A 72,089-nucleotide genomic window follows, 5' to 3' on the forward strand; every position below is an offset into this window, starting at 1 on the left:
AAACTGAAATTACATTAAAATTCAAAGTTGCAATAAATTAAATAAATCGAGTAAAAATATTTATACAAAAAATAAAGAAAAAAATATATCCCAAAAAATATTAGATTTAAAGAAAAAAAAAATAGATTCCCTAACTTTTTTAAAATATGTATGTTCTTATTATCAAAAACATTAATTTTAACATTTGTACGTATATTTTGTAATTTTAACTTATATTATTATTATTATTGACTATTTTTAAAAGAAACTTAAATGTATATAATATCATGTTCATAGCAGCTAAAGGCATTAATTTATATTATTATTATTAACTATTTTTAAACGCAACCTTAATATTTTTACGTATATTTTGTATTTTTAGTTATTATTATTGACTATTTAAAAAAAAACTTTAATGTATATTGGATTTTTTGAAATTTTATTTTTTATTGTATTTTAACTATAATACCATGTTCATAGCAGCTAAAGACATTAATTTATATTTTTATTATTATTATATATGATTGACTATTTTTAAACGCAACTTAAATGTATATTAAATTTATTTTATGATTTTTACTAGACCCGGGACGGTTTACATGTTTCCGTTAGGTAGTACAGTAATAAATCCGGGAGAGCTTACACATTTCCGTCAGGTAGTACTGGAGTAGACCCGGGAGAGTGTACGATCGGGAGAGTTTACATTAAGCAACATTTTCATGTCCGCATACGTAGGGCTGCGCAATTATTTTAATTAATCGATTATTTTAATCGATTAATTGATTTATCGATTAATTTTTACTCATTTAAAAAAATCGATTAATCGAATGATAATTAATCGGTCGATTTAATCGGTTAATCGTTCGTCGATTTAATCGGTTAATCAATTGTCGATTTAATCGAAAAAAAGTTTTTATTTTTTATAAGTATTGGAATTTAAAATTGTTGATAAAATTCGTTAAAAAAATAGATTAGTCACAACTTAACTCTATTGAAAAATAATTAAAAATATAAAACTATTTTTACAATTTAGTTAGTTGATGGTATGATGGTTAATGGTTAATCCACTTGATCCTACTTCTCGACATTCCCACTCGTCTTCTATCGTTCAGAATCATAATTAATAGGTATCACAACAATGCAAACTACTGTCTCACTGCCTATTTCCGGTTCTTTTTTTGAAATTACATTCAAATTATCAGATTTATGACTTACGAATAACAGCAAAGATAATTAGACTTCGTGCTTCAGGATCAGGACTCAAGAGTCAAGACTCAGGACTTTTTCCCAATGACGAGTATTGCCATTTATATATATTAAATAAAAATATGTCGAGATCGGGAATCGATATTCGTGAATTCATAATCAGAAATTAAAAACAAAGTGCGTTCAATTTAATCACCACCGTCCGACACTACTACAGTACTACAAGCCTACAATCCGTATTATACATTAGGATTAGTGTGTGCAGACTGCAGAGGCCACATATATATAAAGATATACCTATATACAGATATATTTCTGTGGCAGAGGAAGACCTTTATTTAGAATTACAATATAATCATATAAATATAAATCATTACTCTAAGATAATAATATAATATAGGTATATATAATATATTGTTTAAATCAAATATAGTTAGTAGATAAAATAATATTGTAATATTGTCTATTTTCGTGCATCGTGATCGCGACTCGCGAGTCTTTATTATAAATAGTTATTTATAATTTCTATTATTTTTTTTTTATCGTTATATAAATTCGTTATTCAATATTTCGTTAATTCGCTTGTCGCCTGTCGGTACACATTTATTCGAGTCTTCAAGACGATAGTCGTGTTTTGTGCCCAATCGCGTATTCGCGTCTCACGTACTCACGTATACTGAGACACTGTGAATTATTCATATTTTCTAAGCGTTCTAGTCTGTTTTGTTAACGTGTGTTCAACCCTGTTACAGGATCCTTGTATACCTTATAGTTTATTCTATTGTTATAATTTTTATAATAACCAACAATTAGTAGCACTTCATTTTTAAAAATCAAGTGTACAGTGTACAGTTCGGTAAAATCACGATGAGTGAAGCTTGGAAAGCATTTAAAAAACAAGAAAATGGTGTAAGGGTAATATGTTTATTATGCAATAAATCATATTCAAACCCTGGTTCAAATACTACAAATCTGTGGAACCATTTAAAGGGAAAACATAAATCCAAGTACATTGAACTAGACCGAATTCGAAGAGGAGTAACTAGTTCCAATGATTTTGAGTAAGTTTAATATTTATATTTAATTTGTAATATTATTAGTTATATTATTATAATTTTACAAGTAAGCTAATTAGGTAGATACACGAACGTCATAAACTCGTACCTATGTAATTATGTAATAGACAATACTACAATAGTGTAGTAGGTACCTAAACAAAATTGAAAACTGTATGACTAAATAGACAATAGTAAATACCATAGTTCTTATATCATAAAATTATAATATAATATTTTATACAAATTAAGTAATATATAATAATAACATTTGCCTTAATAAACATATCTTTTTTTATGTCTTTGGTAGAAGGTTAAAGGTTTAATTAAGATTTCAATTTTTGTCTTGCAAAAATACTTTCCTAAATGTATATTAAAATTCATGAATATCAATATGACTATATTATTACCTATATATAATATTGATATAGACATTCACACTTCACAGGGATGGGAATTATTCGAATAAAAAGTTATAATGTAAAAATTTACAAAGATTTTATAATATCTAATAGTGTAACAAAATAATAAAATAACTATTAAAATTCAAATAAGAATAACAACAGTGGCGTATTTTGAGGGAATGTCCAAGGTGTCTGGACACTCCACAAAACTAAAAAAAAATTCAATATTTAATGTCGATAAATTTTGAAGGGAATTTGGCAAACAATAATATGTGATTCGTTATTAACTAATTTAATATTATATAAAGCCATAAACTAATTCGGAAGGAAAATAAATTTAGTTTTAAACAATGTACTTATTATCCTATTATATTTTTAATTATTTATATGACTGTTATTCTTATAGCATCACTGGTATCGAATGTAACAAACAAAATATATAGTAATAATAATTAATAAGTAAATTATTGTGAGCGATGATGGTAACTAATGTATATTGATATGTCTTAATAATATTATATTATTATATTAAGTATATTCTATTATATTTGCTTTTATTTTTAAATTAAAATTATGTTTACAGTAGGTATTTTATTATACCTGTATGATTTAAATTACATAAAAATTACTACTTTTAATTAAATAAGTAAAAAATGTTTCATTACAATATTTGATGAGTATATTATAAGCTTATAGTGGTAGTAGATGTAAAACAGAAATATTGCAATCAATCAGGGGTGGATCCAGAAATTCATCGAGGGGGGGGGGTGATTAAAATATATCCAGATACTATTTATACCTACTTATTAATATAAACATTAATTACTTATATTATTTACTTATTATAATATTCACCATTTAGAATTTATTCTTACAAACTGGTATCAATGACAACATTTTTATACTTTTATAAATTTATAAAATTTAAATATAATAAGCAATAGTATTAAGCTGCATATTAGCTGCAATACTAATTTTTAAAATTATTGTACATTACCTATAAATAAATTATCATAAACAATTTTGTTTTTAATTTCTTATTGCAATTTAATAGTAAAACTTACAAAACAATAATTATTTCAATATAGCAGTAATTTGTATAGCTATAAGCAACATATTTATTTAAATTATTAGTTATTTATTTAAGATGGGAAATACTGTTTGCCGTTTGTCGTTTGACATATAAAATTATCTAATATCTTTCATATAATTCAAATTCAATGACATTTTTGGCCGATGACAAATTTATAAGCAAGTTTGTACCTAATTCATTTACAGTATCAATAACAATAAGTTTATATGTCAAAATAAACGATTAAGATAGTACATTTCTATGATAAATAGATTTAAAAATGATTCTGTACTACAATTATAAAAATAAAAATTATTCTTTAGTAATAAATAAATCAGCTATTCACACTTTTATTTTATAATCATTATTTTGAGGATTTAGAAATTAATTACTACACACTAATATGTTAAAATTTGGTTTCAAAATAAGAGTAACTTAATTAATTTTAATTTTTAACTAGGTATTAATGCCCAATCTTAGACTTATAGCTATTGTAGTATTGTCTATTATTTATCACGTTCCTAACTTTTTCAATTTTTCACCACCAAATTATTATTTTTTGAGCACATTTCTGCAATTTATGATTTATTACAACCCACTTCAGTATATACATCGTTTTCGGTTTAATTCTAGTGATGCAAATGAAGACAATGATTTGACCACAACACCGTCTTTTTCAAATTCAGATTCCTCAAATTCATTTTCATGTTTTACACAACAATCAACGAGTAGTTCTAATATAATTCAAGAAACAAGTTGTCTTAAACAAATAAAAATGAGTCAATTTACTATTAACAAAGCCACAAAAATTAAGATGGACAATGCTTTAGCATATTTTATTGCGACTAGTATGATGCCCTATAGCTTAGTAGAAAAAGAAGGGTTCCAAACATTTGTAAGAGCTTTAAATCCAAGTTATAAATTGCCTTCTAGAAAGACGTTAACTGAATCTAGAATACCTGAATTATATTCAGAAACGCGTACTAATGTTGGGAATATCATAAAAAATGTTGATTTTTTATCGTTAACGACGGATTGTTGGACATCTACTTCTAATCAACCATTCATTGCACTTACATGTCATTTTATAAATTCAAGTTCAGGTTTAAGTTCTGCTTGCTTGGGTTGTGTTGAATTATCGGAAGATCATACGGATGATAATATTGCAGATATTCTCCATATGTTACTTCTAGACTATGAAATTTCAGAATGGAAAATATGCTCTATGACAACAGACCACGGTGCTAACATGATAAAAGCCGTTAAAAATATGAATATACCACACGTCGACTGTTATGGTCATTCTCTTAATATAGCAGTATCGCGGATTTTGAAAATGGAAGAAGTGATGAATGTGGTTCATAAAGTTAAAAACATCTATAATATATTTGCCCATAGCTGGAAATCTGTACGTGAAATGGGAAAAATCCAAGAAAAATTTGGTTTACCACAGAAGAAATTTCCGTCATTTTCTAAAACGCGTTGGTGGTCTATATTAGAGTTAATAAATACTATAATTGAACAGGAACTTGGCCTCACTAGTTTTCTTCGAGGATATAAGAATGGTGAGTTCAAAAAATTATGTCTTCGAGAAAATGAAATTGATATATTAAAAAATTTGAGCTCGGTTTTACAGCCAATACGGGAAATTACCGATAATTTAGCAGCGGATTCTTACGTAACAGGTTCAGCAATAATTCCAATCATCTCATCATTAAATTCAAAACTGGCTAATGTAGTAGAAAGCTCTAATATTAACGATATTATAACCGAAATTAATTTTGACGAACCTGACCATTTGCAGAATAATAATATAATTAAAAAAATGTACGAAATAGTTATTGGTGTTCTTAATCAACGGTATACAAATAATGTAACTTTAATGCTATGTACTGCTGTAGACCCGAGATTTAAAGTTGATTACATAGATTATTTGCCATATATAAAAATGTACTGATCGAAATGTGTGAAATAACATTTAAATCTTGGCAACAATCAAAAGATGATAGGAATCAAATAATGTGCTTAAATGTTCAGCCCGAGGTTAAAAAAAAAAAAAACTGGATTGTTTGCAATTTTTCAAGCTCCTACTAATAACGATTATACGGAAAGGGTAAATAATAATATTTGATGAATATATATTATATATATTATGTATACTTAATTTATGTTATTTTTATTATTTAAAGGATCTTACTTTAACTCAGAAAATTGAAAAAGAGATTAATTTATACCTTAATTTTCCAAAATCAAATTTTGAGCAAGACCCTATTCAATGGTGGACTACAAATAAGGATACTTATCCTTTTCTTTACATTTTAGCAAAAAAATATATGACGGCACAAGCAACAAGTGTAGCGTCTGAACGGGTTTTTAGTAGAGGAGGATGTGTGTTAACGGATTTAAGATCCTCTTTAACTAATGACCATGCAAGTCAGCTTATATTTTTAAGTATGAACAAAAATTATGTATCAAAACCAACATTTTAAGATTTATTATTTATTATATAGTGTAAAGTTTACACTGTCTACGATGGTAAATATGTTTTTTTTTATTATTTAAAATATTATGTTTATGTATAAATATTAACTGTATAAGGATAACAGTATTACATTTAAAATTCAAATATAAACCGTTCAATAATTATTAAACCAATTTGTTAATATTATTTTAACCTAATCATTGAAAAATGATATTATATTATATTACTTGTACTAATCACTTTGAATAGGTACCCCTTTTAACAAGTAAGTTAAACGTACTTATCTTTTTTCCAGGACCAGGACAGTTAAAGAACAGCTAATTTGTATTATAATCAATTAATTAATTTAAAAGGTTATTAATATAAATTAGTAATCGATTTAATCGTTAATCGATTCACCGATTTAATCGTTAATCGATAAATATCGATTTTCCTGAGATAATATTTAATCGTACACTAGTAAATTAATTGCGCAGCCCTACGCATACGCCTTGCCCAAATCAATATTCGTGCTTTGAAAAACTAGATTTACCTGAGTTATAGCGTGTAAAACTGGATTTAAAAATAATAAATAAAGAAAGTGTGTTTCATCTTTGAACATGTCTGCTAGTGTTCGAGAAGTATAACACCCTTCTTTACTTTGAGATAAAATTTGAAAATGAGTTTTTAAACTAATCCACTGAGTAAGAACAGCTTTTACACAGTTATGCCATGAGAGCCATCGTGTAGTAGATAACTGAATTAAACACGGAGGCTGCTTACCATCATGTAGTGCTTGAAATAAACTTCTATAAGTCATTTGGTGTAGTGAACTATGTGAGAACCAACTTCTTGATTCTCTGATTAAGAACTCTAGACTACTCGGGAGCTCTTCACACGCATTAGCCGCACATATATTTAGAGAATGGCATACACATTTAATCAGTTGAAGATGAGGGACTTCGTTTTTTAAAAGAGTAAAAAGAGATTTATTTTTCCCACACAAATTACTCGCACCGTCTGTTCCTATGTCAACCATGTTTTGTATGTTTAATTTTGATTGAAATGAACAAATACATCTTTGAGTACTTCAGCTGTAGCTTTTTCTATTTCTGTGAAACCCAAAAATTCTGTAACCATATTTGACATAGTATTACTGTAATAGCGAATACAATATGCCATGTATTTATTTGTTCCGATGTCTGTTGACTCATCAATGATGATGGAAAATGGATTATTACCAATATCTTCGATTAATTCGGCCAGAAAACAAGGTTCAATTACATTTAAAATTAATTTGGAACATTTAGTCCTATGTAAATCCAATGACGAAAAACAACTATTAGTCCCACTCATGGTTTTTAGAAGTTCACCAAGGTGGTCTATACTTCTGATTGCTGAATGGGTTGCAATGAAAAGAGCTAACTTAAGGTCCCTGATTTTTTCAATATTTGACTTAATACAAATTCCTAAACAAATATTTCAACCTTTGTAACTACATTCACTCTTAGAAACTCGATTAAGTACACTTATATAAGTTAATAATCCAATTTAACTTACCAAATGAAACTAATACAGGTTGTTTTTTAACATCCAGGCCATTCACTCTTTGTTTATGGCAGTTAGCTGTTGCATGTTTCATAAGGTCTGTTTTATGAGCTCTTAGTGGAGTTCTACACAACTTACAGAATGCTCCGCCTTTACCTGCAAATAATTATAATAAAGAAAAAAAATGTAACATTTAATTGAGTTTTCAATTTTTTTTTTCATTTAAAACTATTTAGGTAGTTTAAAACTTTTAATAAAACCAGTGTACCAGGGTTTTCGGCTATGAAAAGTTGAAATACGGGCAATTTATAAACAAAAAAGATTACTAAATATTTATCATTTTTATTATTATTAGGCCCGAATCACATAATGCATTTTATTGGTTGTATACATTTCCGCAAATCGGTCTAGTCTGGCCCCGATAACGCGTTTCATATTATATTATTATAATAGATGTTGTGGATTTTATCTGCGTATTATGTTATTCGTGACGAATGAGTGACACACGACGTGCGAACGTGTGGTTTTATTTTGATTTTATATTTGGTAGATAATACTTACGGTTACGAGTTAATACAGTGAAATGGAGCCATTTAAAAAAAAAATGAAGACTTTAGATTCTTATTTTATGAAGTCAAACGAAACCAAAGTAAGTATTACTTTGAATTATATTTAAATTATGTATTACCTACACAATACGAATTAATTTAATCGGTATATTAAATTCAAAATTGTATATAATATTATTATATTAATGAATTACAATTTACAAATATTATACCACAAAAAATTATTGTTATACTACTATATTCTATAATATTATTTTATGTATTATAAACGTATTACGTAGTTAATAGTTTTAACATTTAAAACGTCATATTATATTAAAATAATTATTATAAATCATTATAACAGGAACAAATAACTCAAAATGATAGTGTGGCAAAATAAATAATTTCTGTTGTGGTTCCTGCCGAGGTTACTGGTGCTAATAATTTCAGCTCAAATGACATTGCATTTTTTATCAATAAAAGTTTACAGCCTACTAAAATTAATGATATATTAACGAATCTTTGGAAACCTGATTCAACATTTATATTTCCAATAAGTAAAAATTATGATAAAAATAAAAAAGGACAAACAATTAGATTACAATATAATTGGCTATCACGGTGGTCTTGGCTAGTTTATTCATATAAGGAAAATGGAGCTTATTGTAAGGTATGTGTTGCCTTTTCCAAATGTGGTGCTGGTGTTAATAACCAAAGTCTTGGAGCTTTGACTAAATACAAATTTGACAATTGGAAACATGCAACGGAGACATTTAAAAAACATTCTCTTTTACAATATCATTTAAAATGTATAATTGATGCTGATAATTTTATTAAAACAAGGAACAATCCTTCTGAAGTTATTATAAACATTTTAGACTCGTCGAGAGCGAAACAAGTAAAAGAAAACCGGACAAATATTAAACCAATTATTGAAGCTATAGCGGTGTGCGGAAAACAAGACCTACCTCTTAGGGGTCATAGAGATTCTGGTCACTTGGTTGTAGAAAACTCTGAAAATACTAACGAAGGAAATTTTCGTGAATTATTACGATATAGAGCACTTGGTGATACGAATCTTAAAAATGTTTTAGAAGGTCCAGGACTACGTAATAAGTATATTAGTTCCATAAGTCAAAATGCCATAATTGATTCTTTTAATAATGTATTACTTAGAAAAATTGTATCTCGAGTAAATAAAGCTAAATGCTTTACTATTTTAGCAGATGAAACTGCAGATATATCGGGTATCGAACAAGTTTCATTATGTGCTAGATATGTTGATTTAGAAAAAATGATTATTCGTGAAGATTTTTTACAATTTGTCCCAACTTCCGATTTAACTGGAAAAGGATTAGCAAAATTAATTTTAGACAATTTAAATCTTTTTGGTATTGAAACAGCATTTATGCGTGGCCAAGGCTACGACGGCGCAGCGACAATGTCAGGGAAGTTTAATGATGTTAAAGCATACGTTAATCAATCACATCTATTGGCAATGTTTGTTCACTGTGCTGCACATTCGTTTAATTTAGTGGTATCAAAGTCATGTTCAATACAATCTATAAGAAATTGCCTCGGAACCGTCGAAAAAGCTCATAATTTTTTTGTATATCCAAAACGGAAAAACATATTATCACAATGTATTGATTCATCTGAACAAGAAATTCATGCAAAATCGTTAAAACGTAGCTGTGCAACGCGTTGGATTGAAGGATTTCATTCTATTCACGATTTTATAGAACTAATAGATTGTGTTATCGAATCATTAGAGGTAATAAGTCTTTGGGACAATACTGAAACATCTTCTCAAGCAAATAATCTAAAAAATGCAATTTTACAATCGGATTTTCTTGTATCTCTATTAGTAGTGTCTAAAATATTTGCGCTTGCATTGCCGTTGTCAAAAAATTTTTAAAATAAAAATATTGATTTGAGAAAGGCTATAATTTTGGCTGAAGATACACTAAAGGAATTAGAACTTCTCCGAAATAACGCTGAAAATGAATTTAATAATTTTTTTCAAGATGCTTCTATATTAGCTAAAAAGTTAGATATTCCGATAGTTTTACCAAGACTAACAAAATTTCAAAAAAATTGAACAAATATTCAGTTAAACACACCAGAAGATTATTTCAGAATTTCGATTTTTATACCGTTTTTGGACATATTTATATCTGAAATAAAGTGTAGATTTATTGATCATAAAACCACGCTATCAGGTTTTTGTAGTTTATTCTCAGAAATTACTACTTCCAGCATTAAAGACTTTTATGAATTAATTCATCTTTATGATAAAGATTTAATTGATCATAACAAAGACGTTCTAATTTCGGAGTTAAAACTTTGGATTCGAAAAATTAATTCACTTCCTACAATACCTAAAAACGCAATGGAATCTCTTTCGATATGCAATGATATGTACCCAAATATTTTCAAGCTTCTACAAATTCTGGCCACATTGCCTGTTTCTACTGCCACAGCCGAAAGATCTTTCTCGACATTAAAACGAATAAAAACATACTTACGAAACTCAATGTCTGAGGTAAATAATTTTTATTTTCCCGAAAAATATAACTCTTAATTAAACGTTCTAAACCTTGAATTGCATTTTGTTTCAGAAAAGACTTAATGGCCTTGCCATGTTATCAATTCACCGAGATTTAAATTGTCAGACCGATGAAATTATTGATGAATTGGCAAAGAAAAAAAGAAAACTAGATTTTATAATATAATTTGTGTTTTTAATTTTAACTCTAATATAACTGTATAGTTAATATAAAAATAGGTTGAATTGAGTTTAAGTATTTTATACCTTCTAATTTATAAATTATTTCATTATGATATGACACCCCCCCCCCCTAAAAAAAAATTGTAAATACGCCACTGTGTCATATTACATTTATTTTTTTTTTTGTTTTTATATGTTTTATTATGTTTTTATATTAGTTTTATATTATGTTTTTGTTATTATGTTTTATATGATGTATAATTAATATACTTTTTTCAAAGTTTATTTATCGTAAGTATTCTACTTTGATTTTTTATATACAAACTGTCAAATAAACATTTTTGTAATGTAACTGCAAGGTTAGGTTTGATGCAAACAGTAATTAATATGTTATGGTGGCCGGGAGGAAGTAATGCGAAAGCGGTTCCCTCCCGGTCGTCGGTTCAAACAGGAAAAAAAAAAAAAAAAAAAAAGTAATTAATATGTTACAAAATTAAACATAAATATTTGAATAAATAAACTTACTTATACATTTCGAATAGGTAATCGTTCACAAATATTATACCTCTTAAATACAGCTAGTCGGTTTATTGCAACAGTTCTTCCTACTGGATCTCGATCATGGACGGCTTCTGGTAATACCTCAACTGTATTTGCAATATCATAATTCTTCAATAAACATATATTATGTAACAAACAGCATGCTATAATAAATTTTGGAATAAGATCAACACGCTCCATAGCAAGTGTGGTAAGGAGACTGCGAAAACGGCCTTTAAGCGATCCAAATGACCTCTCAATTGCCATTCGTGACGAAGAATGACAAAAATTATAGTTTTTTTGTTTTTCAGTGAGATGTCCATCGTCTCGGTAAGGTACCAATAGGTGTTCTTGCAACGTGTAGGCTGCATCACCAACAAGATGGGAGTTGTTGGGAAATTTTGTAGGGTTGTTAATGTTTTCGTGTAATTCAGACAAATGAAACACTCGTTGGTCATGAACTGAACCAACGTTTCCGGCATAACAGTTAATAAATTTACACTGATGGTCACAAACAGTCTATAAAAACATAGTATTTATTAAATTAGTATCCAATTCAAATACAAAAAGTTTATGAGCAACCATACTAGCATGCTATAATGTCATCTTGACAAAAAAAATCTAATATACTTGAAGTTGAATTGAGTGGTGACCTTTTCTGTTAACGTAAGACTCTGGATGATCATGAGGTGCCGGTATGTTTATGTGGGTCCCATCTATTGCACCGAGGACATTAGGAAAGTTACTAGTAGCAAAAAATCCATTTCTAATAACCTTTGCTCTTTCCTCATTAGGCCATACAATAAAAGCAGGTGCTAGAATGTCTAAAGCGTTAACCACTCTTCTTACATATTTCAATGCAGTTGCTCTCCCTACATTAAATTTTTCACAAATTGACCTGTAAATATTCGTGGAATAAAACAACTACCTAATTAAAAATTCTATTAGTAACTAAACATAAAAAAAAAACCAAACCTGTATGAATCTGGGGTAACCATTTTCCAAATTGCTATAAGAAACTGCTTGTTTGGTTTGATAGTTGGACATCCAGGTTTTTTCCTAACCAATTTTGGTACAATTATGTTGAGTACGAATTCAAAAGTTTTTGGAAGCATTCTATAAATATTTTATATTAATAATATTTAAAAAAAAACCATTCAGAGCAAAGTTCTAATGCTTATAAACAATAACCAAAGTCAATACCTAAAATGAGATTTGAACTGTCCATCGTTGAACTGGGGTACAATCTTTTCGACATAATTTTCCATTCTAGGTATAACATTGTTGACGGTTAAAAATGGCGCTGCAAGTTCAAAGTCATGATCATCTTCCTCATTTTCTTCCGACGAAGAGAAAAAAATGACTTCACCAACTAGTATTAGAGCTAGTCCTACTAACTCTTGTTCATTTAAGTTACCCATAATTAGGGTACCTATTACTAATTATAATTTAGAAGTAAATAATAATTAAAAGTTATTTCGTAATTCGTATGCATTAGTAACCTGTGGAAGTGGAAATAGTGGAATAACGAATAACGATTAACGACTAACGAGATACGTGATAACACTGATAACTCATAAAGTGATAACGTCCGACGTCGCAATGATTGCGCACGGACACTGAGATAGATAAGATATACTGGAGCGCGGACTCGGCCGTAAAAACGAGCCGTCGTGTTTGACGTTACCCCCACCACCGAAGGGCAAAACATTTCATTTTTACATAGGAAAATACGATGAATTTGTAAATAACGATTTATTTTCGTTCTTAATCGCTGAGATATTTACTCAAATGCCTATATAATCTCAAGCCTTTTCGTTAGTTTGTAATTTGTTACAATTTTGTATATCTAGTATATTCAATATGGTTGTCTCGTGTTCAGCTTTTGGATGTACTAATAGGCACATTAAAGGTGGAAGTATTCAGTTCCACAAGTAAATATCTATGGGTAAGTTTGTACCACTTGGCATCCCTACCTTAATATTTAAAAGCTGTTTTAGTAACTCTTTGGGGGTTAATAAGCTTGGGTGTATTAATCCTACTTTGGCTGCTTGTATAACGTCGAATAATATATCGGTCTCGGCTTTATATAATTCTAATATTAGATTGATTTGAATAAAATGAAACGCTAGAAAGCTTCTCATATTAGCTTCGGACGTCATATTTCGATATATCATACCTGATAAACGAACTTACTAAATAATACTAATGATAATGATATAACTATGACTACTTATAACAATAAAAAACATTAGAGGATCCTACAGCTATATATATATATATGTAAATATATTATGACACCTTAATGCCGGGTTGCATGAACATTCGTTAAACTTGTTTATAAATATTTTGGAATAATTCATTAGGGTGTTATTGGAGATCATGTGCACGTACATAAATCGACAATTTGTAGAACAATAAAACGTGTATCACAATCAATTTGTCGACTTCGTTCCCAGTTTATTGATTTTCCAAGAAATGTCGAAAAGAGGAATATCATTCAAACTGGATTTTACCATTTATGTGGATTTCCTAGGGTTATCGGTGCTATGGACTGTACACACATTAAAATACAGTCACCTAACGCCGACATAGGAGATTGTTTTAGGAATCGGAAAGGATATTTTTCGTTTAATGTTCAAGCCATATGTGACAGCAATTTGAATATAATGAATATTGTCGCTAGGTAAAAAAAAACATAAATAATAGCAATGGGTACATATTATAATGATTTTATAGGTGGCCTGGTTCAGTCCATGATAGCACAGTTTTTAATAATAGCATGATAAGAGCTCAATTTGAAAATTATGAATTTGCAAATTGCTTTTTATTAGGAGATGGTGGGTATCCTTGTCGTGACTACCTTATGATTCCTCTCCTTAATCCTAATACTGAGGCAGAGAAACGATATCAGGTATAATTTAGATACAAGTCTTTAGATCCATATACATGATTTTATTTTACATAATAGATAGCCCACATTGGCACAATAAACGTTGTGGAAAGGATGTTTGGTGTGTGGAAACGGAGATTTCCTGTGTTAGCAGTAGGAATACGTACACACCTGAACACAACTATGATGACAATTGTTGCTACTGCTGTTTTATATAATATGTTGAAACAGCAAAATGATGAAATGTCAGAAGATCATGACAATATAATAAATAATGAATTATTAAATGCAGTTTATGTTAACCCTGCTAGACAGACGGGTAACTTAGTTAGGACACAATTAATTAATTCTGTTTTTACATAAAAAATAAAAATTTATATTTGATAAAAATTATAAATTAATTCTTAATAATAATAAAAAATGTATTATACTTTACCAACACATATAAATATTAAAATACATTTTAAGTTTAAAAATTATCATAATTCGTTAGAATAAAATAAAATTTAAAAAAAATGGTTATTATTAAATTAACAATATAATAAAAAATATTCTAATAATATAGTAATATATAAATAATATAAGAATATAGTCATATAATATATGAGAATAAAGTAGTATATATTATATAAGAATATACCTAGTAGCTTAGTAATGTAATATATATATATTGTAATAAAATAAATGAATGCGGAGACGAATGTTTGCTTCAAATATTATATTATCTTCTTTATTTTATTGTTTGTATTGTAGTAGTTATTTTTTACAATATTTTCTTTTATATTACTTTTAATTGCATAAAGCAATGTACATTTCAAAATACGTATAACAGGGAAAAACTTTACAATATAATATATAATTGGACTGGACTCACTGATGCTGCCTGAGATGTGGTCCAATGGTGTCTTGATGGTCTGTTGTACGGCTATAATATTTTCACTAATGCCGTTAATTTTAAGCGGACGGTGGTTTGTTCGTGATCATGTGCTTGTGTAAGCGAAAGACGCTAATCAGCGTAGTAACGCCGTGAATCGATTGACGTTATCACTTATCACTACTTGATAGTGTAATGCTGTACCTAGCAGTAGTATCAGCAGTACTACTATTATGTTTGGTGAGTGTAACGCGGAGTCTCGATCAGCGGTACGATGATTTATCCGCACTGCAACGCAGTGTCTCGGCGGCGGCAATAAAATGGCGACACTTGTTCATACTGTATGTATTTCCGTTAGGACGGCAAATACCAGATACGGCAAGTGAAAAAAGACGGCGGCAATAAAACGGCGACACTTGTTCGTACTGTATGTATTTCCGTTATGACGGCAAATACCAGATACGGCAAGCGAAAAAGGGGCAGCGATAGTTGCTCGTACTGTCTGTATTTCCGTGAATACGGCAAATACCAGATACGGCAAGTAGGTAGTGGCGGGGTATCACGAAGCAAGTCGCGCTGTTTGTGTTTCCGTTACGACGGTAAACACCAGACACGACTGCTGACGGGGAAAGGTGATTTCGGCCGGCTCATCGGGGTCTATTTACTACCTGCTACAACGACGGCGGGTTTCGAGAGCATTGATTTCGGTTTGTGATATTTTGGTAGTTTTTTGTGATCTCTTTTAGGCGGGTAATCTCGTGAGACAGTGGAGTGCGTCCTGAGATACTCTTTGACTTGAGGTGTGATTAAGTTCGCCTGTAAGTTATGCTTTTTTATCCGTAAATGTCGCTGGTACACACCGTTTCAAAAGACATGCGAGTACCGCGACCTCTAGTGCGGTTTTATTTGCTCTCAGCATAGAACAAACTGTACGTGATAGTCCCCGCACGGTCTGCGGGTGGCGCGTCGTTAGCGTCTTCATACGTTATTTAGAGGAATTTAATATAGTCAATTCTGTCTCGTTACAATATATAAAAATAACAATAAAATATAAGTTGGTTCTAAATAAATATTAATAAATAACTTATTCAATCCCAAACATTTTTTTCTTGTGCATCAATTCGGTTAGTAATATTTCTTCACGAATTTTATTTTGACGGATTTCAGATTCAAATTTTTCCTTTTCATAATTCATTTTTTGTATTAAGAATGATCGCTCAAGTTCACTTATTTCAACATCAATTTTATTTTTTTTAATTTTATTACTATATATTTCTTCTTCAAATTTAGTGCTATTGTCAGTTTTTGTTAATCTTTTATTATTTAATGTTGTTAAGCCGTCATATACTCTTTTTCATGAAATTTGTTTGGACTCAGTTTCAAAATTATTGCTGTTACTAGATTTCATAGAGGAATTATATATGCTTTTGTTGGATGGATTGGAAGTAGATGCAGTGGATATTGAAGGAGTGGAAGTATTAGACAAGTATGGTTGACTCAAATTGAAAATCTGAAAATTTCAGTTGTCTATAAATAGCTCAAAAAAACTCAAAATATTTTGAAAATTTAACTATATACAGATACTACTGACATTAACATTTGGTGAAAATTTCAAGTGTTTTCAGTGATTAGTTTTTGAATTACAACCATAAAAAAAAATCGATTTGGTCGAAAACTGGTTTTGCGTAAAAATTGCCGTTTTTCCGTCATTTTTTTTGTTGTTTTTCTCCATTTTTTTGAAAACTGTTGGAAAATGTTAACTTTTTACCTCTATAATGCACCAAGGATATTCACTTTTACATCGGAAACCACCCCCATAGTTTGAAATTGGAGCATTATTTTGACTAGTTACACAGACACAGACACAAAAAAAAAAAAAACACACATCATTGTAAAATCCATAAATTCATCACTTCGTTCAGAATCTAAAAAAATATACTTTATTTTTAAAATAAAATAATATATTATGTAAAACATTACATTAGAATAATAGATATTTATTATTACAAGAACCATTTGATTGGGGATGCCACGGAGTAGTTTTAGTTTTTTCGATTTTTAATAATTTACACACATCTTTAAACAAATTTGATAAGAAATTGGTACCACAATCTGTTAGAATAGTAACTGGTATACCATAGATACATATAAAACATTCTACAAATGCTTGTGCTACTGTCGTTGCGTCTGTGGAGGCTAACGCTATGGCTACGCCATAACGCGACAATTCACCTTGTACAGTGGCGGATCCAGGGGAGGGGCACAGGGGCACGTGCCCCCCCCCCCCGTCAATTTTCTATCGACAATTTTTTTTATTTTACTATGAGTATCATATAAATAAAAAATATAGCTATAAATAAGAATAATACTACATAGTAACTATTAGTAAAATCATTAATTAGGTACATTTAAACTGATAAAAGGAGTTACAGCTTAGTATCTTATCGTTCTCTATTTATATCTATTAGGCCCGGAGCACACGTCTTGTATTATCTTAACGCACGACACCGCTGCGACGCCGCGACAACGACGGGGTATAGGTACTTACAATTTAGTTTCGTACTGACCGTACTGCACACAAGCACACAGCATTGTTATAACAGTTATTTTTATAAAAAAATAGTGTAATTGTGAAATTCCTACAGACGAAGAGTTACGCTTCAACGCTAAATGTAAGATTACATTTTTTAATTTCATAACAATACTTATTATATTTATATATATTTATATATTAGTATATTTATTGACACTTATACCCAGTGGTGGCTCGTGGTTCTACATTTATTAAAAATACAAATTTTTAAATGGTAAAATAGTTAGGATATGATTTATTGTGTGCTAACAATTAAAATAAAATTTGTTTCCCTCATATACCAAGAGTATAATGGATAATGCTCACACGAGCATTCAGCAATAACTCTGAATACGTAGTACGTACATTATAAGCGAAGGCGTTGCAATAGTGTGCGTGTGATTACGTTTAAGCTGCTATCTTATATTCAAGTTGTGGACGACAGGCAGCGTCGTCTATACGGTAAAATATACTACTATATTGGGTAGTTTATTTCTATTTTTTTTAATTAACTGCGTGTAAGCTCGTCGTTGTCGGCTGTTAATCGTACCATCAGCACCCACAAGGTGCCACTTATACCTACCTATTCCTATATTATTTGTAAATTGTTAAGTATTTGTTATATATAATATGTTCTGCTGTTAATTATTTCTATAGAAAACTACCAAGTTATTAATTTAAAAATAGTTTAATCAAATTGTAATTTTCTTTCATACATTCGTTATCCTTATTTGTATTTTTTAGATTTATTTTTATTTGGGATTAAAACTTACAATACGTATAAATCCAAATCATGGAGAAGAAACGTCAAAATACAAATATATTAACGTTTTTTAAAAAAACAAAATTAGATGACAATATTGTAAACAAAAAGTCTGAAAATGAAATTATGCTCCAAAATGAAGTGGATCAATCCAACTCAATTCATTCCCCTGCTACTGAAATTTCAAATACAAGAGATATTGGCAACTATGTAGGTTTTAAATTTGATAAAATAAAAGACGACGAACTTTATGATGTACTACGTGATCCGTGGGTTCCACGTGAAAATTTTATTTTTCCTTTAATTTCTCAAGGAGATAAAAATCGTTCCTTTAAACTTCACTGGATAAACGAGTATCCCTGGTTGTTTTATAGCCAAAAACTCGGAGGAGCTTTTTGTAGAATATGTGTTTTATTTAGAAAAAAATTTAGATCTTGCTCTACTTCGAGGACAAGGATATGATGGTGCTGCGAATATGAGTGGTGCGTTTAAAGGAGTAAAATCTCGAATTGCAAGTTTACAGCCTCTTGCATTCTATACTCATTGTGCTAACCACAGATTAAATTTAGTGCTCAGTAAAGCAAGCACTGTACCTTCAATTCGCAACACAGTCGGAATAATAACTAATATTTATAACTTCTTAAGGGATTCTGCTTTAAGAACTCAACTTTTGAATGAAAAAATTACAGAACTTTTTCCACATTAAAAAGCAGTAAAAGCTAAAAAGTTGTGTGAAACACGTTGGGTTGAAAGACATGATGGAATTTTACATTTTTTGGAAATATTACCAGCTATAATAGTTACATTAGATGAATTAAGCCTTAGCAACCATACAGGAAGCAATGCACAATCTCTATCTGCAGCTATTTGTAAATTTGAATTTTTGATTTCCTTAAAAATATTAACAAAATTTTTAGCCATAACACTTCCACTATCAATTCAGTTACAGAGTATTAATATTGACTATACACAATCGATAGAAATGATCAACAATGTTAAAAATGTATTAGCTACAATAAGAGAAAATTCAAAAACAGAATTTAAAAATATTTTTGAAGAAAAACATTAATTGCAGGAAAAATGGACGTTGATATAAGGATTCCAAGAGTAACAAAAACACAATGTCATCGTGCAAATGCTCAGCCCCAATCAACTGATTTATCTGAATTCTACCACGTTAACTATTTTCTACCTTATTTGGATTATCTCATGTCAGAACTAAATTCACGTTTTAATGAAAATAATGATTCAGTTATTTCTAATTTAAAATTAATCATTCCTAAATATTATTTTACATATGAAAATTCAGACGATAAAATATTGAATGCGACTCAGATATATGAAGTAGATTTACCTCATAGTATTGAAGCACTACGTGGTGAGTTAAATTTATGGAAACAATTTTGGAAAAATAAACCAGAAAAGGCTGATTCTTCAATAGAAGCTTTTAAATATGCATCTATGTTTCCTAACATTAAATGTCTTTTAACAATTCTTAGTGTCATACCTATAACAACAGCAAGTGCTGAAAGGTAATTTAGTTCTTTAAAAAGGATTAAAACTTACCTACGATCGACAATGGGCCAGGAAAGACTTAACGGCTTAGCAATGTTGCATATAAATAAAGATATTCAAGTAAAACCGGAAGAAGTATTAGATGTGTTTGCTAAAAAACATAAACGAAAACTTTAATTCGACCTATGAGGCAATATGAGAACCTATAAAAATATTTTTACTTATTTACTTATTAATGGCTACATATATGTATAAATTATTATTATGGTGTGTGATATTTTGTAATCAACATTCTTATTATTATTATTACCAATTTTTTTTTAAAAATAATAGTATGTATTATTAATTATATCATTAAAGAATCATTATACAATTTATATGTGCCCCCCCCCCTATCAAAATATCCAAGATCCGCCCCTGATCTTGTATAGTTAAAATATACGAGTTACCTGAACTTGTTATGGGTAATGGTCCTACTATGTCTAAACATATTTTATGAAACGTAGTAGTTACGGTAGAAGTAATTAACATAGGTTGTTTTGTTTTTTTACCCGATTTGTTTCCCTGACAAATAATGCATTTTTTAATGTAATTTTTTACATTTTATTTTAAATTTCTCCATTGATATTTCATTTTTAATCTTTTTATTGTACGGGAGGTACCTTGGTGCCCCCCTACTAATGTGTCATGATACTCTTTAATTATTTGATTTTTCTCGTCTTCCGTAAAACATTGTTCTTTATATATCGTTACTTCTATATCAGTGTTTTTAAAAACAAAACGGAACATTGCGCGTATGCGCTCGAAACAGGTCAATGTCGTTAACCCTTCTAATCTAATGATTGAAAATTGTTTGATTTGTTCACCGACACAGAATAATTTAATTTCGGCTATCGCGTTATAATATTGTTCTGCGTTCATTTCTGTATAATAATTATTTTTTAAATTGTAAAATATTATTAATTTGTCTAATTGCTTAACAACAAAAAAATTACTTTCATTAAACGTTATTTGACCTAGCAAATTGTTACTACTAATAATCTCTCTTATCGCCGGATGCGTTATTATCAGGGCTTGAAACCGATTGAAATAATTTCGGTTTCGGTTTCGAGTTTGTATACCGGTTTTGAAATTTTTCGTTTTTGGTTTCAATTTTCAATACCGATATAAAGAAATTTCGATTTCAGTTTCGATTTTGTATACCGGTTTTGAACATTTTCGATTTCGTTTTCAATTTTCAATACCAGTGTTAAGAAATTTCGGTTTCGGTTTTGATTTAGTATATCGGTTTTAATTTTTTTTTTTTTTTGATTTTGATTTCAATTTTGAATAGGTACCGGTTTTAAATTATTAAATTCTTGATATTGATTGCGGTATTGAAATCAGTTTCAGTAGTTTCACATGCTACTTTTTGACTAAAATTTGTTAAACAATAAAAGCTTCATAGACTACCTTGACTAAATACTATAGACAATAGTAAATACTAATAATAATATTAAGTATGTACTTAAAAATGACTAGTATAGTAAGTTATGATATTTAACTTATTTTAAATTTAAAGGCTTAATGCTCAACAATACATTTTGTTAAAAACACTAAACAGTCTTACATAATTATTGAACAGGTAATATAAATAATTCTGATAATTCATAGAGCAGTTGACATTTGGAATATTTAAAAGACAGTCAAGAATTTTTAACTTGAATGCTTTTTTCCCTAGATTCTTACATATAAGATCTTAAGATAACTTAGAACCTGGGTACCAAATCACCGTATTATTTTACTTAAGATAATGAAAATAATTTATAAATTATAGTACTATAAATACAACCTTTAGTCTATGGAAGTCTATGGTTTCTGAATATTAGAACATAATATTATCTTTATCTTTAATTATTATTGGTTGTACCAATACAGCCAAATAATAGTTTATTATTCAATTCAATATTAATCATTTTTAGAAAATATGTAAGTTTTAAGTGGTTTTAACAAATTATTAGGTATAAACTATTGTCTATTATCATATAATTATATCAGTATCTACCTATTAACTTTATTTTATGAGTTTTTACTGAAAATTAAAATAATAATGATTAATGAAAATGCTACTTAAAACAATACAAAAAGATATGTATGTACCTATTCATATTAAATTGTATACTTATAATTTAAACAGTTAATTATTTAAAATTGAATTCTTATTAATAAATAACAGATACATCTGTTTTTACTAAATATTGTCTAAATTAGCCTTTGACAAATGTGTATCCAATTTCTAGCAATCCCAATATCAGATTAATTTTGGCAACTAGAACACAATTTTATATAAACTACTATTGGATATAATTGTGTAGGGCCATACAAAATAATTGTTTTTTTTTATAAGTTTATTAAAATAAAATACTTAAACATAAATAATAATAGGTACGATTTAATGACATAATTTGAATTTTTCATTGCTTCTAACTAGCATGATTGCTTCTAAAAGTTTTGGATCTAATGATGTTCTCAAATCAGAAACAACAAATTTTAGTCCAGAAAAGCTCCTCTCTACACTAACCTGAAAATGTAATAGTACAACTTGTAGAAGTTAAAATATAATCACAAAAGAAATATTATCATTAAGTAAAATATAAATAATCATGTAAACCTGAGTCGCTGGACCTGCTAAGACTACACGTCTTGCTAACTGATAAAGCTGTGGATCTGTTAATTGTCGTGTTTTCCAATATTGCAAAACATCGGCAGTATAAGAAATGCGCTCAACATTTTTAAAACCATTCAATATGTTTAATATACTTTCAGAAGTTATTGTTAAAGACAAGGTAGATGAATTTGATTTAAAAGAAGATTGTGATGATAAAAAATCTTCAAATGGATCTGTAGAGTTTTGGCTACTATCAATAGTACCTACTCTCAATGGTTGATTCAACATTAGCTGAAAATAAAGTTCAATACAGGATTAACTCAACTACTTTACTTAACAAATAACTGTATTATATAAAAATGGACAGATTATTCTAGAAATCAGCATATTTTTTTTTAAGTAAATATTTATTTATTCCTATTTAAATTTCCAATAAAATAAAATAACAACATGATTTATTCAGAATTTCCATTATTTTATATTTAGTTTATATGAGAATAATATTCATATCACCTACAGTGATATATTTAAAACAAATTTATTAATAACCAGTGATGGGAAATAACGAGTTCAATTTTCAAAAAAAGAATTTGAACGTGAACTAAGTTCTTATTTATTATGATCTTAAAAGTTTTGGGTTTGCTCATTAACAATTTATTTTCATGGAACATATTTACACATTTGGCAATTTTTATTTTTTAACACATTTTATTTAGAATTTTTTTATTCTTGGTAATAATATGAATTAGTTTTTAGCTTATATAATATATAACATATATTTCATATATTTAGTGCAACTATGAACTTGAACTTGAACTAGTTTATATTTAATGTCTTGAACTTGAACTTGAACGAGTTCATTTTTATAAAGAACTTTCCCATCACTGTTAATAACTTATTCAGGAAGTAATTTAATGTATTAGTCCGTTAGAATTCTTAAATAATTAAAACATTTAACAATTAAACAATTTTAACATTTTTATTAAGTAAATAATTAATATGCATTCATTTTTTACCGGTAGTTTCTGGAAATTCTTCAATAGGAGAGTCTCTATTCTTTAAGAGAAGCAATGTCTCCCATGTTTCGACAAGACGAGTTATAGCTATTTGTTGTTGTTCAGGAGTTAATAAACACTGGTATCGAGGATCAATAAAAATCGCTAAAATAACATGTGATTCTATTGTTATTAAGTATGTTTAGTTATTAATTATTAATTTGATGTATTAGGTACCTGCTAAAAATGTGCTGTTTGTTAAATAATTTTCTTGAATTCTTTTATCCATCAAAGATTTTATTTTTTTGGCTAATATGGATCCATTTGCGTTCCATGAGTGGATTTTAGCCAGATACCATAAAAATCACCAATTGTTATGTTTTGTTTTTGCAATGCAAGTGTTGCAGTTTTCACTGGATGTAAAGCATTTACCTGAATAACATTTTTAAAAATTAACAAGTGCAAGTAATTATAAAAAACATATAAAAACCAAAAAAAAAAAAAAAATAAATAAATAATAATGAATGGGATCTATCATAGGACAGTAGTTATGAAATAATTAAAATATCAAAAAGTATCAATTAAACCTCAATCTTGACATATCAAAGCTAAAACTTTTACTTAGTGTATTATATAAATTTAAGTTATCGAAATTAAGATTAAATATAATAAATAAGTAATATCTAATATAATAGATATTTTATAATATATGTTATATAAATTATAAACAGATTAAATTTGCACCCTGAATAAGTATATTTATGACTAAAAGAAGATAGGTAATTAATATTTTAGAAATTAATATAATTAAATAATTAACTCACAACACTTTGTATAGACTCCCATTCACAGTTTTTTAGATGTAGGTCTGGATTAGTCTCCTCATGTGATAAACAGAATTCTTTAAGTTCCAATAACCTATAGAGCATGTTATACATTGAGTTCCATCTGGTCTCAATATCAATAATTGCAAATTTTAAATTTTTCCTTTTCAGCCAACATGCATACTTAGGAGTTCTTAGTTTCTTTACAATCTATAAAATAAAATGTTTATGTATATTAAATAACTATTAAAACGGAGGATAAGAGATAGATATTTTAAAATGACCTCTCTAGCTTTGGGAATGCAATTAGATATGGCTGCTGATTTTAAACCACCAAGTACACACAGTTGTAATGAGTGTACAGAGCACCTAATACAGGATGTTATAGATTTAGGTTCCATAGCAGCAACAACCATTTCTTGTAAATTATCTAGGCAGGTATAAACCAAATTACAATACATTATTATTTGAATTACGAAGAGAAAAAAACAAATAAAAAGTACTAATATGTTTAAAAAACCAACCATGATCATCAACTTCTTCATTGAAAAGTTGATTTACTATATCATTTGTTGATAGCAATGTTCCGTCTTCAATGGCATATTCATCATCACTCTCATTGTCTTCTGAATCCACAAAATTAATCAAATCTTCTTCTATATGTGGTGCTTCAGCTTCACATTCATCATTTGTATTTATAATTTTACTTAACTTAATCATGTTTGATGCATTATCGCATGTAATTGTAAAAATCTGTTCTTTTCTCATGTTGTAAATAGCCAATACATCAAACAGCTAATATAGGAAATACAATAAAATTAGTACATATGATAAAATGCTATGTTATTATAAATTAAGTATACCATTTTTTTTAAGTTTTGAGCAGTGTGCTGTTCGTTAATTTCCCTCATTGCTAGGGTGGCCAAACAAACATTCATGTTTTTTATGAACTGAATATTAACTCCCATTATGGACCGGTTATGACGTTTCACACAGTCAATTTTCAAGCTCACCTAACTATTTTTGATATTTTCTGTTATATCATTAATAATAGTTTTTGAAGCACAAAAAATATGCTTTTTTATATTCTGGGAGTTAATAGTAAAACCTTAGATTTCAATCAAAATAAATTAAATAATTAATATAGGTACATATTTTAATAAATCATTTGGTGGTATACCTTCACCAATAGCTTGTGTCAGAGGATTCAATATTTTTTTAAAACCCGAATCATTGAATATGGTTAAAGGACGGCCATTCACAGTTACCATTTCTGTACATGCTTGCAGCAATGTAACTTTATCCAATTGTACATAATGACTTTTTTTAAGGACTGTAATCATGCCATCTAATGGACCTCGTTTCTTTAAAATTAATGCATTTTAAAAATTAGATCTAATTAAAGAAGATAAACAACACTTAGTTCAACTTAATTAACACAATCAGATATACCTTACTAAGCATACAATTAGGTACCTACCTATGTAAAATATTTTGTTATTATTATTTAATATTTATTACCTTTGATGAAAGTTGAACAGTTGAATCATCTGATGGACGCTTTATATTTTGAATTTTATCATTTTTGGTATCTTCCTTGGCTTGGTCCAATATTTTTGCTTCGTGGGAATGGAAAATCCGAATGTGAGTTTCCAAATTATGACTATGACGTCCTTTCATGAGTGGTTTACGACACCCTTGAACTGTACATGTCGATTCATCTTTTTGGTGGTTGTAATCAAAAAACAACCTACTAACGGGATTGGTTGTCTTTCTGCCCATTTTATTAAAATTTAAAATTTAAAGTTAAAGTTTATAAAACGTATAACTGTATATGAGTATTGAAAAAAACTCACGCACTGGTGCACTGCACAAAACAACAATAATATTAATAAACAGTGACTAACAACAATAGGTCCGCGGTATAACGATTTAGTACTGCACGCAGCAATGCGGTGGTAATAATGATTTTATATAATATTATTATTAAATTTGTTGAATTTATTTTTGGATTTTAGATTATAGATATGTTTGCTTATAACTTTATTATTTGTGCATTGTTAAGATAACTTGTCTGATCGTTAGCTTACGCTTATTTCCATACTATTTTTAAACTACCTATTATAAGAAATGAATACCAACATAGCAGCTGCATAATTATTAATTATTATACTCTATAATATTATTTTGACTATTTATATATATATATATATATATATATGATAGTGTAGTGATTTTACTAGTTTTATTAGTTAATATTATTATTATATCATGTAGGTATAACCATGTTTAAATAATATTGTCCATTTGCGTTATTACTTATAATTTTTCATTTATTAGTTTATTACGTTATATTTATAGTTTTCATGTATCATTATCGGCGTGCCTCTATCATGAAAACGAATAACTAATAATATATTATTATTCAGTCCATTTTTAGCCTAATTCGGCGAGTACGGCGAATTGTTATAAATATATTTTACGGTTTTAAAATATTTGATTCTATTTTTTTTTTATTTTAATATATAAAGATTTTTACATTCGATTTCGATATTAATAACCGGTATTAATTTTTTTCGATTTTGTTTTCAATTTTGAATACCGGAATTGTATTTTTGAGGTTTCGATTTCAATATTAATAACCGGTATTAATTTTTTTCGATTTTGTTTTCAATTTTGAATACCGATATTTTATTTTAGAGGTTTCGATTTCGATTTTGATTTCGATATCGGTTTTTTAACGGTTTTAACCGGTATTCAAAACCGATTTCAAGCCCTGGTTATTATTTTATCGCTTGTTATAGGTAAAATTACGTTTTCATCGGGTTTTGCGTGTTTAATACTGCCTTCTATTTCTTTTATTTTAGAATTAAATATCGGTTTATTTTCCGCCTTTTGAAATTCATCGAAATCGTTAATTGGCTCATTATTTGTAACTACGTGTATACGTGATAAACAGTCAGCGTTTGCATGCTGTGGTCCCGCTCTATAGACAATTTCGTAATCGTACACTTCGAGTTGTAAACGCCATCTCATTAATGGAGATGAAACATCTTTTATATTAAATAAATATGTCAATGGTCGATGATCAGTTATTATTTTAAATTTTTTTCCGTATAGGTACGGCCTAAAATATTTAACTGCCCACACTATAGCTAACAATTCCTTTTGAATTACACTGTAATTTGTTTCAGCCTTATTTAACGTCCTACTTGCATAAGCCACTGGTTGATCTTTTGGTACCTCCCCTTGTGAAAGGACGGCCCCAATAGCATATTGACTTGCATCCGTCATTAAGGTTAAAATTCCCGTTTTCCCAGTTAGGGTATACTAACAGAGGTGGGTTCATTAATGCTTTTTTTAATTCTTGGAAACGTCTTCACACATGCCAGTCCATACGAATGGTGTGTTCTTTTTCAACAAGTTCGTTAGAGGTTTAGCAATTTTGGCGAAATTGTCAACGAATCGGCGGTAATAATTAAGTAAACCTAAGAAGGGTTTAACGTCTTAAAGGTCTCGGATAATCTTTAATACAACTTAATTTATTCGGATCTGGTGTTACCCAGTTTTCGCTAATCAAATGCCCCAAATATACCACCTCTTTACGTAAGAATGCACATTTCGCTGGCTGTAACTTAAGTTTATCTCAGACGTGTAAATACTTGTTCTAATTTATTTTGGTGGTCGCGTAAACTTGACCCATGGACGACGATGTCATCTAGATACGCCGTACATAACTCCTCTAAACCCATTAAAATTGCTTTCATGGCCCGTGTAAACGTTGCAGGCGCTGAACTAAGTCCAAATGGTAATCTCAAAAACTTGTAATGACCTGATTTTGTAGAAAAAGCTGTTTTATGCGTGCCCGCCTTATCTACCATTATTTGATGATAACCGCTCGCAAGGTCTAAAGTCGAAAAGTATTTTGATGAGCCTAATGACTCCAATATTTCTAGAATATTTGGTAACCCATACGCTTCGTTTTCAGTGACCTCGTTAAGTTTCCGAAAATCTACACATACTCGCATTTTTTGTTTCCCTTCTGCATCTTTTTTCTTTTTAACGACTACCAAAGGAAAATTAAACGGTGATACCGAGTCACGTATAATATTAGCTTCCTTCATTTCTTTTATTCGTTTCTCTATTTCATCCTGATGTAGTAAACCCAATGCACCTGCATTGTGTTATACTATATTAGATTATATTATATTGGGTTATATTATTAAATTATGGGGAAAATACGTAAAAAGTATAATACGTAGTTTTGTCGATAGCGATAATAATTGGGACCGCCTACTCATTTACACGATGTTCTGTTATAATACTACTGTACACACATCAACCGCGTATACACCGTATGAGTTAGTTTTTGTGCATAAACCCAATATCCCGTCTGCATTTTATAGAGAACCGGAAGCTCAATATAATTATGACAATTATGTGTTAGACTTAAAACGTATGATGCAGGAAGCACATAAGATCGCGCGTAACAATCTAATTACGAAGAAAGAAACCAATAAGAAATATTATGATAAGACAATTAATAATATTAATGTAAATATAGGGGACAAAGTCCTAATAAAAGAACACAATAAAAGAAATACGTTAAGCCGGAATTGGACTGGGCCGTACGAAGTAATTGAAATACATGATAACAAAAACATAACGATTAATAAAGGTCGAAAGGGTTACCGCATACATAAGAATAATGTAAAATTATTCCACGAGACGGAACTCTAATGTAAAATGAATTAACAATTATTTTTTTTTTCTTAATCGTTATAGTTTAGTTATTACATAGTATAGGAAATAGTAGGTAAGAATGTAGTTTGTTTTTATTAATGATAAAAGTATTAAATAGGAAATAATTTTTTTTTACTAAACAGAGAAGAGACGCATAAATTTGTCATTATGGATTTCGAGTTTTCACCAGTAGATCGCTACTGTAAAGTCTTAATATCCGGGGCAATATCTAATAGCTTGGACCATTTCAAAACGACAAAGTTGGAGGGTAGACCGTTGTATTTACCCCGAGCACACGAGGAGGTCAGACCTATGAGTGACCAAGAAATGAGGAGAGCTATAAAAGAAATTCACCGGATATTTACTAAGAAACCCGAAATAAGAGATGCGTGTCTGAAACAGTTTACGCTAAGTTTAAAAACTTCAAAGAATACATTAAATACTAATTTTATACAAAATTATATAAAAAAGGACAATAAAAGAAGTGTAATCGTGCTGTTTAGTGTGTCAAGTGATATTATAGTATATTATAATAGAAATAACCTTGTATTTGTTTTAAATATTTCTTTAGTGTACCAGCACGATTTAAGTTTATATAAATTAATACCGTTACCGGTATGCGTTGCTGATAATAAAAAGAAATGTATGTATATTAGACCTAAGCATGATTTTTTAGCTGTTACTAAATCTAAGGAACTCTACTCGACATATGATAACTTTAACCCTACAATTTGTAAAACTGCTCACGAATTTCTGATATGTCCCGAAACACATCCATTGCACCCCAGGAGTATAAGACCTGTGTGTGAAATACTCCTGATGCAGGAACCTAGGGAGGTCCCAGAAAGTTGTGAGATACGTTACGTGGAAATGGCTACTACAGTTTTTCACAAATTGAGACATAAGAATGAGTGGTTATATGTTACTAATAATGATTCAGTATTTGTCACTTGCAAAGAAGATAAGGAATCGAAAAATCACATATTAGAAGGAGCAGGCATTATTGCACTAAACGAAACTTGTGGCGGATATGCTAACAGAGACGTCCTTATACCCGGACGCATTGCCGGAAGAACACAATATACGGATTTCATTCCAACATCAGTACTCAAGGAGCCCAGCAGCGACAGTGGAAATGACCAGTTTGTCAAAACAATGAAATTTCATCATATCAAGACAAACCAAATGAGCGATTTGAATGATATTACAATCACGCAAGAGCAAGCTGCGGAACAACTACAACATAAGTTATTATACCAACAAATGGAATCGAAAATGTATGTGGTTGTCGTTATTGGAGTAACAACAATTATTGTTATTCTAATAATCAGTTGTGCATTATCATTGTTGTTGAAATTGGTAACAAACAAAACAGGGCGAAAACCATGTGAGGAACCACTCCAGCTCGAAGAAAAGTGGACACAAGTCAATACCAATGACCTGCTGGAAGCCACAGCACCTAGTGAGAGATCTTTAGCAACGATTCCAGAGGAATTGATTGAGACAACTTTTTCATTATACCCAAAATTAAAAACGTAGATTTTTTTTTTTATATATATATGACTTTATACATTGTTTTTTTTGGAAAGTCGAGGGACTTTCATTTTAGAGGGGAGGAATGTATTAAACCCAATGCACCTGCATTGTGTTGTACTATATTATATTATATTATATTAGGTTATATTAATAAATTATGTAGAAAATGTGTATTAATTTAAGTAATACACCTGCCTTGTAAGCAATAGGCCAGAGATCAGAAAAACATGTTCTTTCCGTCGATTGATTAACGTTAACTCAGCGGAAACACCTGGTGATACTTACGTAGGGCAAAGATCACCGGAGATACGTGTTTTCCGCAAATAGCAAGTTTTCAACCAAACCACAATGCGGAAACAACATGATAGATTCCATATTATGTAAATCATCATATCACTCTAAAATAGACTTAATTAAAATGATTAATAATACTAGTCCCCTGTACGTCATTGAGAACTCATATAAATACGAGTAGAGGACTTAGTATTATTCAGAAGGTAGTTAACTCCAGTGTAAGACTATTGCTCGTCGTGGACTTTGTCACAGCCACATCGCCGCGAGTTTACGGTCATTCCCAGTACTTGTAATTTTACATAGCAGTAAGCTATTTTACTTTTGTTGTATGTCATTATTTAATGTTTCATTTTGTTTAACTTAATAAAACATTTACTTTATTTCAATTAAAACAACAAGTGTTTTAATTTACAACATCTACCTTTCTCACAACAACTCAAGCTCAACCTCGGAACGTGCTACGTCGTTTAAATAATTAATTTGTACGTAGTCACAATGTCCTGCACAGCGATCACTACACTGATATGCATGTGGTAGCCTGTATGGACGTATATTTATCGGTTTAACGCACCTAGGAGTGTTAATTTTATATGTAACTATATCAGTAGCACCTAATTGATCACCTTCAAAGAAAAATAAATCAGAAAAACGGCTACAAAGGTCTATTATACTATCACGTTCCTCGTTGTTAAGGTGTTCCGTTTTAATAGTTTCCTTATTTTTTCTAATTTTACTATCCACGTATTTTTCTTCGCTAGCAATAAAAACACAATCATTAAAAGGTTCCCACTTTAGATTACTCGTGGTTAATTGATCGATAATAAATGGTTGCTCCTATATATTTACTATATTACTTATAATTTTATCGCTTTTTACCGGACTGATACTATTAGCTATAATTACGTCCTCGTTAATCTCGTATTTTTCTATCGTAATAAATTCGTGTTTAATTTGTTCGTCCGCTCTAATTTGTAAAACGCAGTTACTTCGCGGTGGAATAATTAATGCATTACTATCTATTTCTTTTTTTTCTGGTATTATTAATATTTCCTTATCCCAATCTAAGACGACTTTGTTTAATTTCAAAAATGTTATACCTATTATACCTGCTTCAGGTATTGGAAAATCATCGTATACAATATCGAATTTAACTGTAAAAAGTTGTTTGTTAATGTAAATTGGAATTACCACAGATCCTACTGTTTCTACTGGACTTGCATTAATGCCCTTAATCTTTTTTTTATCTTTTTCATTCACGATTATGTACCCTTTTAAACTTGAAATTTTTATAATGTTCATTTCCGAACCGCTATCAATTAAAAATTTAATTTCGTTTTTGACAAATTTATTCGAAAAACACTTAATATGCTCTTGTGTTATTGGTGTTATAATACGAACGTTACTTCCCGATTGTATTTCACTGATAGACCTATCGTGATTTTCCTGACTATTTCTTTCTACGGTTTCATCTTGTCCGTTACGTTTTAATTTACGACACTCACTTATATCGTGATTCGCTTTTCTACAATATTTACAGAATTTACTAGAATATTCGCGTTTAAATTCGGTCTTTGGACTTTGTCCATTATTCGGATTCCTGAAAGTAGCTAGTTTATGCTCGCTTGTTCTACATTCATTAGCATAATGACCAAATTTCTCACAACGATGGCATTTAATCGCGCTTTTATCTCTAGTGTTTTTTTTATCAAATTTATTATTTTTATAATTCGATGTTTTGTTATACCCGTTTGGCGTTTATGCTATTATAAAATTCTGTTGTTTCCTCTTCCGTTGCAATTAAAACGGCTTCTTCGAAACCCTGTATGTTACGCGCTTTTAATAATAACCCGATAGTTTGTGGGATACCCGCTATGAATACGCTTAGTGCGTGAGCTCGCACTGTTTGCGCTATTATTTCTGATTCTGGTGCGTCCCCACCTACCGCTAACGCGTTCATTAATTCATGGGCTGTTTTTTCAATTCTAATAGAAAAATCTTTAACTGATTTATTTGCGTTCTGACGCATTTGACTTAATTGTACTTGTAAGTAAGACACTGAATGTGCCGATCCAAAAACGGTTTTAAATATTTTTTTTAATTCATCCCAGGTAGTAATTTTTTTTTATACCTCACGGCCGATAATGCTTTACCCGTTAATTGTGCCAGTATCGCTTCTAATATATTAGGTTTAATAGCATCGGAAATATTGTTAAAAATGAACTCGCATTTAGCCACGAAAGAAATTAAATCGGACTCTGTTCCTCCCGAAAAAGCAGGAACCAATGCGGTTGCCCCTTGTAAATTTAATTTTTCTGGGTTAACCATTTTTATTTTAAATGTTTCCGGGTTATGTGATACTACTTGCCAATTTGTGGTATCTCTATCAGACATACAATATATTATTCAAATGACTTACAGAGCTTGCATCTTTAACCGTGAATCGTTTGAAAAGTTGACTTCCGTCCTTCTGGAATTTGATTTCTGTCCTCCCTGGACTAGACCGCTTGCTTGAATGCTCTCTGTTCTCCTTCCTGTCGTGAATGTGGTATCGTCGGTGGGTCTCAAAGTACTTATTTTTGATTTGACTCAAAAAATTTTCGTTTGATGAAGTATGACCCCACACCTGACACCAAATTTTATGTAGTAACCAGTGATGGTTGCTGCACGCTTCTTTTACGACGAATGCACGTTCCGTCGTAGGTTGGAGAGATGAGGTATATAAGTTAAACAATAGATTAATAAGATAATTGATACGTTTATTAACTTGTTAAAACAATAAATGAAAAGGCTTTCGTTAGCTTAAGCACAAGTACTTAACTACCGGAGAGCAAGTGACAACACTGACTCTTAACTAACTCTAATTAAATCTATGATGAGGACTCATATTTATATGGAACATGCCGTGATGGAGAATAGGATGATCTACGTCTATGAAGTGGCGTGATGTGTTTAATCCAATCAGGAAATGGCATCAGTGGTCCGACTCGGTGGCGTGATATAGTTCTAGGCCACTGGACTTTAGAACTACGTTTTTATACTAAAAACGTCGGTTTACTACATTATTATTACAATGTTAATAATGCATTGTTTTGATGATATTTTAAATATATGATTATTATGTTATCAAAAACAAAAATTACATAAATTAATATAAAATTGTATAGGTATGTAATATGTATAATGTCCGAAAATGAGTATTCAAGTATTATTGAACAATGAACTGTTCAAATCATTTTTACAACATATTATATTAAATATTAAAATAGCTACTTCCCTATAATAATATAATATAATTTAAATAATATTTTTGTTTAATAATAATTATCATAATTGTGTGCCATGTACGAACTATAGACACTAAGGACACTAGTAACAGCAATACACTATGCAGCATTGATGTTTCACGGCTTCAGGCGTGTTTAGTAAGATGACGACGGTCTACCATTGATTATTGTGGTTTTAGTATTTCTATGCTTTCCATGCTTTTTTCATTACTAAATGAAATATAATATTGGTTAATAAGTAATAACATTATGACTATAGTCATGAGTATTTCACCATTGTAGTAGTTGAAAGCGTAGGCTTATAAATTGTAGTGCACTCTTGCTTTTTTTCATTATAATATTATTAAACACTTAATTAAAATTTTGAATATTCATAATATTTGACATTATTATTCGTTACCACTCATCACTAAATATTATAATAATAATATAATGATATTATAAATGTAGATTATTATCGATAATAATTATTAGTATATTTATAGATATTTTAAGCGACGATATCACTAATAACAGTGCGGATTTCCTAAAGGCGGGTTCACAACTTCCCGTGTCGTGTCGTGTCCTGTAAAATCCTTTTTTCTGATTGGTTTACCAAAATGTGATAATAAAATATGTTCGTGTCGACCAACACGATACCGCGATTATCGCGAAGTTGAATTAATTCAACTTTTGATCGTGCTGGTTACAATGTTCACGACTTGGTAGTTTTGTTTATATTTTATTATTATATATTATTATATTATTTGTTATATTATTTTTATTAGAAAAACTCCAACAATTGAAATTAAATAATAAATATTCAAATATTTCAAATTCAATACTTATGTCTTCAGCATAACGTTGATCGTACCTATTTGGAATTTACTTGTTGAAACGAACGGAACAACATGAACTATGTAAAAGTAAGATATTGTATCTATCTACGTTTGTTTTGACGTATAGATCATGAACTAATATATATATATATATTAATATTAATATGTATTATATTTTAATTTAAACATACTTTAACAATTTTAACAAATATTACAAACTATCGTGAAGCAGCACTAGTGTACTGTCTACTTAAATTTTATATATTTAGGGTCGATTGTGTGATGGATGTCAAACATTTGTTTTAGTAAATAGCTCCCACAAATGCCGCAGTTTATTTGATCAGTTTGAAATAGAAAATAATTCTCCGTATAATTTGGCAGAAGATACACCTACACCAAGTATGCTTAGTATACTAGTGACTAGTTGGTTAAAATTAATTGATACTGTCAACACAAATTAAACTGGTATGTCAGCAACAGTATAAGTTTTGGATCAATCCACCTACCCCTAATTTATCACATGCACTACTTGACTTCTTTTAAAAAAATAAATTATTACTTGTCTTTTAATATGTCCCATATAGCATTACAACATTCTACAATTATTTTAGATACTGTCGATTTACCCATTCGAAAAGCATATAATAATCAGTCATACTTTCACCTGTAGCTAAATATCTATAAAAGGACTAATGTAAACTACATAATAGTAAAAAATATGTTATATTGTATTAAATTATTTCCATTCGTACTAAGGTTCTAATAATAAATAACACAGAAAATAAAAACAAAATTTTATTTGTTGGATCGTAAAGCGTGAAAATTAATACAGGACTTCTAATATATTGTTACAATAGCAGTTTAACATTTTTTTTTATAAGCATTTATGGTGTGAATTTTGAGAAAATTTATCAAATTTAAAAATGTATAAAATGTTCAACTTTTATATCTAAAGATTGAACATTTTAAACATAGTTCCACATAAACAAAGACATAAGTAACTTATTCTGTAATCAAAAAATATAAAACACAATTTTTTTTTATATTTATTTTATGTTCAAATTTGAAAGAAACTACATATTTAATAACCATTAAAATAAAAACAATAAACTATTATAATTATTACTTACATATTACACATAGTATGGTAATATAGTATATTGTATATAGCTTATAGCTTTATTGGTATGGGATGGATAAACATAATATATTATAGATAATCATTACACAATATATACCTTAACGTAGCCCCTAAAATTTCATCAACAGAAAGAACGTCGTGCCTAAAACCTTTACGCACCAATCTGGGACCGACCAATGGGGCAAGTTCCTCTAAAGTTGTGGGAGACATGAGTGTAAAATTAAAATACAACGAAGAGTGAACTAGACGTTGTTCTCTTATTAATGTATTGTAATGACTATAGATACTACGTTCTTTAAAAACAGGTCTCACGTGCCATCTTCTAGGAATAAGCAAAATAATTACAAGTGGAGATAATTATTTCTAGACTTCAAGTATTGATCTGACTAATAAGTAATAACACGACCCCATTAGTTAGATATTAAAAGATATAAGTTATTTTATATTTACAAAAAAGTACAAGAAAGACCTCGGTAATCGTGGGGCAGGCCAGATCGACACTTATACATTTCATATTTGAAATGTAAAACTAAATTATATAATATTACCTAGACGAACAAAGTTTATGAGAATCAGTAAGATACATTATATATGAAACTATAAGGACTTTTCGACGGTGAACTTCAATATTATATTCATACACCTTGCGTTTATATTCTTCTTTATAGTACATTGTACTCATTGTAGTTTCATTTCATTTTAAAATGTATTCAAAATAAGAAAAAACTCAAAAATTAAATATTACAGATTATTAAGTATGAAAAATACATGTGTCATGTATCATGTACGTATACATCTATGAATTAACACTACTCAGAAACTGACAGTTATCATGATACCACGGTAGAATTTATGGTTATCAAGTTGGTATCGTCCTGATTCGGGAACGAATTTATATTACAATTTCACACGACACGACACGACACGGGAAGTTGTGAACCCGCCTTAATTCGTGGTATAGTCGTCGAAATACACGTCTTTATCAATACTACTCTACTAATAAGAAACAACACCGATAAGCTATACTGCAGTTCATGAAGATTAGAGATAAGGAGACCAAACTCCTATGAGCCGCCCGTTTATAAAGTGGCCCGACAAAAGTCGCACTGTTATTCTGCCACCAGGAGCGCGTCGTTTGATTAGAGGGCTACATTTTACAATTATAGCATGTAGACATGTAGTATTATTATACTATATATAGTAGGAATTATGTATGTTTTTCGAATTAAACATGATTTATTATTCCTTGCAAATAATTTATTACTTTATGATTTAGATCAGATCTAAAACATATATACAGAATTAGGGGGATATTGGTTAAAATTGGTTCAATAATAAAAAACAAATATATTATTATAATTAGATATTAAACACATGGACATAGATGATTTCCATATGATTATTTATTATTGAATTCATTAAAATATTAAATTTATAAATAGACAATGTATACAATGATAAGGTTTCAAATAATTTGTACTATTATTTTGTATTTGTTTGATTATTTAAATACAGTAATTATACATAAAACCAGAGTAATTTGTATTTTTTATTTTTTTTACCTAAACATTAAAAATGGTTAAGTGCTGTTTTGTACCAGGGTGTAATACTCGTTATGCTTTAGATGTCAAACAACAAAAATCAATTGGATTAAAAAATAAAAGTTTATTTAAAGCACCCAAAGTAAAAAAAAAAAAACAAAATATCTTAACCTTATTAAGGAATAATAATTTTCCTATTTAATTATTTGTTACATATTATGTTGTTTAGAAAAAACTTTAGTTCATGTATTATTTATATACAACTATTTTTCATTAAACTAGTAGTCATTATAGAATATTTTGAATTTTAAACTTTTTTTACAAGAAACACCTTTTGAACTTTACTTGTATATTTAAGTATACTTTAATATAAGCAGGTAATAAGTAATGAATGATAATTTTTATTTCATTCAATTACAAAAATAACGTACATTTATAGTAAAATACATATAATATGTGGTAAAACATAGCCCTCTAATCGAACGACGCGCTCCTGGTGGCAGAATAACCGTGCGACTTTTGTCGGGCCATATTTTGTATACAGAGTTTTGTCTCCTTATCTCTAATCTTCATGCTGCAGATACTATATGCTGTACTGCAGCGTTGCCAACCGTACGATAACTATCGTACACATACGACAATTTGAGTCATTTGTACGATGTACGATATATACTTATTATCATACAAGAAAATACGATAATTTTCATAAACCTTTTTTTCTGGTTGTTATTTTATCGCACGCACGTACAAAATTCTATAAATATACTATATAATAAATTCTGAGTATTAAGTAGCGACTAACTACTGTGGTCGACTATCGTCGATGTACGAAACTATACGAACTACAAAGTCCATATTATATATTATATTATAAATATCAAGATAAGTCAATGTTAATAATTATTGTCAATTGTCATACACTCTTACAGTCAGACGACTATAACATGAGTTAAGAGTATACGACCGAACCAGTGTATTCTTTTCAGTCGCATTCACTACGTGTTTTCACTTTTTTTTATTTATTAATTAACAATTAATATGGATGAAGACCATGATACACCTGGTTGTAGTACGCCAAAAAAAAAAAAGAATGATGCGAGGTGGAGACATGGCCAAAGATAAAAAACCTAAGCACCGAGTCCAAAAGTTCCGTTCTGAGTGGAAAACAGATAAAAACTTCCGAGACTGGATTGAACGAGATACCGACGAGACAAAAGCAAAATGTAAATTTTGTAAAGTCTCTATGGTTTCAGAGGTAACCGTTCTCAAAAATCATGTAAAAGGGAAAAAACATTGTAGTTTTTTATCTTGTGCGCCATCTAAACAAAAACCCATTACATTTTTTGCTGAGGCAACCCCTTCATTAGAAAAAAGAACAAATAGATCTGTTCAAAATGCAGAAATCAAATTGGCTGGATATTTTGCAGAACACAACATTCCATTTTTGGCATCGGATCACTTAACTGACTTATTAAAAGAAATATTTCCTGATTCAGGTATAAATTGTTTTATTATTATGTGTATCTAGGTCCTAGGTATTACATTATACATACAAACATATATCAAACATGAGATTTTATATATAAAAAAAAGAATGCACAAGCATTCACCAGTGACTTTTTAACTTAGGTTATTAATATTTTATCATTTAAACCTATAGATATTGCCAAATTGATGTCAATGAAACGTACTAAGACTACAGCCATTATAAAAAATGTTATTGGTGCCACTCAAAAAAATGAACTTGCTAACATCTTAAGGGATGTACACTTTAGTTTACTAACGGATGAGTCAACTGACATCGGAACCATTAAAACATCATGTGTAGTTGTACGGTATGAGTAACTTATTGATTATAATATAATATCTATAAAATATACTAAATTGAATATTTTTTTTCTTCAGATATTATGATAAAGGTTCAAAACGGATAGAAAGTACATTTTGGGAACTGCACAACGTTTTTGACAGTAATAATCCATCTTCGGCAACCGCTCAACATTTATATAATGGCTTAATAAAAACACTTAGTGATTTTAATATACCATTGTCCAACATAATTGGTTTTGGTTCAGACGGTTGCAACGTGATGATGGGAGAGAATAACTCTGTTGCTTCTCGGTTGCGTATCTCTTGCCCAGGTATCTTTGTTATGAAGTGTGTGTGCCATTCTGCTCATCTCTGTGTCAGTGAAGCGTGCAAATATCTGCCACGCTCATGTGAAGATTTGGCGAGAAATATTTTCAATTTTTTAAAAAGCAGCTCAAAACGCCAAAGTGAGCTAAAACAATTTCAACGCTTTATGGATATCGAACCACATAAAATGCTGCACCCATCCCAGACAAGATGGTTATCCCTTGGTGCTGTGGTTTCGAGACTCCTGGAACAACGGGACGCGTTGAAATTGTATTTTACTGATACATATTTATCACAGCGCTTAATAGCCACAGAGCACATATTTCAAAATTTAAATGATCCTTTCATGAAGCTATACTACTACTTTCTTGATTGGATTCTACCAATGTTCAACAAGTAAGTACTTAAGTTTTTAAGCTGAATTGTTAATGTTTAAATGCATTTTGTTTTTAGATTTAATAGTTTTTTTCAAACAAAGGAAGTAGTGGTAAATGATTTACACGATATGATCATCAACTTATACACGGAATCCTCCAATGTTTTCTGAAGAGAGATTATATTTCTAAAACACCATTAGATGAATTAAATCCGAAAAACGGTCAATATCAACTAATTAATCACCAGCTTTATTTGGGCATAAGTGTTATGAGGTATAAAGACAGACCTGAAATTGTGAAAGATCAGCATCGTTTAAAAGATTTTTATGAAAAGTATTATATTAAATTAAATTTTTTTGTTTATAATTTAAATTTGTTTTTTTTTTTTTAAATAATCTGCTTATTTCAGGTGTAGGCAGTTTTTACAATCAGCTACAGTTGAAATTAAAAAAAGATATAACATGAATGATCCAGTATTGTCAAAACTAAAGTCACTTAAACCAATAAATGCAACATCATTAGGTTTTAGAGATGAAATTCCTTCTTTATTGCCATTAATGACAACTGTACCTAGGATCGTTCCAGAAGACAACAGCCAATTGATGCAATCTATTGATGGCCAATGGCGTAGACTACCCATCACATTATCTGGTTTAAATGAGGATATGAATGTAAAATATCCGGATTTATTTTGGTAATTTTTTTTTTGTTATAAAATTGATATTGTTATGTAACATGCTAAAAAAACTAATAAATATTCAATTTTTAGGTCAGAAGTAAAACAACTTGGTGACTATAATGAACTAGCTGATTTTGCTTTGTCAGTATTAAGTTTGCCCCATGCTAATGCCGACTGTGAAAGAGTGTTTTCCACAGTGAACTGCATGAAAACCAAATTAAGAAACAGACTAAACACTGAAACTATAAATGGGGCGCTTCATACTAAACAGCACTTAAAATGTGGCAGAGACAGTGGAAAAAATTGTGTCAACTTTCAGGCCAATGATGAAATGTTTAGTCGGATGACAAAAAATATATTGTATGCAAAATCAGATGATAACGAAGGTACCACAGATAATATATTTAATGTATTTGAAGTTGAGGAAGAAGACTGATAAGTGATGACCATTGTGATATTTTATTTAACTAAAAGTTGAGCTACTAAAGTTTATAGTTTTGTTGTTCATATAATAATATGGTTTGTTTATATATTCTACAAGTTAATTTTTTCCTAATTTTGTTCATGTTAAACCTATTAATTTAGAATTTATTCATGTTAAATTAATTATTTATCAATACATTTAACTGACTATTGTTTTAGTTTTTATAATAAGTTATAAGTTCTTTATTTTGTTTTTGTTACTTTTAATTCAGTTTATTAATGAATTGCATTATATATCGAGAAGTTTAAATGATTATTGTTTTAATTTTTTATATTTATTATTATGTTTCTGTAGGTATGTGGAATTTGCATAATAACAAATGTATTTTAAATGTTAAAATTTATAATATTACCGTAGGTTTAAAAAGTAATAACATTTATATCACACATATTATTATAGTTGAATTATGACTTATGAGTATTGACACTATTGAAGTATTAAGACCGAGACAGTGAGACGTAGAGTAATGAGTAATCAATAATAATATTTTATGTTTAATCGTTATCATATATCTAGTGATTAGAGCCCTAATATAATCTTATATTATCTATGAGGTATGAATGAATATAATGTTATGGTTGGCATGTAACTAAAAAGCGAGTTTTCGTGGAGATAAGACGTACTTAGTGGTACTAGTGGTAGTAATACAGTCGTGGTAATGTGATACGGCATAATATAAAGTTTGTTTATGGCCACAACGAAAACGTGTTACCATTAATAATACTAGTAGTTATAATGAATTATATTACTAATTATTATTGTTTTGTAGTTTTACGAGCGAAGCGAGAAAAATTTTTTGTACGATATATGATTTGCTAGATACGATAATTTTTTAGTGGTTGTACGATGTACTCATCCACAGAGGTTGGCAACGCTGGAGCATAGTAGTTACACTGTAGTCTGCAACTGCCATAGATTCAACGAGTAAATACATATATTGCAATCGTTCATTATCGGCAGCGACGCGAGATGGCAGCTTGAAAATTGCATGGCAATATAATATTTTGTTTCCATGTTTGAAAAATCATTTAGTTTTCTATGTCGTTTTTGTAGTTAAATAACGTTAAACTTTTTGTTTAATTTTCGTATTTAACTATAATACTGTTCGGAGTTCGCCGTTAATCGTGTACTTATATTATATTTATTGAATTTGTGTGCATTTTAACTGTCTATTGCATTGTGGGATTGCTGTTCTTTATTTCTTATAGGTAAGTGATCAAGGTTTTAAATTTTGTATACCTAGTTATTTTATATTTAATAGGTTATTTAGATGTAATTAGTAAATATATTCACAATACTTTTTATATAACATATTTTACCATAAGTTAATCCTATAGTTATTACTAGATATTTAAATACTTTTAAATTACATACAAAATTGCATATTAAATTAATAATAATAAGTAATCTGCAATTATTTTATAAATATGTACCTACCAATGTATTTAATATTTTACTCAGAATTTATAGTATTAATGTTGTATAATATCAGTACCTAATAATTTGTACCTACTATTGATTTTAATTATAATAATTTGTTCAAACGTGTTATATAGGTATTCTGTATTGATTATTAATAGCAGTTATTATGTGATAAATCATGTATTTTAATTATTACAAATGTAAAATAGAAAAATATTTTTATAGGTGATTGAATACTTAAGTATACATTTTCAATTGTTATATTAAGAGGTTGTTACACTGACATGTGTTGTTTGACTTATTGTTTTCCTTATTTAGAAAAATTTCATCTCGAAAACAAACCAATCTAAGTACTTATTAAGTAGTCAAACAAAACAAAGAAGGGAATTCCCCTTAGGGGCAATACCATTTAATAATATCAGTGATGATATTGTTATTATGGTTAATTATGATGTTTTTTCTTCCTTAATAAAAGTTACCTGATAAAAGTCATTATCAAATAGTTTAGTTGAAATTGATTTGCCAACAGACCCACATGAAAATAATTCTTTTATACATTTTAAATTAAACTTAAATTAACTCCAAAATGCTATAAAACCAAGTATACAACTAACTGATGAAACAATTTATGACTTGGATAATGAAATGAAATACTTATAATCTGAAACCAACTAAATTAAATACAGAAGCTAAAAGTTGTCTTTTAACATGTAACGGTGACATAATTAAAATCTCAAATCAAATACAATAATGTTAAACTATGTTAGATATATTTATTATGATTTAGTTTATTTTTATATAGGTACAATTATTCTTGTTTTCATATTGAATTGACACTAAGGTACTATACTTTTATTACATTTGTGGATAATGTAGTATTAAATACCAAAAGGTAATAGGTATATCTCTGGGTAGGTACCTACCTCATTAATTAACGATAAAGTTTCTTTGGAAGTTTCGATTTTCAAAAATCATAACAGCACATAATAATAACTAGGTACCTATAACATAACATAATAAATACTTTTAAGCTTTTAAGAATTAAAAACCCATAAGAGTTATGTCTCTGTGTTATTAGAGTTAAGAACTTAATTTATATGAGTGTAAGCCACAACCAATAATCTGATAATTATTAAAAATAATTCAACAGTTACTTTAGCATTATTTATTATTAATTAAGTATTTCAAATGTTGAAAGTTATTAAGTATGATTTTTACCCATACTTACACAATATTAAAGACTAGCCAATAGACTTGTATCTAAATAAAATTGGATGCTTATAGTCTTATAGGTAGACATCATACTTGTTAACACTAAATGTTAGGTAGATAGCATATGGGTATATAGGTATTTAACAAGAATTTTACTTAGGTACTTACATATTTATATGTTATTGTACTGTATAAATGCCTGATCTTGTAGGTACCTACTGCCTACTACCTACTATTGTCTAAATAGCGATAATGTCTTATCAAAAGAAGTCAAACCTAAGTATGCGTTCTAAGAGAAGAAGAGTAAATTAAGAACTCAAAAACACAACTTTATTTATATCAGCTCCTACAATTGACAAAAATGTATCTTTGACAGCTCATTTAACAAGAATTAACATTATTCCAGAAGTAAATTTGGTTACTAATGTTAAGTCTGTGGACAATATTTGTGTTGCGTCTTCACAGAGAAGTATTAATAAATCCCCTAATAAATCAGTTGATCACAATTTAGTGACCGAATCGGGTGACGCACTATCAGATGTTAGTGTTATTGAGTCTTCATCAGATGAAGATAATTGTTCTACTTCAAATAAATATGGTAAAACATGATTTTTTGTGTCATTAGTTGCTGAATGGACCGTTAACTTTAAAATATCTCAAAATGCTCTTAATGACTTATAAAGCGTATTTTAAAGCAACACACTTGTTTTGAATATTTGCCTAAAGATTCAAGGACAATCTTACAGACTAAACCAATCAACATCTTAAATACTCACTCGGTAGAACCTGGAAACTATTATCATTTTGGCTTAGCTAATGCTATCAAAGAAAATATTCCATTAAATTTAAAAAATAATGCTTCAGTGATCCATATTGTAGCAGGAATAGATGGTTTGCCTTTATTTAAATCAACTGCTGAAGAATTTTGGTCAATAGTTGCTTATATACAGCCAAATAGAAGTAACGTGTTTCCAGTTAGAATTTATTGTGGAAATAAAAAAACCCTTGGACAGCAATAAATTCCTGAAGTATTTTGTAGAAGAAATAAATTTTCTAGACAACAATAGTATTGAAATAAATGGAAAAAATTTTAAAGTTATGTTGGATGTGTTATGCTGTGACGCTCCGGCTAAATCATTCATATTAAATACTAAAGGACATGCTGGATTCTCTTCTTGTTCAAGATGTGAGCATGAAGGAGAACACTTATTGAATAGAATGTGTTTTCCATATACAACACCAGATAATCGACCATCCAAGAGAACTCATCAGAAGTTTGATGAGGAATATCATACTGGAAATACTTCTATATTAACTACAGTACCATATTTTAACACTGTTACAGATTTTTCATTGGATTATCAACATTTAGTCTGCCTTGGTGTGGTTAGAAAAATTATGTATTTATGGATTAAAGGCCCAGTGCCTATACGTTATCCATCTTGGAAAATAGAAGAAATATCTACAATATTGATGGGTCAAGAGTCAGTATACTTTGCGAAATCAATAGTAAACCAAGAAGTTTGACTCATATAAAAAACTGGAAAGCTACTGAATTTCGTACGTTTCTATTTTATTTGGGTTCTTCTGTTATCAAGTCTGATGTACTAAAGGAACACTGGAAACACTTTTTTGATTTAAGTTTAGCAATGACAATATTATTGAGTCCTGACTTTGCACAATATATTAATATTGCTAAGAAACTGTTGGATAATTTTTTTAAAACCTTTGAAATTTTGTATGGTCGGCACCTTATATCACACAACGTCCATGGATTAACGCATATATGTGATGATTATATTAAATTCGGTCCATTGAACAATTGTTCTACATTTCCATTCGAGAATTACATGAGTACTCTAAAGAACATGATACGGAAGCCAGACAAGCCACTTATACAAGTTGTTAAAAGAAGTAACGAAATAAGTTTGTTGAAATTAGATTCTGTAAAAGAAATACCAGTGTTAAATTTTTCTGGATTTCATAAACGTGGACCATTAATACAAAATATACAAGGATCTCAATTCTCAGTATACTACCTTAAAAATGAAAACATTTACTATGAAATTAAATACAGAAACTGATAGTTGTTTTTTAACATGTAACGGTGACATAATTAAAGTTTTCAATATAGTTAAAGATAAAAATGATGCAATATTTTTAATTTGTAAACAATTTCTAAACAAAGAAATTTTATTTGATAAACCGATTAAATCTTCTGAATTAGATATTTATAATGTTAATACATTAAGTCATGAGCTCCACTGCTATCCTTATAATAAATATTTAATGAGATTAAAAAAAAAAAATGATTTTAATTCATTCTGACAGTAATGTGTTATAGTTTTACCATTAATTCATAGTTTTTGTAATGCATAGTTAAAAGTTATTAATATTTTATGTTAGTTTTTAGTAATCAAGTATGAGAATTGTTATTTGTTAATTATATTTATCATTAGTTGGTTTTAATGTTAATTTAAGTTATACTACATATTATATTCATTTATTAATTCCTATTTAAACAATATATTATTTAATAAATTTAAAATAATTTAAAGTGTGACAGTTTTATTATTTTAATATTTACTATATTTCAGTAAAATATGTGGTCAGTTGTAAATTTTTCTGATGACAATGGAGTTGTAGTTGTGCCATCATTTTGGGTCAAAGAAAATAAATCTGCTTGGCCAAAAAAAAACACAAATCACTTAATTAAACAAAGATTAGTACCAAATAAATATGATTTCGAGTATTTATCAATTAAAAAAAAAATGTGCAAGGATTTAGGTAATATTATAATATACAATAATACTAAAGAATACATATTTTTGTAATTATCTATTATATTAATAAAATATTTTTATTTTTTCAGATGATTATTTTCAGGCTAAAGTCCGAGCAAAAAAGTCTGAAAATACTTCGAATGTTTCATCTTCATCATATAAAACAGATGATGAAATCAGAACTAGGCAAAGGAAGGCAACAAAAAAAGAATAAGTAATAAAAAAAAGAAATAGTGAAAATTCAAAAAAACAAAGCAATTAAAAAACCAGCATGGAGTCCAGATTCCATTAGAATAGTAGGTACTTATTAAAATTACTGTTTGATTCTTAGGGTCATGTAAGGAAATTGAAGAGAATACTAATTGTGACAATGCGTTCAATAATCCAGATAACATACATATCGGTATAAATATTATAATCAGTAAACTGTATGTATTATTTAATTATTATTTATTTAATTTGTACTAAGCCCACATGCAGGATATAGCAACAGCGTAGTTTAGATTTTTTTAATTAGTAAAAAATCATAATATATACCACATACTTAGTTAAATTTTAAACATCTTAATATTATTTTTACAAAATCAACATTCTATTACTTTGTTTTTTATTTTTAATCAGTATACTATTAATTTTTGATTATTGTTCTTTATAGATACTCCACCTTCTAATAATAAAATTATTATTGATAAAGTATTATCGAGCAACCAATCAGTTAAAAGACAATTAGATTTTTTTAATGAGCTATCTTTGAGCCCAGAGTTAATACCAACTGCCGAAGTACTTAGTACATACTATAGTATGAGTATAATAATACTATTATAAATATGATTTTTAAAAACTAAAAAACTTCTAATAATTATGTCAATTATCCTTTTTTCAGATGCACAAGAAATAATTTATACATCCTCGTCCCCCTTTAAAGTTTCCAGGACTAGTGCTATAATTGATAACTCAGCATTAGGTATGTATACTATTAAATTTACAGTTTAGTAATTTAACAACCATTCGGTGGTGTCATTTTGGGGGCAGGGTGGTGGCGAGGTGGGCATTTATAATCCATCAAGTTAGTGAAAATAGCTCAAGAATCTAAACAATTTCTCATAAAACAGACAAAACTTGAACCAGTAAGCAAGCAATAAAAATAAAATAATATTAATAGTATTAATTGTATTGTATGTACAATTGTTTTATAAAATATCTGCTACTTTATATTTGCAAATGATTTTGTTAACTAGTTAATAAAATGGGATGCAACAATTATAGTATAAATTATTTAAATATTATTTTAATGAGAAATTTGAGCCCACCCACACTTTGCAACGGTACAAGACTACAAATCAAAAAATTGAGAAGTTCATTACTCGAGTGCATAATATTAACAGGCTGTGGTAATGGAAAAACTGTTTTAATACCAAGAATACCAATTATACCCTCAGGTTTACCTTTTAAGTTTAAACGTATTCAATTTCCCGTTAAATTAGCATTTGCAATGACTATAAATAAGGCACAGGGACAAACACTTAACGTTGCTGGAATTGACCTAAGCGTTCAATGTTTTTCTCACGGTCAACTATACGTCGCCCTGTCACGTGTGACATCCAAATTTAATTTGTATATTTTTGCCCCTGATCCAGAAAAAGTTGATAACGTTGTTTATAAAGAAATTTTTTAAGTCTTTGAATAATTATCAAAATACTGGCATAATTCATCTTTTGTTCCATCCATAGTTATACCTACAAAATATACATACACAATTTACATACATCTGAGAAATCTTGCAATAGCGAAGCATTGCCGGGTCAGCTATTATAAAATATGTGAGGTAGGAATGGTAATTTGATAAAAATGAAATTAGATATGCGATTAATACCAGCTGCCGAAGTACTTAGTTTGTATATAATAATATTATTATTATGATGATTTTTGAAAATTAAAAAACTTCTAATAATTAAATCAATTATCCTTTTTTTTCAGATGCACAAGAAGTTATTGATACATCCTTGTCGCCCTTTAAAGTTTCCAGGACCAGTGCTACAATTGATAACTCTGCATTAGGTATGTATAGTATGAAATTTACAGTTAAGTAATTTAACAACCATTCAGTGGCGTCATTTGGTGGTAAGGTGGGCATTTGCTAATTTTCAAAGCAGCCTGATGGACCATTCCCAGTTCCTTCCGTTTAATGATTATTATGTTTTATTATCACAAACAGACATACTAAATAAGATAAATAGAACCATATTAAACACATGGTATGAAATAAAGACTATAACCGAAAGAATAGAAAATATTGAAAAATGTATGACAAATAAAACAAATATATTTGAACTTCATGAAACAACATTGCAAGGAATTGATCATGTACTACAACACATACTTTCTAATTTACCATTAAAACAAAAGAAGATCTTTCAAAATTTGAAGAAAAATTAATTGATATCCAGATAAAAAAGAAAATGGTAAAAGTTATTTATTATAATAATAATGAGTAATAACGTACATGTAGGTAGAGCTTGTATTTAAAGAGGTCTCTAAATCTTTTTACCCAAGTAACTTACTGGGTTTTTTGTATGGGCTATCTTTATAATTTTTTGGGGAGTTAATAAATTTGTTCAATCAAGTGTACCTATTTATAAATAATTAAATTGTGTCCAGACAAAAAAATAGCATACAAACAAATTAATTTATACAGGTTGAAGAATTATCACGGTTAACACGCAACAATATAGGTGGCACAGTTCGAACAATTTTAAGATTTCTTTTTACTGATAAATTACTAAAGGAATTTAGTTACAAAGGACAAAAAAAGAAAAAGGTTTTCTCAGTCTTGGCCACATGTTCCTTAATATTCGGTAAGAAAGATGATAACATAATATTCTTTTATATTCTATTTCTTCTCAAAGTTTATTTTTCATTTTTATCCTATAATACCAATATACCTACGTATAAATTAACCAAATATAAATTTTTATAGTTTATTGTATTTGAATGTTTCAGAGTCAATAAATAAAATTGGCAAGTTTAAACACATCAATACAATTGATGTTGAAACACCAATGAAAATTTTTATTGCTGGGGCCAAATTCCGTCTGAACCTTAATATATAATCAATTGTACAATTATTAATAAAAATAAAATATTTCATTTTTTTTGTCAAATCATTTGTGAAATTTTTTTAGTAATATAATTATATATTATATAATATTTTTATTTATCAATTAGAATGCTGTGAGCCAACCTAATGGTTGGAAAAAAGTGTATTTTATTAAATGTATACTTTATGTCAATAGGTAGTATTTTAATAATATATTATAATAAATGAATAATTGAAGGATTGTGCTAAAAATTAATAAGTAGAGGACTAATTAGATTATGCTTGAAGGTATTAAAATTATTTGTGGTACTTGACAAATAATAAAAAAAAGGGATTCTGTGTATCTGTTTATTTATATTAATAAAAATGATGATTGAAAATTGGTAAGATACAATATAAGTAGTCGCATATATTTATTTACCAGCTGTAAGTAATAATTATCCTATGAATTATGTTATAAATTAATTAGTCTAAGTTATATTAGTCATAATTATAATAAACATATTATAATTATGAATTTATGAATATAATATTTAAAATCTTTAAATAATCATATACTGAGAATATTATAATAATAATAAAAGAAAAATAATATTATAAAAATGACATTTTATTTACATTATTTTTAAAATATCATATAAACGATAATCTTGTGGCCAACTGACATTTTATAAATAATTTTAAATATTATTTTAATCAAAAAAATGAAGAAAAAACGTTAATTAAATCATATCATCATAAAAATAATATTTTTTGAATCTTAATAAAATATATTTTTGCTATCTGGGTAACTATTCAAATTATCAAGATTTTAATTCATTTAATTGTGGTAATTTATGTCTTGAATTTTTACAATGTATGAATCAATCACATTAAGTTTAACTGGAAATGATACTACATTATCTACAAATTATTACCCATAACTAAACGTGTATGAAGACTCGGAGATAGCATTGTTATGTTTACAAACGTTCAATTCATTTCCAAACATAAATTCAACTAATAACATACTGAAAATAAAAGTTATTCCAAATAAAAAAAAAAAAGATTTAACATGAATTTATCATATACATATATACTTGAATAAGGATATTATAATAATATTGAAAATATTAACAATAAAATTCTAAAAAAATTATTAACCTTTAATTATCACCATGGAACGTATTTGTCGTTCAATGTGAGTGTTGATCCTATCGATTTTAGATCGTAAATAAAATGTAATGGAGAAAATTTAATTTTGATATCCCGAACAGTATAAGCTCAATATTAGGGGTTGAAAAAAAAATAATATGATAATATCGATATTCACCGATCAGAAAAAGCTGTAAATTTAAACACGATTAAATCAATAAAAAAGAAATGTGTAATGTAGCTCAGTGATCATTCAACAATCATCTTTAAAGTCATTCGATTTATGAGTTTTTACCGAGTGGTAGAACCGGAACGAAGGTGATTCAAACACCGCTAAACCTTATATATTACAAACTGAACAAAATAAATATCGATTCGATAACTATTCGATTAGTTGACCACAACGATAATCCAATTACTAATTTCAGTGAGAAATTGACAATCGTTCTACATATTAAACGTTACAGATCTTAGTATTTAAAAAAATAATAATTATGAATCAATCACTTTAAGTTTAACTGGAATAAGACCATATTATCTTCAAATTATTTCTCATCTCTAAACGTTTATGATGACTCTGAAATAGCTTTGTTATGTTTACAGACGTTCAATTCATTTCCAAATATAAATTCACCTAATAACAAATTTGCAATACAAGTAATAGATGATAATGGTAATGGTAAAAATATATGTTTTATTGCAATAAAAACGGCAAGTTATGAAATAAAAGATATTAATCATCAAGTTAAAAGACAATTAGAATCCTTTAATAATGAAAATGTCACAAATTTGACATTTGATATTTCATTGATCCTAATGATTTTAGATTACACATAAAATATAATGGTAAAATTATGTTTAATATGATGAATAGAATAGCCCCTTTATTAGGGTTTAAAAACCAAAGCTATGAACAAAAGTATGAAATTCATCGATCATAAAAAGCTGTAAATTTAAACACTATTAATTCTATAAAATTGATGTGTAATATAGCTTAAGGATAATTCAGTGATCACCTTCAAAGTCATTCGATTTATGAGTTTTTCCCAAGTGAAGTAACTGGAACAAAAGTAATTCAATCACTACCAATACATATATTATAAATTAAATAAAACAAATATTGATTCAATAAGTGTTCAATTAGTTGATCAGGATTTTAATCAAGTCAAAAATTTAGGAGAGACATTAACAGTCGTACTATATATTAAACGTTACGGATCTTAAGATGGAATTAAAATTTAATATAAGCCCATTACATAAGATAAATCTTGCTAATCATATGACTAAAGCATTACCTTTAACATCGAATAAAGTAAAAAAAATAAAACAATTTTAAAGGCTTTAGGTCATAAATTAAAGCAGAATGCCAGAAAGAGATATTTTAGATATAAGTTCACCGTTTGAAACCGATTCCACAAAAATCCCACAAACAGATGTTGATCCGTATCTGTATGAAAGCTTTATATATTTAGGTCAAATATCAGATGCTGGAAAAGTAAAACTTTCTAATAACGGTTTTTCCTATCTCTTTGAACAAATACAACTTGAAATCAATGGAATAGAAGTAGATAGTACACGTGTACTTGGTATTATAAGTTCACTAAAAGGTTATCTGTCAGGTACATCTGATAATTATAATTGTTATGAAAATGCTGTTTAGATTTTTAATAAAAGTTCAAACCCAGTAAATAATAATGGATAATTTAGTGCATGCATGCCATTGAAAAATTGGTTAGGCCTATTTGAAGACTTTAAAAAGATATTAGTTAATTCTGGATTAGAACTAATATTAACTCGAAGTTATAGCGATTTAAACGCTGTAAAGATAATAACTAGTGGAAGTACAAATTCTGGAAAAGTTGTTTCGAATAAAATAGTTTGTAAGGTTCCACATATTACTGTTGATGATGAAGAAAGGTTAAAATTATTAAAACTTATTGAAAAAGAAAAAAGTTTGTTTAACCCGTTCTGATCTTTTGAAACTTTTGAATATCCTAAACTCGATACCACTAAAAAAGTTTTATGAAACTTGAAAGCTTTTTCAAAATTAGAAAAACCTCGTTTCATAATAATTGGGTTACAAAAGAATTGCAAAAATTATAGGTTAGGTTATAGAAAATTATTATAGTATATTTGATCATTGTAATCCAACAAATATAAAAGTTTTTTTTTAAACTCAATAGATTATGCGCATGATAATTTAAATTTAGATTTTTCTAAAAATAATTTTACCTTATTATATAGTATGTATACCTCATTTTAAGAATCATACTACAAAAAAAATATTCGGAACTCAATATTATGTCCTTTTAGTTTTCTATCAAATGCTCCAATTATAGTTATTAATAGGTACTTTAAAACAGCTTCGTCAGTATATGTTCAATTAGAAATTGAGACATCAGAATCTCTTACAGGTGTAACTGCTTATTGTTTATTAATCCATGATCGTATTGTAGAATATGTACCATTCACTATAGAAGTGAGAAAACTAGTATAAATAATTTAGAACTAAGTTTGCATTATATTTAATAAAACAATAGATATAAATAAATATTTTTTTTTATTTTAACCAAACCCAAAATCTTAATTCCCCTGCTCATAAGTGCGCAAAACATACAAATACATACTACTGTGGTTCAAACATGATTTCCGAAGAAGATATTTTGTATGTTCACAATGGATACATATGAATTACAAAACGCTGATGCCTGATACGGGTTAGTTTTATTTTAATTTATTGGGGCTGAATTTATTAGATTTTTAAAAGACTTATGCCGGGTTGCATAAAAGCGATTATTTAATGAATTTTTATTTTAATGAAATGTTTGTTTTAATGAATGAGTAAATACTTTTAATGAACCGATTGTGTTGCATAAAATATGTATTAAATTGTTTTTGGTTTATACCTAGTATGTGGTTTTTGATGAAGTTTGTTATCACCAAATCGAGATGATATTAGAATAAAATATGAATCATGATAATATTATCGTAATTGTTAAAAAACCAAAAATCAAGTCAATACGATTTACGAATACCTATTGGCTATTTTATTATTTTATATAATCTATAAGTATTGTTATATTGTTAATTGTTACGTTCTTTGCCCTGTGACTAGTGTATATTTACTTTCGTTTTCATAATTTCGTTTGTGAATTTGTAAAAAGGTGTAGGTACCTATAAAACTAAAAAAATGGAAGACGTGACGATGTGTGACGTTAAGAAGAGACAACGAGGTAAAAATTTTACAGAACATGAAAAAGAGGTTTTAACTGATCTGATTTTGCCTTATAAATCAATTACTGAAAATGTAAAAGTAAGTACAATTTTTATTTAAATTAACTGAATTGTTACTTTTTTGTTGTAATAAAGTAGGTATGAGGCATGGTCAGAAATTGTTGTAGCAAACAATGCAAATCAAACGTCTGGTGTGAGAAATATAGGCCAAACAAAACATTTGTATGATACACAAAAAAGGGAAACTAGAAAAGAAAAAAGTCAGTACAAGGTCTGTATAATTTTATAAATTATAATATTAATTGTTAGAATCTTTATGGTATCTAGATACCTATTTATATCAGTAATACCTATTTTCTTTAATATGTGGTATTTAATATTTAAATTAATATTAACAATAGTATTTGATAAATTTATCTTTAGTCGTGAAATTATAATATAAGATGATAGGAAGTACTTATTTATTAATCATTTGAATATTTGTTGCTGACAATATTACATCAATTTAAATTTGTACAATTCATTAGTATAATCACCAATTTAATTAACATTAAATTATGGCTTAGAGAAATCACTCAGCATACTATGTTACTATGTTACCTTGTGATTTTATACTTAAATATCTAATTTAGGTGCAGCACTATAAAACTGGAGGTGGTAAAAATGCGTCAACTTTATCAGATGTTACTCAAAAAGTAATAGGTCTACTCGGTGACAGGATGGATCCACTTTTAAACAATGTTGATTGTGATGCTGGCTATAATGCTAGTTAGTAAAAAATTACTTCATTAAATAATAGTATAAGATAAAATTACATAAAACATAATTAAATTAATTACTTTATTCAGGTGAAGATATAACATTTTTAAGTGGTGACCAAATAATTGTTGAAGAAATTTCAGGGGATGAATTAAGTTTTCATTGCTCAAGTAAGTATATTATTAATAAAATAAATTTAATGCATTAAACAGACATCCAACATATACCTACATCAGTATAATGTCTTCACAAAAAAATTTTATAAACAATAATTACAAAAAATAGATATGAACATAATATGGTAGAAGACAGGTATGATTCAATAGTTTATTATATTTCAATTAAATATTTATCAATTTATATTATGTTTTAATTTAATAATTTGTTTATTAATTCCATTTTCTTCTTTATCAATTAGGAGGACGTCATACCCGCATGTGTTGTCTGCATCCTGCACACATACAAAATAACAAATTTTTGTTCAACAGTTTCGATAATGTATTGTAAGTTTTATTTTAATTTTTAGGTGCATTAATAGCAAATTTGGTTAAAGAGAAATCACGTCTCTCGGGCACAAATTAATACATTTTTATTATTTTTAAAGAGTTGTTTTCATTTGTGGGGGCGCACCACCATGTATTGGCCACTGGGTACCTAAAGGTCTTATTCCGGGCTTGGTTATGACTTATGAATATATAAAATATTACAATTCAAAAATGACTATAAATTGTATAAGAATTTAAATATTGTAATAAAACCTACTAGAAAACACAGATTATGTTCTTACCAAGAAGTTTGATAATAGATCAATTCGCTCTAATATCAAAACTGCTATCGAAACTAGTAAATGAAAATTTTCTATGTTGTATGTCTGTAAGACGGGGATAACTTAATGGGTATGTGCTCTTAATATTTTATCAATAGCTATTCAAAATTCCTAGCATCCTTTCATAATTAGTGTTCCTATTTATTTCATACCTATATTATTGTGTAATACATGTATAATTACTGGAGTGTCTTACAATAGATTCATAGACGTGCTTAGACAATTATTCTATGACCTTAACAATGTTATAAATGATCTCACTAAAAAAAAAAAAAAAAGAATCTATGGAAAAACAAAATATGGTCCTTTTATATAAAAAATACAATAGCAATATTCATTGTACTTATTCACATACAAGTATACATATACATATTATTCAAATAGTAGTCAATTAAATTCTACCTGTGGGCACGTCTATGATTAGTCCTTTCTTTATTTAAAATAATTCCTTCCTATCTTTTTCAATCTTGCTAACAGCTTATTTGGATCAAAACAATTCAAAACTGAGTATTTTGCACGGATCCACACCTAAAACTTCCAGTTCCACTTCCACTTCCTTGCCTTCTAACACTCCTCAACACATTAAGCATGCAGAATCCTCATCAACCTCATTATGCAATAACAAACAGACAAGTAGTACAGGCAATAAAAAAATTTATGAAGGCCTTGCTGTTCTAAATGATAAACGACTTGAAAAAACAGAAAAAACATCGAAATTTGAGGACGAAATGCATAAAATTAAGCTTCTTAAAGCAAAAACAGAATTTGAAACTTGCCAATTAGAACACAACCTTATGGTAAAAGAAAGTTAAAGAAATCTTAAGAAATCACCCAGTACATTTGTAATTAGTAGTTTTCTTTAGTAAGTATAAGTATTGATTTAGTTGTTTATTTACTTGATAATTTTCTTCTGCTTGTGTTCTCGTATTTAAGAGTGGATTCATTAAATAATTTCGACATGGATAATCACCATCCCCTATCAAAAAAACATTATTCCCATATTCATGGTTTTCAAACTTTGCTCTTACTAAAGAATTGTCGAAAATTGTACTGTCATGAACAGATCCTGGCCACTTATAATATATAATTATTAATTTATTATACTATTTGGTCTATTGGTACAGTATAATAATTTATGTTTATCGAGAAACAATATTCATAATTTCCATATTGCTATTGCATATAATCTGAACATTGAAAGAAAAATACCCTTTTCTATTACGAAACCGTTCACCAATATCACTATTAGGAGTTTGTTTTCGTATATGAGTGCAGTCTATAGCACCAATAACACGTGGGAAATTCTTATTTTATAAAACCCTGTGGAAACTATACTTCTTTCATGTGCGTTCTGAGGCATGTTTATAAACTGAGGGCAAAGAAGAGCAATAGCAGTTGAAACTCTTTTAATAGTTCTACATACATTAGATTTATTAACTCTGATATGATCACCAATAACTGCCTGAGATTAAAATTGTATAACTAATATATTTGTATTTGTTGCTTTAAAATGTATTTATCCTAGGCGCAAATAAGGGGGGGGGGGGGGTAAGGCTAATACCCTAAGCTTAGCCATAGCTCCACCCCCTCCCAAATCAAAGAAATAATCCAGGACATGTATATATTATACATATATACATATTGTACATTGTTATGGGCTACGAGATATCTATAAGATATCTACGAGATTACAAGGCTAAGTTAGTATGACCATGACACGTGTCGGGATAGTAAGCGCACCAATAATGATGCATTTGAGATGTTATTGCACATTCTCAAATTCGTGTCCGAATTTGCAGCAACAACAACAAGGACACCTGGTTTTACCCAGAAGGCGACAACACGACGTAAACAAGAGACGCACCACAATATATAAGGGAGCCTGAAGACCAGCAACGGCAGATGTACCAAAGCTATCAACAACTGAGCACTTTCACGTCACTCAGCCACTTATTTATTTGTTACATGTATTTTGTTTGTATGCAATAAAACATATTACGTTATTAAGTTTAACTTTCATTCAAATTAACCATTTGGATTCAAATCTGATACTGGCACGCAACAACATTTTCTCTAGTCCTCCATCCCGAAGAATAAAATTGAAATTGCGCCTAATGTATTTATTTAATAGTGAAACTTTAATTTTTATGTTTATTATATTGTAATTTAATATATTATATAAGTTTTAATTGAAATGTTCCAGTAGCATAATAACGAAGAGTTATTAAAACTTGTACTTCTGGAGATAGTGCAATATTTCTTTTTGTTCCATGTTTAACATATTCAACAATAAGATGCATTAAAACACCAAAGCTTTCTTTTGAAAGCCTATTAATTAAAATATAGTATTTTTATATAGATGTAATTGCATGTATAATAAATGTAGAGATATCCTATTCTTATAATAAGTGTAATAAACAAACATTGATGTATGTTAGACGTAACCAAACATACACTAATGTATAGGCTCAGTCTGCAATCTGATCAAGGGGCCCTTAGGTTATACTAAAAATTGTTAGCTCCGCTTTTTACTTGTTAATTTTTGTATTCATTGAGAGGACGCTAAACCCACACACGTGTTGTCTTTGTTTTATTAACATGCCTATATCATAACAAATTTGCATTCGGCAAAACATAATTTGTAACGTTAGCTTTAATATTATTGTAAATTTACCTATTATCAAATTTAAAGATAAGAATATTATCTAGAAAATGATAAATGCTCAATAAATCTAATATCAATAAAAGCTTTTGTAATTTTCATATTTTAGTAATAGAATTAAACTGTAAAGCAAATTTTTGTACTTCATATGCTAGTGTATTTTTATTAATAGTTGTTAGAAGTGAAAATGCTCATAATGCGTTTGCAGATACTTCACTTTTTATATAGAACTAAAATTTTTTGGACCTAAGCAAATGTAATCACTAAATAATTTTGAATTATTTATAAGTCGTAAAAAATATTTGTATAATAGTACCATTAATTTATAAAATTCAAATCATAAGTGGTCTATTAAAAATAATATCTGAAAATTTACATACCTAAAACGGCATTTAAAATCGAGGTCATCAAACTCTTCGAGAGGATTTATTCTATCTCGGAAAAGCCTTGGCCTTGGTAGATGAAATAACATATCCAAGAAAAATTCATCATCGGAATCCGATGTACTTCTTGCTGAACTAACTGACATTGATTAACGATTTATTATTATATACTACTAAAAAATTACTATAGATGGATAATATATGTAGGTATATAATATGCAAATTGTAATAACTAGTATAACTCGTAGAGCATATAACGTAGGCATATAATCTGTCCTTAGATTTGAGAAAATATATAATTGTGCGATAAACACATAGGCCATAGACTTATAATTTACAAGTCTATTGATAAACCGTTGCTTAAATATTTAGTGAGCCGAAATCTGATAACTAATTTAATGATCTGGTTACCTCTAGTTTAAGAAACCAATAAGTTTAATGAACGTTTAATGATCCATTAAATAATTTATTCATTCAATAGCGCGCTATTGGTTCATTAAAAGTTTAATGAACGTTTATGCAACCCAGCATTATTGATTTTATTTTAAAAGATATACAGATAGGATATATTTATTTTTCACATTTTATTCGAAATTTTTCAAAGTACGTACCGTTAAATTAGTTTTATTAATCAATCACAAGTTACATAGATTTTAAATTACGTGTCATTAAATTAGTTTTTTATAAAATATAAGTTCAATGTTTATATTTAGCAGTTGCAAGTTAAATACTTTTTTTAATAATTAGATCATAAAATTTAATTCTTTAGCTGGGAGATAAATTAGAAATTTAAAAGATCCAAAATTAAATTTAACGCAATAAATATTAATTAGGTTTTTTTATTTTAAAAAAAATTACGGACGATAACGGCAAAATACTTCTTCCACAAATACGTCAGCTTCTAGGCTGAAAAAAGCGCGCATGGGCTTCTTTCAATCCCCAGGATTTATTGAAATATCGTCGTCTGTGAATCGTAAAATCGTGTGGTATTATGCTAAAAATATTACCAATATTCATATTTATCATGAGTTCCTCTGTTCGCTTATGCCCGAGATGAGAGAATGATTAAAAACACACGTACAACACCATGTGATTAAATTCAATTTGAAGCCGGGGGCGACTTATAACCATTCCAACGTGCAAACTCGTCGGAGAACCAAGCGTTTAAAACAATGGTAGTCAAAATTTTCCCGGATAGTGACATTACAGAGATTATTGAGAGTTGAGAGGGCGTACGTTAAGTTATTAAATGAGAAAGATGAATATAGCGGGAGAAGAAGTAGCTTTACTTTGGAGATAACAGACGGTCTATTTTTAACTGTATATAAATATTAAATATACACCGATGGGTGATTCATCTTACGTAAAATTACCGGAATTTATCAATAGGAAACAATCTACAATAAATCCTCAAAACATTGCTGAGCTATGTTTTAAGTGGACTGCACTAGCGAAACATGTCACGGATTGGTTATTTGATAAATATAAATATTGCGTCAGAGAAAATTATAAAAAGCATGAAGACAAGTATAATTTTTATTGTATATCGTTCCCGACACCTCTGTCCGATATACCTAAATTCGAGAAAAATAATAAGACTGTGTCCGTAAATGTTTATGGACTCGAAAAAAAAAATTTCAACCGCCGCAGAAGTACCCGACGTAAGAGGTGTCGTTGATGAAGAGAAGTCCGACCACTTCGATCTGCTGCTGGTGAAGGACGGCGACAACAGTCGTTATGTATACATTTCTAAGTTTTCCCTGCTCATACATGCACAGAAAACAGCACATAAAGAGAGAGTTGTGTTTTGTGAACAGTGTTTTATGAGTTTCGACGACAGGTGTCATAAATACAAGCTGAATAGACAGATAGCGTTGAATCACCATAAACTGATTTGCGGGGCTCACTAACCGATATTACAAGAGATGCTGAAGGAGCAGCAATGCTTTGATTTCGATGCGTGGAGTAAGAGACAGAGGCATTCTATTGTGATTTTCGTGAATTTTGAGACAATGTTAACGAATACAGATGAAGATAAGGGAAAGAGCACGAGGCAATGAGTTACGGATTTATTGTGAAGGTGAGCGACGACGAGTGACGTACAGGTGGAGCTTTTGCAAGAGTATGAGATATCGATGGGGCTGGTGATAGATAAAGGAAGCGAGAGTCGGCAAGATGTGGTAGAAGAAATTTTGTTAAAACAGTTACGGAGAAAATTGAGAAATTAATGAAGACAAATATACCAACTAACATGACCGCAGAAGACATAGAGGTGCATGAAGCAGCGACGCGCTGTAATCTATGCAAAATTACCTTTATCTCATCATTTGAAATACTACATCGTAAAACAGCTGACCATTGCCATCTCTCAAGGAAATATAGGCAAGCTCTGTGTAATGTGTGCAATCAAAAATTGCAAAGACCAAAATTCATACCTATATTTTTCCATAACCTTTTCAACTATGGCACGCACCTGATAGTGACGGAACTTGGTCATGACACTAACACTATTAAGATGATACCAAATAGCGAGGAAAAATTTATTTCGTTTACCAAATATTTTTCAAATAAATTCATCATGTGGTCCATAGAAAAATTCAGATTCATTGATTCAAGTTTGTCTGCACTCTCCAAAAACTTAATATCACCAGATCACGTGAATTTTCGTGAAACCACGAAAGTATTTGCCGTCGGGGATATTCCACTCGTAACAAGGAAGGGAGTGTATCCATACGAGTACACAGATAGTTGGAGTCGGTTGGAGAGACAAGATTACCGAGTATAAGGAGTTTTTATAGAACGTTGACCAAGACCGGGATATGAACACGCGAAAGAGGTCTGGGACCACTTCGATTGCATGACGTTTTGTGAGTACCGTAATTTGTACCTTAAAATCGATGTTTTACTGCTGGCTGACGTGTTTGAGAACTTCCGTGACTTATACATGAGGACGTATAACTTGGACGCTGCCCATTACTTCACCGCCCTAGGACTTAGTTTTGACGCGATGTTGAAGTACACGGGAAAAAAGTTGGAGCTGTTGTCAGATTACAACATGTTATTAATGCTTGAGAATGGTTAGTTTATTATTTTTTTATTTTTAAAATGTAGATATGATAATAATTTTTTATACATATATTTTTATAGGTAACGTGGTGGGTTGATGCAGGCGAGTAACAGGTATGCGAAGGTGAACAATGTAAAGACCCTGGACTATGATGAGGCTAAAGATAAACATAGATTATACATTAGAACTGTAAGTATAATTTCACAACAAAAAATTGTCAACTTAATTTTTTTTTTTTAATTTTATATGTAATAACTAGTACGGATGGGCGATGTCACAGTACATGCTGTATGGTGGGTTCTATTAGGCTGATCCCCAAAAAAAAACACATGGCTCTTGAAGACCATAAAAAGTGTTTTGTTTGGAGAAACTGGTATTTCCATACAGGGATACAGGGATAATATGTTTATTAGGTTTTTCAAACATCAACTGATGACAATCAGGACGAAGATGTTAACTTACAATATCTATGACGATAAGAGGGTGGCACTAGACGATAAAATAAATACATTAGATCATCGACATAGTGTAGAGTAAGTTTTTAATTAAATATTGCAGTCTAACCTGAACAACGGTCGCCGGACGTACGAACAGTATTAATGTATTATTAATTATTATAATATAATTGTAATAAAGTGTCATCTGACACAAAACGCGACGTGTCTTACATCGTCGCAGTCGGAAAAGGAGTAGAGTAAGTGCTAATTTTAATAAAATAAATTTTACATAAAATTAAAGTAAATTAGCACATATCGGGTTAAAAGAACCTACATAGATGTCCTGATCATACCGGTTCCTAATAAGTTATTCGTATTAATTTTATTTAATTGAATATAAGTACTTATTCAACCTAAGGTGTTAAATTTTGGCAGAAGTTGCGTAATTTAATGTGATTCCTACAGTGATAAATTAAATTTAGGCTATTTATAGGTAGGAAAGTACGTATCTCTACCACCGTTCGCCCGATTTACGTTAATCTCGTATCTATCGTAATTTAATTAGGTAGATAATAGCAAGTAAATTAAATCACCGCAATGCCTAGCAAATGCATTAGTGAGTTAAATATTGTCGATATTAACCGGGAATTATCGAAACGTAGTATTGAGACTGGGGGGTCCAAGGCCAATTAACTCCAAGCATTAGAGGAGTATATTAGGTCTAAGGAAAACATGGATCCAAGATCAGTACGGTTTGGGGTAACTGACGAGACGCCAGCCCAGGTACTGGAAGAAAAAGGCATCGGAGGCTCAAGATGAGGAGGATGAGGTCAATTCTGAAAAGAGTTTGATAAGTCAGTTCATGGAGCAGATGTTAGATAGGCTAGAGGGGTTGGAAACAACGGTCGACAAGCAGAAAATAACAATCGCTACTCTCAACGAGAGCGTGGAACGCTTGGAGCGGGAAATAGCCGAAGAAAATCTTAAGTCGACCGAACGCGTGGCGCAAGCAAGTTGCGCATGCCGTGGGGTTTCCCCCAAACACTCCACCAGAATTTTGTCCGGAGAAAATCAAAATTGCCCGGGCAGAAGTCAAAATCTTCAGGTCAAAACTCAAGGTGTGAGTTTTGAGAGCCGTAAGGCGAACATACGGAGCAGATTGGTCGGGGAAAACCCGAGAAATCGGGATGTATCCGGAGTTTCCGGTAACCGGTCAAGAGTGTCCGGTGAAATGTCCGATAAAAGTAATGGGGAAACGTTACGGAGTAATCTTTCCGGTGGAAAACGTGTTCACTTCGCGGACAGCCTGCTCATTCCTCAAAATTGGTTGAATGTGCCCCGTACGTCACTACCAGAGTTTGCTGGCAAGAGGGTGGAAGACCCGGTGCGGTTTTTGCTCCAGGCCGAAGCAATACTTGAAGAAACTGGTATCCACACAGCTCTATGGGTGACCAAGTTGGCCCCTCAGCTGAAGGTACAGGCAGGTACATGGTGGGGAACTATGAGGGCGTTGGACTTGCCATGGCAAGCAGTGTTAGGAACAGATAAAAAAATAATCATCTGGATAAAGATAAAGATAACAACACTACATTTTATCTAAGATACAGATAAAAGATGAACAAATCAAATTCATCTGTCGAAAAGATAAAAGATAAATATATTTTAGCTAGATAAATAACAGATAATTATACAAATATTAAAATAACTAATTTTAAAAATTATATATACTGTCATGTGAGTACATGCCTGTATAATATGTTTATTTTATTCTTAATTAATTACATGTTGTGTATTAGCAAATATTAACTTCAACACAACATAGGGGAGTAACAAGATATAAATAAAAATTCCCCTGCAGTAAAGTAGATGTTGACTGTCGATTGGACCAAAAACAACAAAATACACCTAGTTGATAATATTTTTAGAAATAAAATTTATTATAGATTATAAAATAAAAACATAAATAAAATATTAACATTATTGAGAAAATATCAATGAAACAAAAGTTACTTCAAATGAAGTAATACAACTTTTTTTTTTAATGGAATAAATTAGGTAATTATATAAAAAAAAAAAATCAAGAGATTACTATACAAAACATAATAGGTGCCTAGTTAATATATTTATTAAAGGTACAATATGTAATTTGTTAACAATATTCCAAATCTAAATAAAAACAAATATTTCAAATCAAATTATAACACTTAAAAATTAGTATGAATTAAAAATATTATAAAAAATAAAATAAATACAATATAATGATTACTCACAAGTCACTATATATAGGAAATATTAAAAATATAATAATGATATTATTATAAGTAAAATAATAAATATTAATAAAATGTACCTTTTACAAATACAATATCAAAAAGGTTAAGAAATAGAAAGTAATGGTTATTTAAAGTTGGATCATTTTGAAAAAATGTCAAGAAAATACTATACCTACAAATCATAAAAGGTGCCTAGTTAATAATATTTATTAAAGGTACAATATTTAATTTGTTAAAAATGTTCCAAATCTAAATAAAAACAAATACTTCAAATCAAATTATCAACAGTTAAAAACTAGTATGAATTAAAAATATTATAACAAATAAAATAATACAATATAATGATTACTCACAATATATAAAAAAATATCAGAAATAATAAAAATATAATAATAATATTATTATAAGTAAAATAATAAATATTAATTACAGGTACTTTCATAAATACAATATAAAAAAGGTTAAGAAATAGAAAAGTAGTAGTTAAGTAGGACAATTTTGTTGCAATAATAAATAACATCTACAACAGAGAAGCATATCAAAATGTTTATCATTAAGACGATTACGTCTTGGAGTTAAAATTTGGATAGCCCCACTGAAAAGTCTTTCAACTGGCGCTGACGAGGGAATGGATGTATTATATTTCATAAAGACTTTTTTAACTACTGGGAATGAGTCCAATATACTTAAGTCTTTAACTTTAGAATTAAAAAAAGATAAGGCTTCAACACTAGTTAAGTTGGAATTTCTAAGGGCCAAATCTGAATTTATGGATATTCATCATTTGTAGAACTATTTTCTGTTGAAAAACATTGCCATAAAATTCAGAATCACTATCATCACTATTATTTGAAATAGGATTTTCATATAAATCAGAACACGAATTTGTTAATTTACATTCATTTATGAAAAGTTCCTTACACAGATCTATATACCTTTGTGGAATCCAACTACATTTAAATAATGGATGGCTCATAGATGATAAAATGAAACTTTTACTTTTTGTAGAGCTCAAGTCAAACAAATAACTGAACCTTTTTTCAAGACCAGAAATAACACAATATTTTAAAGGACTACAATTGTTACTGATGATAACTCAATTAATAAACGTCTCAAAATAATAATTTGGTGCAACAAAGCCTAAATAATTACGTTTTCTCTCCTGTAATTTATCAAGAGCAATTGTTAATGGTTGCATTATTTTACAGTACTCTTCCAAAAATACCCATTCTGTATTCTTCAATTTAGCTAATTTTAATTCTACAAATACAAAAGTAAGCTTCTCTCTAAATAATAATACTTTTTGAATCGCATCAAACATGGAATTCCATCTTGTCATTATTGGCACAGGGAATTTAACTTTGCAAATATCAAAAACTTTGTCTGATGCCCCAGTACTTCTACTTAATAGATTCCAAAATGAACCTAATTTACTAAAAGCTTGTTTGGAAATATTTACATAGTTTTTATCAGTTATTTTTGCTACATCAGTAGTGGCTATTAAATTTAAAGAATGGGCAACGCAGGTCAAGTGATTAGGCAAACTGAAATTAGTACCATCAGAGCTATTTGATTCATAAAGCAACAGACCAACATCAGCATATTCAATATCAATAGGGCTGGGTAGATTGTTTTCATTATCACTATCAATTTGTGTATCTTCATCACTCTCTAACTCGTCAAAGTTACCTACATAATGAGGATCAGATTCAATTGTTGAGCTTTTTGAAAATGTACGGAAAGCTTTGCCAAAGTTACTGGCATTATCGGTTATGATATGGGTAATTTTAGAAGTCCTAATTTTATAAGTATCACAAATATCAGTTATTACATCATAAATATTCAAATAATTATGGCTACCTTTTATTCGCCTACAACTTAAAACATATGAGGACCGTTTATATGAAAATTCATCGATGAAATGACATGTCATTCCCATAAAGCTTTTATTATTGACACTCCATATATCTGCTGTACAACAGATGTGATTCTGTTTTTCAATTAAATTAGTCAACATGGAAACATAATTTTCATACTTAAGTTGTAATAGTTTTGTTATATTCTTATGGTTTGGAAGTAAAGTTGAATCAGTTATCCCAGTAAGTCCTTGAATGAGACGATGAAATGACGGTTTTTCACAAGTAACAATCGGTCTCATTTCTTCTACAATATAATTAACACTAATTCAGTAATCTGAAAAACAAAAATAACTTAAATGTTTATACTTGAGTTTAAGCTTGCTTAAATTTCAAATAATTTTTATCATAAAAATGTACATCAAATGAGTTGACATTATGATTTTAAATAATTAGCTTTTAAAGTATAAAAATAATAATAATAAAAAAAGTAATCAGATGAAAAAATAATAATTTTTATAGAAGTAGATAACCTATAAGCTATGACATGAGCAAAATGGGTAGAATAATATATGAATTGGGAAATTACTTATCACAGAGGAGAAGCTAAGTTTTAAAAGTATTTTTATTTTTTTATATCTGGTCACCATAGTCCATAAGTAGGTATAAAATATAATATAGGTACATATTCATCAACTTATAATATTAACAATACTAATAATAGACTTAAATTAAATAATAGACTATATTGACTTGTAAACTTGTAGCCTATAGATAAGAATAATAAATAAAAATATAGACTGATGTAACTTACTCGACATTTTGTAATACTGGTTTTAAAGAATGGCAATTGCATTTGCTTACTGGGAGTAATTAAACTTTCACCATGTTGAGTTGTTTTTTTGAACGATTTTTTACTATCCTTAATTTTGGATAGCATTGATGCATGTTTAAACTAAAAATAATATTGATTTCATTATAAAATAATCAATGATTTTAATAATATGTTATTAATAAAAACTTTAGATTTACATATTATTAGCTAACATTGATTATAATATTTACTGTAGAAATATAGAATAGGTACATTTTTTACATAGTTTTTTCTTAAATATTTCATGATGAATAATATTACATTATTAATACAATATATTATGTGATATTCAATCGACAATCATAAAAATACTAATCAATAGTCAGAAAAAAAATATTAAATCTACTTAAACGTCTTAAACTACTAAATTTAAAAAATTAATAAATACATACCTTTATGTGACTAAGAAAATTTCCTGTAGAACCTTTTTGTCCTTGAATTATTTTTTGACATAATTGACATTGAGCAGACATTTTTTTATCTGTATCGTTATTCGTTTTAATAATTTTAAAATGTTTCCCGTCAAAAAGGTAACAATATGACGTATTGTTGATTTCAGTTGGTTCTTCCGTGTTAACTATAGTTTGATTATCGGGATCATCAGCTTCACAATCCGACTGGGTTAATTTACGTTTATTTGAACTGGTGGTTGGATGTACCAAAAACTTCTCCATTTTATTATAATATTAATAATATGTTCTAATTGTTTAATGTTTTATACTTATACTGTAATGTCTGCACTCGTTCGACTAGAGACCAAGACTACGTCACTCAGTCACTGCGATGTAATTAAATTTCGTAGCTCGTTTCACGACATCGCGTTATTATGTTGAAGAATCAAGAAATAATAAATGACAAATGCAATACGATAACGATTGGGAAAATCCGAGAATTGTTTACTTTTAAAATAATATTAGAATGCTTCGTAAAATACACGCACAAAAATATATTAATAGCATCTTACATATTTCCTAATTCCTTGTCAGACTTATCAATATTATCGTGAATATCGTGTATATAAATAAATCAATGTGAATTATATATATATATAATTTATTACTTAATAATATTCTTTATTAAATATATTATATTAATTTCAGATGAACGCATAGCGAATACGGAAAAAATAGTCTGGATTATCTTTATTTTTCAACAAATAATATTATATTCAATGGAATTTTGTTTGGTGGACGGCGGTGGTTATAACCATTGATATTAATATCGTATACATTATTATATGTATATTTAAAATATATATTGTATAATCAATGTTATAACTTATCGTCCGTTTCTATTATAATTTTGAAATATTTACAAAATTCTGGGAAATAACGCCGGTCGCGAGGCGCGACATACAAGTAACTACTACGGTAATATAGGATAATGGCCATGATAGATGTCGCGGATTCTTTTTTTGAACTAATAAAAAAAAAAAATATATAGGATATTTATATAAATGGATTAGGTAATACATTTTATATATATTTATAACCGTGAACACAATATTGATATTTGATTATTAATAAATAACTATATGATAAGTAATATTACTTTAATAAGTATTAAATAGGAATAATTTATAGTATTTTCAGAATAACATATTTTTTAGCCCAGGATGTTATTTTACGTACAAATTGTGCCTGAGACAATGAGAAAAAATATAAAACTTTTTCAAAAAAATTTAGCTAATTTTCAAAAAAAAATTATCTTATAAATTTATCCAGATAAGTGAAACTTTTAGCTAAAATAAATACTTAGATGACTTATAATTATTCATCTCGATAAGATAAAAGATAAAAAAATAATTATCTAAATAATTTATCTAGATAAATTTATCTAGATAAGTCCTAACACTGATGGCAAGAGTTCAAGTTTGAGCTTTTGGAAAAGTTCAACGGGGACGAATTACAGTCGAGCCAATAATCGGAACTGTTAAGTACCGCTCAGACCAAGGCCGAAACACTGGAAGGGTATGTCCTTCACAAGTACCAGTTGTATCGGAGGTTAAATCTTGGTCTGACTGAAGAAGCGGTAGTGAAAACAGTAGTTGGGCTCATGCATGATGAATTTAGAATTCATGCACGCATTGAACGGCTGAAATCGTTCAGTGAACTAAGTGCGTTTGCCACATTTTAGATGGTAGTAAGGTCGTAGAATCAGATAACGTACATTCGGGGTGGCACAGATCAAATTCCTAGGTCACGTCGTGGACGGTGAAGAAATAGACCGGAAACCAGTAAAATTGACGGCGATTCAGGAATTACCGGTTCCAAAAAAGACAAAAGACGTGTTGCGTGTGTGGTTGGTACAGCCAGTTCGTGCCACACTATGCCGAGTTCACAGCACCGCTCACGAGTCTGTTGGCCAAAGGGACCAAATGGCGTTGGTCAGAAATTGAGCAAGAGGCGTTCCAGAAGTTGAAGGAGTCTTTGGTGTCCGCACCACGGCTCTGCCCTCCTTTTCCATCTAAGCCATTCAATTTACAGACTGATGCAAGCGAAGTCGGAGTTGGTGCCGTGCTCTTCCGGCGGGAGGAGAGTGGCGATAGGAAAATCATATCCTATGCCAGCAAAAAACTCAATCCAGCTCAGGGAAGATACTCGGCAGTCGAACGTGAATGTCTAGCCATGGTTTGGGTGATTGACAGGTTCAGGCCGTATCTTGAGTCTGGTAAGTTTATGTTATTTACAGATAGCACGGCACTCCGATGGTTACAGCAAGCTCGCTGTACCAACAGTAAACTAACGCGATAGGCGTTACAACTCGGGGCTTTCGATTTCGAAATCCGGCACATGTCCGGAGTAGAAAATGAAGCAGCCGACGCGCTATCCCGTTGTCCGGGGGGACTCGGATTCGGCCGAGAGTGTTCGGAGAATCTTCCGGAGTCTTCAGTGATCTGTCCGGAGTGTCCGGAGGATCCGGTGTGAGTGTCACCCAGTGTGGAGCGATTCAGCCGAAGAGGGATGACGAAAACGTCACATTTTAAGATGTCCAAGAGTGGCAACAGAACGACCCAAACATACGGGAGACAGTTGCCAAACTCTCCGGAGACGGTGCAAGGTTCGGGCGTCTGCCGAAGTTGTACGTCATCCGGGACAAAGTGTTGCACCGCCACCCACGAACCATCGCGAATGGAGAAGAGGGGGTGGTCGTCTCAGCTGACAAGGCCCAAATTCTGCTGCAAAGGTTTCACGACCACGATACAGCGAATCGCCCAGGGTGGAAAGAAACATACCGAAGCATAAAGAGTCGTTTCTTTTGGGCCGTTATGCGCGAAGCAGTACGTAATTACGTGTGGGCATGCGACGTCTGTGCACGGGTAAAACCACTGAATCGCAAACCTGAAGATCGGATGTGCACCAGAGTCCCACGTCAACCTTGGGAGGTGCTGAGCATCGATCTTATGGGTCCGTACCCACGGACGCAGCGGAGTAAGACGACAATTTTGGTGGTAACTGACTGTTACAGTCGCTGGGTAGAGGCCTACCACTTAGGAAAGGCGACGACCAAATCGATTGTGGAAACATTCGAACGGGAGTTGTTCCCACGGTTTGGATACCCGAGGGCATTATTGTCAGATAATGGCCCGCAGTTCGTGTCCAAGGCAATGGGAGAGGCACTCAAGAAGTGGGGAGTGTAAGGTTGGATGACTCCAATTTACCACCCACATGCCAACCCGGTAGAAAGACAAAATCAAGAGTTGAAGAAAGGGTTACGAATCTTACTTGTTGATAAGCCTCATCATCTGTGGGATGTCTACCTGCCACACGTGTTGTTCTCCGTACGAAACAGAGAAAACCGAAACACCGGACAGTCACCGGCCAAATTGATGTTTGGCCGGGAGATCAAGACACCTGGATATTGGCAGCTCGAGCTGGCCGAAGGATCTTCGGACGCGGGCAAAAATGGTCAGTTTTCCGGAGCATTGCGGATTCCTTCGGTAGAAATCGAAGATTCTCCGGTAGAACTTGATGATGCTCCTGTGGTAGAAGGGGGTGACCCGGTGGTTGCGGCCCAAAAAGCCTCAGTACCCATATACCCCCAGAATCCCCAGGAAGAAGCAATCTGTCGGTTGGGGATTAGGTATACTACAAAGCGTATCCACAGTCAAGTGTGGAGAAGCGTTTTCACGCGGGATTCGCCCCGAAATGGTTAGGTCCGGTGAAGTTGGGTAAACCACTAGGAACCGGAGTGTTCTTGACGGAGAGTAAAAACCCTACTAAGTTACATGTCTCAGCGATTAAGCGAGCTGTAGGACCGTAAGAAAAAACTAACTAATCATACCTTGTTTCAGATGGCAGAACGCGCAAATATCCCGCCACCAAACTGCAACAACCGGCCATCCCGTGGCATGATTGCCATCCACGTGGAGAAGCTGCGGGCCATGGCCGAGCAGCTACTGCGAGA

At 29.7% G+C, this 72,089-nt stretch overlaps 4 protein-coding genes and 4 pseudogenes across 4 annotated transcripts; 6 read left to right on the forward strand and 2 right to left on the reverse strand.

Annotated features, from left to right (window-relative positions):
* The first annotated feature begins 2,052 nt into the window (after nucleotides 1-2,052).
* Nucleotides 2,053-6,519, forward strand: LOC126553943 (E3 SUMO-protein ligase ZBED1-like). Its single transcript, XM_050209053.1, has 3 exons — nucleotides 2,053-2,246; nucleotides 4,350-5,281; nucleotides 6,494-6,519. The coding sequence occupies exons 1-3, from the start codon at nucleotides 2,053-2,055 to the stop codon at nucleotides 6,517-6,519; spliced, it is 1,152 nt and encodes a 383-aa protein (XP_050065010.1).
* A 2,410-nt stretch (nucleotides 6,520-8,929) lies between these two features.
* LOC126553931 (zinc finger MYM-type protein 1-like) lies at nucleotides 8,930-11,011 on the forward strand. The gene is made up of 4 exons (XM_050209044.1): nucleotides 8,930-8,946; nucleotides 9,120-10,050; nucleotides 10,390-10,821; nucleotides 10,898-11,011. The coding sequence occupies exons 1-4, from the start codon at nucleotides 8,930-8,932 to the stop codon at nucleotides 11,009-11,011; spliced, it is 1,494 nt and encodes a 497-aa protein (XP_050065001.1).
* Nucleotides 11,012-11,532: 521 nt separating this feature from the next.
* On the reverse strand, nucleotides 11,533-12,968 carry LOC126553932 (putative nuclease HARBI1). Its single transcript, XM_050209046.1, has 4 exons — nucleotides 12,751-12,968; nucleotides 12,523-12,663; nucleotides 12,178-12,445; nucleotides 11,533-12,066 (listed from the first exon to the last, which is right to left on the reverse strand). The coding sequence occupies exons 1-4, from the start codon at nucleotides 12,966-12,968 to the stop codon at nucleotides 11,533-11,535; spliced, it is 1,161 nt and encodes a 386-aa protein (XP_050065003.1).
* A 1,313-nt stretch (nucleotides 12,969-14,281) lies between these two features.
* On the forward strand, nucleotides 14,282-14,803 carry LOC126553942 (uncharacterized). The gene is made up of 2 exons (XM_050209052.1): nucleotides 14,282-14,461; nucleotides 14,519-14,803. The coding sequence occupies exons 1-2, from the start codon at nucleotides 14,330-14,332 to the stop codon at nucleotides 14,801-14,803; spliced, it is 417 nt and encodes a 138-aa protein (XP_050065009.1). The 5' UTR covers nucleotides 14,282-14,329.
* Nucleotides 14,804-22,594: 7,791 nt separating this feature from the next.
* Nucleotides 22,595-24,735, reverse strand: LOC126553941 (uncharacterized; annotated as a pseudogene).
* Nucleotides 24,736-40,076: 15,341 nt separating this feature from the next.
* Nucleotides 40,077-41,615, forward strand: LOC126553933 (uncharacterized; annotated as a pseudogene).
* A 4,532-nt stretch (nucleotides 41,616-46,147) lies between these two features.
* LOC126553934 (uncharacterized) lies at nucleotides 46,148-50,190 on the forward strand (annotated as a pseudogene).
* A 4,241-nt stretch (nucleotides 50,191-54,431) lies between these two features.
* Nucleotides 54,432-56,942, forward strand: LOC126553935 (uncharacterized; annotated as a pseudogene).
* Nucleotides 56,943-72,089: the final 15,147 nt, after the last annotated feature.

Source organism: Aphis gossypii, unplaced genomic scaffold (genome assembly GCF_020184175.1).
Source record: "Aphis gossypii isolate Hap1 unplaced genomic scaffold, ASM2018417v2 Contig00374, whole genome shotgun sequence".
NCBI classification, from domain to species: Eukaryota; Metazoa; Arthropoda; class Insecta; order Hemiptera; family Aphididae; genus Aphis; species Aphis gossypii.

Bases quoted from the DNA above. Each gene is read 5' to 3' on its own strand.
- LOC126553932 (XM_050209046.1), bottom strand. From the start codon at position 12,968: ATGGGTAACTTAAATGAACAAGAGTTAGTAGGACTAGCTCTAATACTA. The intron at 12,664-12,750 runs GTATTGACTTTG...AAATATTTATAG, and splicing joins CAGTTCAAATCTCATTTTAG to AATGCTTCCAAAAACTTTTG. The intron at 12,446-12,522 runs GTTTGGTTTTTT...GAATATTTACAG, and splicing joins GTTACCCCAGATTCATACAG to GTCAATTTGTGAAAAATTTA.
- LOC126553931 (XM_050209044.1), top strand. The intron at 10,051-10,389 runs GTAATAAGTCTT...ACAAATATTCAG, and splicing joins GTGTTATCGAATCATTAGAG to TTAAACACACCAGAAGATTA. The intron at 10,822-10,897 runs GTAAATAATTTT...ATTTTGTTTCAG, and splicing joins TACGAAACTCAATGTCTGAG to AAAAGACTTAATGGCCTTGC.
- LOC126553943 (XM_050209053.1), top strand. From the start codon at position 2,053: ATGAGTGAAGCTTGGAAAGCATTTAAAAAACAAGAAAATGGTGTAAGG. The intron at 2,247-4,349 runs GTAAGTTTAATA...GTTTAATTCTAG, and splicing joins ACTAGTTCCAATGATTTTGA to TGATGCAAATGAAGACAATG. The intron at 5,282-6,493 runs GTGAGTTCAAAA...TCTTTTTTCCAG, and splicing joins TCTTCGAGGATATAAGAATG to GACCAGGACAGTTAAAGAAC.
- LOC126553942 (XM_050209052.1), top strand. From the start codon at position 14,330: ATGATAAGAGCTCAATTTGAAAATTATGAATTTGCAAATTGCTTTTTA. The intron at 14,462-14,518 runs GTATAATTTAGA...TTTACATAATAG, and splicing joins AGGCAGAGAAACGATATCAG to ATAGCCCACATTGGCACAAT.